We start from the raw sequence: 72,089 nt of genomic DNA on the forward strand, positions 1-72,089 counted from the left end.
TAGTTGTGCATGGCCACACCTGGCTAATTTCTGTATTTTTTCATTGAAATGGGTCTCACCACGTGTCCCAGGCTTGTCTTGAACACCTGAGCTCAAGCATTATGCCCATCTCAGACTCAGAGAACTGAGATGACAGGTGTGAGCCACTGAGACTAGCCTATATATAGTCTTAAGTAAGTTGAACCTGAGTCTCTGGATGGTGATTTTAGATATCTATTCTTTCTAATATTGGTGCTTTTATCACTTTTCTCAATTCCACTTGTTTGGATTAAATTGTAAGTCTCATTGTAACTTACAATAGATATTCCTAATAACAACTGGAGTCATCCTAGATATACATACATCTCTTAGAGGTTTTCTTCCCATATCTCTCTTCCTTTATCACAGCACAAAGACATTCTTGATGGTTTCTCAAGCTTTCTTGTATTATTTATTTTTACTACTATCTGTGGCTAATCACCTTGCCTATGAATATTGCATTCCATCAGTTGAAGTTCTTCTCTTGAAGTTTTGACAAGCTGTGGTCCTACTCTATCAGACATTCATTCTTCCAGGACCCATTTTCCCTTACCGTATCTGGTCATTTCACAAAGTACAAGAAAGAAAGCAGAAGCATAGCTGTGAGCATTGCAGATATTAGAAAAGACTAAACTAAAAGGAATTAGACGATTCTGGGTGTCACATGTTAAGTACAGCAGTGTTATTTATAATTTATTTATCTTTCATTGAAGCTTATGGAGAATAGTAAGATTATGTTACAGAGTGTGATTTATAATATTAGCTATGTTGATCAATCCTCTCCTGCCAGAGGAAAAAAAGTTTGTAAAATTTAGTAATAAAATGTAACAGTGTGAATATGGGCTGTTCAACACACACATCATTTGCCTGGCTGCATATTCAAACTAAGATTGGATTATCAGAAAATATTGCTAAAATAATGAAAGCAGTATATCCTCAGATTTTTGATAAATTTGATAGTTATAATGTTACTAAAGCATGTGAGCCACAAATGTTCACAATAACAGATTTGAAAAGTAGAATGTTATATATTTCAGAGTAATCAATTACTCTTCTATTGATTGTGGATACTCAATAACATTCAGTATAATCTTGGAGAGAAATCAATTAATATGCTTATATGTAATTCCTTGAATAAACAGAATTGATGAGAGCATGTTGCTCTATCCATAGATGAAAATTTTATTGTCTTCATATATGCTTCCCAAAAGTTCCATATTTCCTAGAATGTACATTAGAGGTCTCAAATGTACTAACAATGGTAAGCATTATAATTTTCATTCCAATTTTACTTCTCCATGTTTCTAGAAGATTTGCCCAGGGTAACTGAAAAATTTCATCTGATACTGTTTAGTTCTAAAACAAGGTGATAAAGTCTAAATTAAAATAAAAGGGAAAGAAAACCATGGCCAGATTTGGTAGCGTCATTCAAAAATCTTCAGCTAGTATAAAGTGAGGCTTTTTGTGGACTAGAAAGGGATCCATGAGGTCCCTATAGCATTAGATAAAGAAGAAAAATAAGTTATTATTTCTTTCCAGTTATAGGTGATGTACTACTATGATTATTTGATTGTATTTTTTAAAAAATAGGGTACATATTCTGTAATTACTAATTTACTTTGTTCTCTCTGCTTCACATCCATCCATTTGAATAATCATTGGAATCTTGATCTTTCTTTTCATTCTCTACTTTACTGTAAGACTCAAGGCCTTGAGAGATACAGAAGAATAAAAATGTGTCTGATACATAGTCATTAGAATTTAACTCTTAATGTAAAATTCATCTCTCCCTTCCATTCAATAAAAATACATATTTCCCTTTGTCTCTTCAGATTAGTAAATAATTCTGAGCAATGAAAAACAGAAAACTATTCTTTTTTTAATTTTTCATTGCTCAGAATGCTCCTACAGAAGACGTGTCATGACTCAAAGAATGACTGTAACTTTAGCTCTCTGAATTTATTATTTTTGAACAAAAGATAAATCTACCAGTCTTGACAATTTTAAAGTACTCAGGAAAATTTGATGTCTACCACCCTTTTATTTTGCAAATTGGAGGTTATTTCAGCATCCCATTTCCTGTCATCATTTATAAACCAAGTCTTAACTTTTATTCATGTTCTTACATCTAAGAACATTTGTTAAACACAATCTCACTTAATTTTTGCTTATTCATAAATACCTATGAACCTGAGTCTCTTTTAGATGGTAAGAATCTACTGGCATTGAGAGAAAAATGGGCTTTCTTACCTGGAACATACATTTGGGGTGGGGAAAAAGAGATATTAAAAAAACAATCACCAAACAAATACAATGAGTAAAATATTTAAAACTAATAATTAAATAATAATTAGAAAGGAAATTGAGTAGGATGAAACTTCCAACCTACAAAAATAAACTTACTTTTTATTAAAAATTTTAAAATATGGCAACACTAAATAAAATAGTTTATCTTCCTACCTGTTTTGTACAGAAAAATGGAAATAAGTAAGCTACTTTTAACATGGAAAGTATTAGACAAGAAAGAAAATAAATCATGTCAAACAAAAGAGAATCTTTTAGGGATCACAAGACTTGAAAGTCAGCTAATCTCAGATCTGGTATTAAAATGTTGATTTGCACAAATCCTTTGAACTCTCACCTCCATTTTTAACTTATAAAATATAGGAGGTTACTTAGGTTAGTGTTTTCAGATCATGCTCCACAATGAAGTCACATGGTTTATTTGGGTGATGATGGAAATGATCAGTTCACTAGAGACACCACCTCCCAATACCTATAAGACTAGTTCCGCTCATATCTATTATATCTTTAAGGACTACATATATATTTAGTTTGAAAAAGTAATTTAATGCAATTAATAATAGATCAATCTTTATACCATTTTGAATTCTAATGTTGCATGATGCTATGATATATAATATGAGAAAGTCAAGATAAATATTTATCCTTTGTCTTTGTTTTTCACTTAACTCCTGCTATACACCCTTAATTTCTGAAAGGGCCTGTTTTAAGCATAAAATACTTTAAAAGGATACTACAGACTCTATCAATAGGACCAATAATATCTGTGAAGATTCAAAATAACTCTCCAAGATGGAGACAAGAATAAGATGTTACCAGTCCTGACAATCTAGTTCAATACAGATCAAATGTAGTTCAATACAGATCAAAGATTCAAGGTGGATTGAGATGTTGGGAAGAAAGGTATATAAAATACACAGACAATGAGAGGGAAGTAGAGATATTTGAGGGTCTAAATGATACAGATTCTACCTAATGAGAAAGTCTAAAGAATTTCTTGATTTATTTGTAACAAACTTCAGGAAAAACTTTACTCGTTCTAAGGATAGATTGTATAGGCATGCCCTTTCAGAGGTTTAAGGGCATAAAGGAGGGCTACACATTTTTATATTCAATAAACATTAACTAGGTGCTCTGATAGACTGTGGTAATACAGCATTAAAATCTTATTTTAATTCTGCCCTCAAGAAAAAAAAAATTGTAATCTACAATTTGCTATACCTTAGAACACTAACTCTTGGCAATTTAAAAATTAAACAAATTAAAATAAAATAAGACCAGTAATTCACTTTCTAGGTCATATTATATGACTACATCAAGGATTTAGTGGTGACATATGGCTAGTGACTGCTGCACTGGACAACCTCGATTATAGAATATTTCCCTCATTGCAGAAAGTTTTATTGAGCATTAATGGACTAGAAGTCAATACAGGCATGAAATTCAACATTGCATTTGTCATGAGTACAATAAAATAGAACTATAGAACATTTTGGGAGTGCAGAAACTGTCTCAAAAGGAATTAATTCTTCTGTAGCTGGTATGAGTACATGAAACTAATGGTTAAAAAGAAGTTGTGAAAATTGTGTTTATGGTAAAATTCTAAAAATTACTACATTGTATGAGAATGGAGAAAAGGATTAAGTGGAATTAGTATAAAGCACCGCTGCCAGAGAAAGCAGAATACATTGAACTGTATTTATTGGAATCAACAATAAAAGCATAAGAATGGCAAGAACTGTTCCCAACCCTACTGGCTAATCAAGACTGTTTATCTTTAATCATTTTTAAATTTATACTAAAATTATTAGAATGACTACGACTTTAAGTAGGGTAGTGACATAAATAGTATTAACATTTTAAAGTTATCTCTGGCGTTATAATTGGAAATGGGCAAAGGATGGACTCTGGAGATTATGTTGAGGTTAATTGCTTTGATCCATTTTTAAAATAATGCCCATTTGGTCAATGGTGAGAACAAATGTGGGCGGAGGGTTAAACTGAATGCCCAGCAATTATTGCAAATTTGGATGTGGGAGGTGAAGGAGTAGGCAGAACTTCCCGGCTGATCAATAGACCCATGAGACACTAACTTTAAAGTGGTTTGTTATATAGTGCTATTTAACTGATATTCCAATATTGAAATGGAGAACAATAGATCATGGACTTTTTTTTTTTTTTAATTAGAAGATCAGGATAATTATTTAAATATATGGATGTTAAGTTTGAAGTTTCTCTGAGATGTTGAAATGAATATGTCTTATAAATAGTTGGATATAAGTGCTGGATTTTGATATTATAGACAGTTTCATGGCTGCAATATACATTTCAGAGAGGGCTGTATGTTGAAATTTACTGAAACTCTGGGAGGAGGATGAGATTTCCTAGCAAGAAAATGTAGCACCGAAGTAAAAGTCCTGAGTAGCTCTAATACTCAGTAGAAACCATGCTGTATTCCCGGGGAGGTCAAAGTACTTCAAATAACAAATTTATCCTGAAGAAACTGTTCCAGTGAAAATACTCATATACTTTACATCTCTCTCTTTTTTTTTTTTTTTTTTTTTTTTGTTTTTTTTTTTTTTTTCCTTTTTGACACAGAGTTTAACTCTTGGTAGCCCAGGCTGGAGTGCAATGGCACAATCTCAGCTCACTGCAATCTCCACCTCCCGGGTTCAAGTGATTCTCCCTGACTTAGCCTCCCGAGTAGCTAGGATTACAGGTATGCACCACCATGCCCAGTTAATTTTTGTAATAACAGGATTTCACTATGTTGGCCAGGATAGTCTCGAACTCATGATCTCTGGTGATCCACCCACCTCAGTCTCCCAAATTACAGGAATTACAGGCTTGAGTCACCGTGCCAGGCTCCTACTTTACATCTTTATTCACTACAGTAGGTTCAGGTGAAGAAAGAAAGGCTGAAAGCATAACAAGAAAGAGAAAAAGAAATCCTATTTAATATTTTTAGTCTACCTGATTATTCATAAAAAATCCTTATCAATGTCAAATTTATAGTATATTATTCAACTAGTGCTAATGTTGCTGATTTCTGCTCTTAAAAATAATAGATTGTGACAAAAATGTAACTGCAATTTTTCAAGAGGAAGAAATCAACAGCTTTTATTTTAGCTTTGATATATTTTTTAATTTCCCTCTGATTCTCTTGACCTCGTTTATGAGAAATTCATTCACTGATGATTTATTTAAAAGGAAGACACCCATGATCGCTCTGCATTAGTATTTCTTAAGCACACTTTCACTCTGCTTCTTTGTACACTAGAAAACTGTAAAAGTGACTCTTGCTTAGATTTACCTTAAAAAACAGAAATAAAAATGTTAAATGTCAATACAGCACAGTGAAACACGATGAAGTATTATTAAATTCTTGAATATTCTTAATAACTGGAGGTCTCAAAAATAAGTATTATGATAAGTTGGACTATAAATTCTTGCATTTCACTTATTTATGTAAAAAATAAGCTTTATAGAAAATGGGCTACATGGATGAATACATTTTATCTTTCTAAAAAGTTCAATAGCTCTGCAGTAATGTAGAACCCACTTTAAATATGAAAAGGACTAATGCAATATAAACAATTTTGTGTCAATTACATAAAAGTAAAATTCATGAAACCAAGAATACTACCAACATTTTTTTTTTGGAATAAAGCATGATACAAATAAAAAACAACGAATAAACCAATTAACTAAAATATTAATTCTAATAAGTAGTGCCTAATGACACTATATACAGAGCATAGACTGCCGGCAGAAAGATGATACACTTTTCTCTCCTTCTCTCTCTCTCTCTCTCTCTCTCTCTCTCTCTCTCTCTCTCTCTCTTTCTCCCTTTTTTTTTTTTTTTCCAATGAATGAGAGGTTCTTAGGTTGCCCAGGTTGGTTGGTCTCGAACATATAGCCTTGACTCCTTGAGCACCAGGACAACTGGCATGAGCCACCTACATTTTTTCTCTATAACTCCACTGAAGCATGAGGTTGTCTTTGGGAAACTGTCCATTCAAATTTTAAACTGATTCTAATTTTAAACTGAAACTAATTCTTTCAAGATTGTGAAAGACAATAGAACCTTCACCCAATTTTATAATTTATTGCACTTTCTTCTCACCTAGCAATGTCTGATGCTGTTGCTTGGAAGCCGGTTCTCCCAAACGTACATGTTAGAGGTACATCCATTCCTCAGTGTTCAGCTTAAAAATCTTCTTCCCTGGTGAGGTTTTCATTAATGTTCCCTAGCGTCATCATTACATTGTCTCTATTTCATAATACATTTACTAAGTACTTAATTTTAACTTCTATCCAAGTTTGTTTATTCTCAAAATATTGACAGGAAGACTATTCTGGGCAAGTGTGTAGACAAGTTTCTTGACACAAAGATGAATTTAGCTCCACACAAATTCATACTCCAGGACAAAGTGTGTGTGTATGTAAAGCCTATTGCTATGATAAAGGTGCATACTTGTGTGGCACAGAGGAGAAAATAGCTAACTTCTGGGGATAAAGTCATAAGGTGTTTAAATGATGTCCACAAAGGAATGTCTACCAATGGGTGAACTCCTTAAATAAGCATAAAAGCATTATATGACGTTAAATTGCAAATTGTGAAAAGAGTCTTTAAACTAAGGCAATAAAATGTATTAAAATGTTGCCTGTTTACATATATTAGCAAAATTTATAATTCTTCTACACTATTTTCTGTTTTCAAGGGCTAAAAAGCATGGACAATACATTTCCCAGTCTCCATGGCAAGCAGGGTTCATTTGGGTAACTTCAATAGGAGAAACCTAGGAAAACTTGACAGATCTGACTGGAATTATTACTTCTTCAAATAGAAAGGCATTTGGCCAGTCTGCATAACATAATGAGGCCCTGTTTCTACAAAGAAATTAAATAAAAATCACCTGGGCGTGGTGGCATGTGCCTGTAGTCCCAGCTATTTGGGAGGCTGAGGCGGGAAGATCATTTCAGCCCAGGAGGTTGAGGCTGCGGTGAGCAATAATTGTCCCAATACACTCCAGCGTGGGTGCCAAAGCTAGAACCTGTCTCAAAAAACAAAATAATAGAATAAAATAAACAAGATAAAATAATGTGGGCTGTGGGAGAAGATAAATGTAAACTTTTGCAGTGACCTTCACACATCCTCATAGGAATCCCTTAGATTATTGCTTAGAGTGACTGAAGTAATTGGTAGTAGATTCATGCAATCCCTGTACTTCGTAATTATAGGAATGGCTGCTATTATACCAACACATTCATTAGCTTATATATATCTTAACCCTCTGTATTAAATATCTTCTTAAAGTATGTCATTTTTTAATGAACCCAAGACAAAGAGATATATACAAAATAGTGTGTTCATGCAACTGTATGTATGTTCTTTCTTTTGGAGAAGCCAGACTTTTCATGGAAAATGACAAATATGTCCTGGATTAAATGTAGTGAGAGTCTAGATGGTGAAGATTTATATAACATATTGATGGTATTTCATTTTAGACTGAAATATGTGGGAAACCACTAAAAAAACTCTTCAACTATAACAGGTCAAGATTGATATAGGTTGAGGAAGCTGGCTTTGGCAATAGTGTATAGGCTGCATTAGTTGCTCACTTATATTCTACTATTATTAAATTTGTTAAGTATAGTGGATCACCTAAGGTTGGAGGTTTGAGACCACCCTGACCAACACGGAGAAGCCTCGTCTCTACTAAAATTAAAAAAATTAACCGGGCATGGTGATACATGCCTGTAATCTAAGCTACTCGGGAGGCTGAGGCAGGAGAATCACTTCAATTAATTGTATACATACCAATATCCAGTGTCTACCACATTGCTGTAATCTCAAGAACAGTCAATGATTTAATTTATGATTACTGAGTTTTTTTTTTTGCTTATTTTATTTTTTACCCTTAATACCATATTTTAAATTTTTAAGAAATGCTTTATGTTTTTATTTCCAGTGCCTTCCAAGTATATTTTAGTTCACAGAGCATAATAAATATTTGCTGGGTTTTAAAATGACTAAAATCTTCCCCAAAAGTAGACATTTGACTTTGTAATCAGTCTAGTTTATGGAGAACAGATGTTGAATCCCAAATAATCCTTTGCTCAAGGACAGACTGAACTACTGCACAGTTAAAAAAAAGGCAAGCTAAAGTCTGAAAGTGAGAAAAAGTACATGTATAGATAGATAGATGATGCATAGATAGATACACATATATGTGAAATTGATGAAATTGTATAAAACTGATGTAGTGCTGATTTGTGGGATTTTTTTTTTTTCCACCAGGGTCTAGATTTCCAGGGAATCAAATTTTATAACTAAAGTTTTAGAATATATTATATATTGCTGTTGTCTTTTCTGGATTCCTTTAAATTCGAACTTAAATTATAAGGGAGAAATTCAAAGAATCAGCTACTTTTAGAGCATTGAAACTTTTAACATTTTTTGAAATCCTTTAACCAGACCGGAATCAAATTGTTCCTCATATTTGCAGCCTAGAAAATATTTACTAAACACCAGAGCAAGGAAAAAAGCACCAATCTATACACACTTCTAATTGAAATATATAACAAATACCTAAATAATCAATTTTCAAGAAGGAACACAGTCTGACAATTGAGTAAAATGTTATAACACAAGACAGTTTTTGCTTTAATACTAAGACATGGAAATTACTGTTTCAGGATAATATTAGAGAGAAATGAGCATAGCTTGCCAATTCTCCACCTCTCACCAGCTTACAGCTGTCTCAGAAGTAAAAGAAAAGCTGATATCATGCAAAACCTAACATTGAAAAAAGAGGGCCTAAAGGAGACACAGGAAGATTTGCTAAAATAAACTTTCTTAATGTCTTGAGAATATTGACTTATTGCATGGGAAAAAAATGATCTCTCACTTACAAATACATATGTAAATTGCCCTCCCAAATTAAAAATATATATTAAAGATAAACCTATGCAGCCAACAGAAGAAAAACAAACATGTATCTCTCTGATCTTAGTAAAGATAGTATATTTGTATTTTTTGGTAACAAAGCCCCCAAGAACAAAACCAAAAATATATATAATGGGAAAAAGTGATATATTTTTAAATTAGCCAAAATATAAATAATATTAAAATATTAGATATATTAGCTTGTGTTCAGGTTCAGGTAGTGAAAATAGCAAACTACATTTTCAATATCTGAACCTGAACACAATATACATAACTAAAATGGACAAAATTCACTTTCGATACAAATAAATCATCTAGGAAATTTAGTAGATCTATACTCTAAGTGTATAAACAGGTAATTAATAGGAAGAGACAGAATTACAGCCATGATTTGAAGAATAAGAAGACAAAGTAAAAACTTGACCTATAGACATATCATATTAGTGCATGAATTTGTATTTATAGATTCATGTAATTTATTGCAAAATATTATTTTGAATTAATTCTGAACTTATTTTAATGGTAGATTATTTACTATTTTTTTCTTTTTCTTTTTTTCTTTTTTTTTTTTTTTTTTTTTTTTTGAGACGGAGTTTCGCTCTTGTTACCCAGGCTGGAGTGCAATGGCGCAATCTCGGCTCACCGCAACCTCCGCCTCCTGGGTTCAGGCAATTCTCCTGCCTCAGCCTCCTGAGTAGCTGGAATTACAGGCACGTGCCACTATGCCCAGCTGATTTTTTGTATTTTTAGTAGAGACTGGGTTTCACCATGTTGACCAGGATGGTCTCGATCTCTTGACCTCGTGATCCACCCGCCTCGGCCTCCCATAGTGCTGGGATTACAGGCTTGAGCCACCGCGCTCGGCCCGATTATTTACTATTTTTAAGCACCCCCTTTTAAGAAATACTGAGCTATACTTTCAGCTGGAGTAAGATATGCAATTTGGTAAGATGTTTGTATTTATGTCAAGGTAAATTGTAGGTCCATCAAAATAGCATGTTCGTATATAGTTGGATATTTATGTTTTGCTCTCAGTCCTTGCATCTGAGTTCAAATTGCCTGCGTTTTAACAAAAATAACAGTTAACAACTGATGCTGAGCATACATTTCAAAATTTTAAAAAACACTTAGAGAATTTAGCTGTTGAGGATGATGAAAAATGAGTGTTAATTTTGCATGTATAAAAATGTGAACGTAAAGCTGAACATTTTACAACCCTGACTAATAGATTTTGCATATTATAGAAAAGGAATAAATAAATGTGCAAGTAAGAGTACAGTTGACCTTTGAACAACGTGGGTTTGAACAATGCAGATTTTCTTCTGTCTTGCCGCTCCTGAGACAGCAAGACTAACCTCTGCTCTTTCTCCTCCTCCTCAGCCTACTCTACATGATGACAGTGAGGATGGAGACCTTTATGATGATTCACTTCCACTTACTGAATAGTAAATGCACTTGCTTTCTTTCTTATTTCCTTAATATAAGAAGGTAAAACGTTATTTTTACTCTGGCTACAAAAATTTCTTCCTGACATGCTTCAAAATAGTAAGAGCCATCAATGACAAGTCCACAGCCAACATCATAACAAATAGGCAAAAGCTGGAAACATTCCCCTTGGAAATGAAACAAGGCAAGGATATCCACTCTCACCACTCTTATTCAATGCAATACAGGAGGTTCTAGCCAGATTAATTAGGCAAGATAACAAAAGCTGATAAATGATTTCAATAAAGTTTCGGGATTAAAAAAAGGTACAAAATATCAGTAGATTTCTATACATAATAATACTCATTCTGAGAGTCAAATCAAGAATGAAATCCCACTTACAATTGCCATAAAAAGAACACAATATCTAGGAAGACATCTAATAAAGGACTCGAAAGGTCTCAGCAAGGAGAACGATAAAACGCTGCTGAAAGAAATCAAACATGACACAAATAGAAAAGCATTCCATGCTCATGAATTGGAATGATCAATCATTAAAACAGCCGTACTTCCCAAAGTGATAGAAAGATTCAACACTATTCACATCAACTACCAATGCCATTTTTCACAGAATTAGAAAAAAATCATTCTAAAATTTAATATGGAACCAAAAAGAGCCAAATAGTTAAAGGAACTCTAAACAAAAAGAACAAAGCTGGAGACACCACCTGACCTGATTTCAAACTAAATTATAAAGCTATAGTAACCAAAACATCATGATATGAGTGAAAAAACAGACAGACAAGCCAAAAGAACAGACTATATAATCCAGATTAAAAAGTCACACAACTGCAGTCACCTGACCTTCAACAAATTTGACAAAAATAAGCAATGGGAAAAACACTTCCTACTCAGTAAATGGTACTGAGATAGCTAGCTAGCTATATGCAGAGGAATGACACTGGCCCTCTACTTTTCATCATACCCAAATTTAACTCGATATGAATTAAATATTTAAATATAAGACCTCAAACTATAAGAACCCTAGAAGATAACCCTGGAAACATTATTCTGGACATTGGCTTTGGGAAAGAATTTGTAACTAAGACTTCAAAAGCAATTGCAATGAAAATAAAACTTGACAAGTGGGAATTAATTAAACTGCAGAGCTTCTGCACAGTGAAATAAACTATCAACAGCATAAACAGAAAACCCCAGTATGACAGAAAATGTTTGCAAACTATGCATCTGATGAAGGTCTGCTATCCAGAATCCATAGGGACTTAAACAATTCAACAAGAAAAATAAATAACTCCATTAAAAAGATGGCAAAAAACATGAACAGACACTTCTCAAAAGAAGACATGCAAATGACCAGCAAAATTATGAAAAATTCTCACTAACACTAATTGTCATAGAAATGCAAATCAAAACCACAATGAGATACCCTCTGTATTAGTTTGTTCTCACACTGCTATAAAAAAAAAAAAATACCAGAGACTGGGTAATTTATAAAAGAAAGAGATGTAATTAACTCACAGTTTCACATTGGTGGGGAGGCCTCCAGAAACTTACAATCACAGGCAGAAGGCAAAGGAGAAGCAGGCACCTTCCTCACAGGGTGGCAGGACAGAATAAGTGCGAGCAGGGAAAATGTCAGAGGTTTATAAAACCATCAGATCTCGTGAGACTCATCCATTATTACGAGAATAGTATTGGGGAAACCATCCCCATGATCAATTACCTCCACCTTCTCATATCAGTTGCAAGTGAGGCTGCAGAGAAAAGGTGAGGCATATATGCTGTTATTTGCAAATTTCAGTCACTGTGGAAAGCAATTTGGAGATTTCTCAAAGAACTTAATACAAGACTACCATTTGACCTAGTAATGCCATTACTGGATTTATATACAAAAGAAAATAAGGCCGGGCATGGTGGCTCAAGCCTGTAATCCCAGCACTTTGGGAGGCCGAGGTGGGTGGATCACGAGGTCAAGAGATCGAGACCATCCTGGTCAACACGGTGAAACCCCGTCTCTACTAAAAATACAAAAAATTAGCTGGGCATGGTGGCACGTGCCTGTAGTCCCAGCTATACAGGAGGCTGAGGCAGGAGAATTGCTTGAACCCAGGAGGCAGACGTTGCAGTGAGCCGAGATCACGCCATTGCACTACAGCTTGAGTAACAAGAGCGAAACTCCGTCTCAAAAAAAAAATATATATATATATATATATATATATATATATATATATATATGCACACTATGGAATACTATGCAGCTACAAAAAATGAATAAAATTATGTCATTTGCAGCAACATGGAGCTGGAGGTCATTATCCTAAGCCAATAAATGCAGGGAAACAGAAAGCCAAATACCACATGTTCTCATTTGTAAGTCAGAGCTAAACGTTGAGTACTCATAGACATAAAAAAGGTAACAGTAGATACCGAGGACCAGCAGATGGGAGAGAGAGGGAGGAGAACAAGGGTTAAAAACTTAACTATTGGGTATTTACTATACTCACTACCTGGGTGATGGGATCAATCATATCCTAAACCTCAGCATCACACAGCATAACCATGTAACAAATATGAACACATACCTATGAATCTAAAATAAAAGTTGACATTACAATTAAAAAATCTCTTCCTCAGAAGAACCTCATGGGAATTACCGTTAAAGAGAATTATACATAATTTTACAAAAAGCAAGTTAAAGTGTAATATAATTTCATAAAATATAGGTTCTTTATCTTTCTGATTATTTTAAGGAAAATGTTTAAGAAGGATTTCCCAACATCCTCTTGTACCTCCAGTTTATGCCATGTCTGACTGATTTTAAACTAAGCAATATTGATTTTTTTTAAAAAAAAAAAAAGCTTAATGATTCTCAGGCTAGAGAATAAAACTAGAGAAATATGTTTCTGATTATGACCCAAATGTTAAGAACAATTTCTACTCTCATCAGTTACTAGCTTAGCCTTCTTTGCTCAATCTGGAAAAAAGTAGTTGAAAGTTTATGGGTTTGTGGACAAAAATTTGTCTGACCTTAGCTCTTTACAAGTCAACAATCATCCGTGATAAATTACTCTGAAGTCTGAGATACCAACGAACATCTGTGACAAAAAGCATTTCTCCCCAGGATATGCTATTCTCAAGTCTAATGCGCTTGCTTTCTCTATTCTGTTGGTCATTTTCTAACTCAGATATAAATTCCACACTTTCATTGTCCACTCTTTGCTTTACTCTCCCTGCTCATTATTTTCTTATTTTCACTCAGGTTGCCTCTCATACGGCACCTTCAGCTTGGATTTCTTTGAATCTTAGTTTTCCTATTTTCTCTCTTCTCTCCCACTTGTATCAATTTTTCCACAATTGCTCTCTTCAATCCTGTATAAACTACATTGCATATCTTCCCCTCTTTGTTAGCAGTATAGCACTAAAATTATTTGTCTTTTCATTTTTCTTGTTTTAAAATTTTGAATCAAGAATCTGTAAAGTTTTTGTTATAATCCATTTTGGAAAAGTATTAATTACCCAAATTGCTTTTTCATATGAATGGTTATCAGCATGTTCTGCTCAGACTATTTTTTTTCTGATTTAAATCCTCTTACAGAATAGCTAGGACTTGGAATTGAATGGTTTATAGCAGATCAGTTCAGTCCACATCTTTCAAGATCTCAGTTAGTTATTTGAATTATTGGAGGGAATATCTATTTCCCCAAGAGGCACATCTCAAGAGAAAGGGAAAAAGAACTTTAGGACCTCAGTAAAACTGACTCAAATAAATGAAGCACATGGTTGTGATTCCTGGTGGAAATACTAATCTTGCTATAGGAAAAGAAGGTTCTACTCATGCTGATAGAGCCCTATAAGAAGCTACTACTTACATACAGTTGACTTGGCTCAACTTCAGTGTAACAGGCACCAGTCTAATGAGTCTCATATATTGCAGACCCTAAATTTTAACCTACAGGCTGCTATTGAGACATATTTCATTAATTGGACAAGATTAAACTTTCTTTATCACATTATATGCTAATTATTGCAATAATACTTAACAAAAAAGAGAAACCATAAACTCTCAGTGGCTTGATACAGTATGTCTTGCCCATATAAAGTGGAAACTGAGGCAGAGTTCTTGAGTTGATGACTCCCTGCTAGCTGTGAATAAAAGCACCAGGGAATTTCTACGTGGTGGTGTCTCCATTTTTGCCATGTAACTTCCTAATTCATCAACCTGGTTTGCATTAATATCCAGAAAGGGAAAGGGCAGAGTATTAAACTTTAAATGTGGACCTACAATAATTAAATAATGTAACTTATTTAATAATTAAAGTATTGATTAAATTTATTAAATTTAATAAATTGAAATTAAATTTATTAAATTATAAAATTTATTTATTAAATTTATTTACTTTATTTAATAATTACATATTTGAATAATATAAGTATTTAGACACAAATTGCTAAATTTAACTGCAATAGAAATTGAGGCAATTTAGTCCAGCCATACCTCAAAAGAAGTGAAAGTAGACCTGCTTAACAGCTTTTTACTCTGTGCCACAATATCTTTAACCAAACAGGACTGTTGAAAATAGAGAAAATTTGTTGAACTCACGGTCTTGAAAGGCTATGTTTTCTATAAAATATTTAGAAATAATTACATATATAAATTATATGAATTAATGACATTGGACACATTTCATAACATAAAGTAAATCTGGCCATTAAATTGAGTAGTGAAAATTGTAGGCAAGCAGCCAGGTAGCCAATCAGTTAATTCAACTTTTTAATATAGCATGTTTGGAAGGAAGTGTTCAATACTCATGTGTAGCTTCCAGGGAAATTCTTCTTTAAATTATGTCACAAGCGCTTGACATAAAACCCAGTATATCTATACATGAGGAAGGAATAAAGGACTGTGACAGTTTGAGATAATTATAAAGAAATAAGGGAATACATTTAATTAAAATATTGATCTAAATATTTTTATACTGTCTATGTAATGCTTTTGAATAAGTAACTGTGTAATTTATTTTGTTTCATGTTTATCTTATTGCTGTAACTGGCCAATCATTTTCTACTAATGGAAACTGTGAAGTTAAGATATGAGAGTAAAAACCTGTATCTTACAATCCTGGATGATAAAACTTGAGAGTAAAAGTTACATAAAATAATACAAATAATATCGTGGTAAGCAAATGCTCTCTCTGCCCTGCCACCCCCTGAAATGTCCCCTGAACTTAGGAATGTGTTATATTGCAAGGCAGAAGGAGCTTCACAGATATATTTAAGGTTACAGACCTTAAAATAGAGAAATTATCCTGAATTTTCCAGCTGGGCGCACTCTATTTTCAAGAGCTCTTAAAAGCCAGTAATTTTCTACACTTAAAGTTGAAAAAAAAAATGTGGCAACAGAAAATGTCAGAGAGATTCAAAGACCGAGAAGGACTCCACCCACCTTTAGCACAACGAAAGGGGTGGAATGAATTAGGGTGACCTTTAAGAACAAAAATTGACCATTTGCTGACAGACAGCAAGAAATTAGAGACCTGGGTCCCTTAACTGCAAGAAACTGAATTCAAGCAAAAACAAAAACGAGTTTGGAAGCAGATTTTTCCCTAGAGCTTCTGGAAAGAAACACAGGCTGGCCAACACCTTAATTTCTGCCTCCTGAGACTTTATGGAGACTGAGCTGAGCAATGCTATACCCGGAGTTCTTACCTGAAGAACTGTGTGACAATCAGTTGTGTTGTTTTCTTCCACAAAGTTTGTGGGCATATGTTATGTGATCAATAGAAAACTCGGGCAATTATTAAATAAGAAAGAAAGGCATAATGAGGAAGATGGGTCCTGAGCTATCTAAAAAGATTGCAAATGCCCACACATGGTATGCAAAAACCACAAATACAGCTAGTATAGTTCAGTGGAAACTTGGCAGACTTTTCAAAAATGCAGTAATGTAGTTTCAAACAAAATTACTTAGATATTAGGAATGCTGTTTTACTTTTCATCTGGCCTACTTCTTTTGAAAAAGAGAGAAATCAAGCAAAATTTCATCTTCTATTCCCTTGTTTACTTTCTCAACATTGAAAATCCAATCATCATTTTAAACAAGTTTAAAATGGCAAAAATTGGTGGATGCCAATTCTAGTTTCTTCACTCAAAATTGTTTATTTCTTTTTGTTTCAATAATAATTTTATATGTAATACATTTTTAATCTCAAAATTGTATTTTTATTAATTTCTTTTGTATGTCTGTGCATCCCTTTTGCAAAACTCTTTACCTAGTATCAAATAAATATGTCTTCATTTTGATTCATTTATTTAATTTTTTGTTATTATAAAAATTTGTCTTCTTAAATTTTTATTACTACTGTTAAAATAACTTCTTGTGAAAAAATTTGACACTTGTGATAACAAGGTTTTTTTTTGTTGTTTTTTTGTTTTTGTTTTTGTTTTTGTTTTTTTGAGACGGAGTTTCACTCTTGTTACCCAGGCTGGAGTGCAATGGCGCGATCTCGGCTCACTGCAACCTCCGCCTCCTGGGTTCAAGCAATTCTCCTGCCTCAGCCTCCTGAGTAGCTGGGATTACCGGCACGTGCCACCATGCCCAGCTAATTATTTTGTATCTTTAGTAGAGACGGGGTTTCACCATGTTGACCAGGATGGTCTCGATCTCTTGACCTCGTGATCCACCCGCTTCAGCCTCCCAAAGTGCTGGGATTACAGGCTTGAGCCACCGCGCCCGGCTAATAAAAAGTTTTTGCATACAACTGACATAGTTTTTTTTTTTTTAAATTACTTAATTTAACTTTACTCTTTAAGATATATAAATTATCCATTGCAATTTGAGGATTAATTGTATACGGTAGGTACTTTACTTTTCATCTGAAAAATACACTAACAACAAAAGGAAAAGAATTAGCTTATTTTAATAAAATTAGCAGAGACTTAAAATTCTAAATACCATATTTAAGAGAAATGAAATTTAGAAAAAAAGGAGTGGAAATTTAAGAGATCTCTTATGTGAATTTTTGTCTAGAAGATGGCAGAGTATGTCTTCAGAGGTATCTAGAAACAAACTTCTTCATGGTCAATAGTACAGCCTGAGATTCAAAACCTAAACTGCTTTATTTGGAGTAGTGAGGATAGGAACATGCACAAATCACAAAAGCACCCTTGTTCTCTTTATTTTCGAGAACCAAAGAGGGCATATTAAATAAAGGCTTGGAAAAGCAGGCTCTACTTCTAGAAAGCTGCCTGCCTCTGCAGCAGTGGAGCCAAAATGTGGCTTCAAATTGAAACAGCTCTCCAGTGAATATTGTTCTTAGATGGAGAAATGTGACACCTAGTTGAACTTAAACACAATTCCATTTGTGAAAACCCCATGACTCGATGATGAATGATGAAAGTGGAAACAGACTGTGACCTATATAAGGATATTACTAGAATGAAGAATATATGAAACATTAAAAATTTGCAAGTAAATACTCTTCAGGAAAAAAATGAGATATGTATGTGTACATGTGTGTATGTAGACATATACATGCACACACACATCTATACATCTGCATTTATATCTATACTGTCTTATCCATAGTGTAGATAAAATTCTTGACAAAAATATTTATGAGCTAAAATGAAAAAAATTGAACGAATCGATCAATTGTACAGTGTATCTATAATTTAGATAGATACAACATGTAACAGAGTGGAAGCAAGTTGATATTGCCATAAATTATTTTTCAGTAAGTGGAGCCAACTTCAATGTTATCTATTATTCTGACTTTATTGTTTGAAGAGGCTATTTAATTCTTACACGATTTGAGTAAAGAGCTCTATTTTTTGTTATATTTCTGTTTTGAGTTAAATGAGCTATATAAATTCCCCTAATAAAAGCAAAAACATATTTAGATGCTTCATATGAAGTGTACAGGAATTTGATTAACGTTGCTTATACTCCTTCATTATTGATGTTCTTTATATCATAAGAAAAAAAATCCAGAAATGCAACTGATAAAACCATAATTTTGTAATGTAAAAAATACTCTAACATTGCTATTGTTTTTTACCACAAGCCCTGCTTGTTCCCATCCTCCCCCAAAGCACAACAGTGTATTAAAACTAAAATAAGTATAGCTAATACCCATTAGTTTCAACCTAGTTTCACATAGTATTTAGAAGCTGTCCCAGTTAAATCCATCAAAACACAAACCCTGCTAGGACACGGGAGTTTTGTCCCTAAGGGCCCTGTCTTATAATTGCAGACCCATCAGATTTTTTAAGTCATATGGAAAGTCAATATGGAATCTCCAGGGAAGCTAGCACTTTTCCAGCTTCTCTATTTCTCTATTACTGTGTTCACCTCATTTCAACTCTCATTCAAATTTTAACAACTGCAAGAGTAGGCTTATTAGAGAGCCTCTTGACATACATTTTTACCTGGTAGATGATTCCACTACCCTTAGGGACCATATCAAAAATGCCCCACTTAAAAAGAATTTGCTGAAGTGCATTTGTGAACTCAGCTTCCGTGTATTCAGGAGTAGGAGTCCATAATCTTCCTCAAGTGAAGCATGGCCTTTGAGCATAGCTATACTTTGTATGAAAGTCAGATGCAATTATAACAATGCATGAGAAAAAAACAAAACAAAACCATTGCCCTTTAGGCAGATGTTCTGATCCTAGAGGTCAAAGAAATGCCAACAGACCTTCTTCCATGCCTCACCTTCAGTCAGAGCTGCATTACAACCACCCAGAATGATCACACTCTCTTAAAAAAAAAAAAAAAAAAAAAAAAAAAAAATCTCCAAACAGTCTCTCTAGAAATATACCAAACAACTTAATATCCTAATATAATTTTCTCATGATGTTAAGAAAAAAAGATATCTGAGTAAGAAAATGTATGGTAGCTGATTATACACTTGAATCAGAAAACACTGTTTAAATGGATAGCAAGAGACCATAATTACTAAAGAAGGAGCAAATTAGTTTAACTATCCTCTTGCAAAAGCAAGTAACATGTATATGGCAAATTATAATCCATGAATATTTAATTCCCCATAGGTATTTCACTCCTGTAACATGGCAGAGGGTATATCAAAAAATGAGTTCAAAAAATGCAAATTCCCTCTTGAATGCTGAACTTCTTTGTTAATCTGGTAAGCAGCTCTTTTTTCAGTCTTCAGTTTTTATACAAAAAATGGTAAGGAAAACCTACTGAATTTCAATCATAATAGTCTTCAAAAATTAATCCTTCCATAGATTTTGGCTATTTTTATCATAAAACAATAATAGTTAAGTTGAAAAACTCCATTAATAATTTCAAATTGTCTATAGAAATATAAACCATGATGTTATATAAAATTTAATGTTGTTTCTATGGTAAATTTATAAAAGTTACATATTTTCTGTATTTTTATACTTAAGTAGTGTAAATATTATAATTTACTTTTTAATTTTATTAATTTTTGTGATAAAATCTTATTATGTATAGATCTAGTGCCATAGTCATATATAAAGACTTATGAGAATATTTCTTTATGCATATCAGAGAAATTAAATAAAATAATAGATATCATGAAGATGGTATTTATCTTTTTTAAAATAATTTTCCCTATGTAGGAAAAAAAGGAAAACACAGAGAACATTTTCTTGAGATAAATGTCAAGAGCAAGAAAATAACCGAAGAAAAGTTATATAATAGCAATAACCACATTTCTCCCCAGGGAAAGCAAAACAGGCACTATATTTTCAATTCACTGCCCATTCATATGTAACCATTATCAGTGCTTTCAAATTAACTTAACAAATACTCACAATAAGTAATAAATTTTGATAGGCTTCATGACGATCTTCAAATTTTGAGAATAAAATCTATAGTCCAAATGCCTATTATAATGTTTGAAATACAATATATGTAAAGAAAATTTTTCTCTTCTTCTTTTTTTTTTTTTTTTTTTTTTTTTTTTTTTTTTTTTTTTTTGAGACGGAGTTAAGCTCTTGTTACCTAGGCTGGAGTGCAACGGCGCAATCTGGGCTCACCGCAACCTCCGCCTCCTGGGTTCAAGTGATTCTCCTGCCTTAGCCTCCCGAGTAGCTGGGACTACAGGCATGCACCACCATGCCCAACTAATTTTTTGTATTTTTAGTAGAGACAGGGTTTTACCATGTTGACCACGATGGTCTCGATCTCTTGACGTGATCCACCCATCTCGGCCTCCTAAAATGCTGGGATTATAGGCGTGAGGTAAAGAAAAATTTTAAAAGAGTAAATGGATGGGTCTACTGATATTCTTCTATCTTCTCTAAAATTTTGTTTACCATGTCTTTGTTTTTACTTTACAAGTGAGACAAATAGTCACTTAACTATCCCTACATTTTTATGAAAGATTTTTAGTTTTTGCTTTGTTTTTTTGTATAGATTTCCTTGAAACTTTTATACTTACCTTAGGCAATAAATTCATTCTTCCATCATTTTTACATGCCTGTTAAAAATCTGAAATTCTCAAAGAATATTCTGGGGGTACAAAGCAACTCCACAAAATGTCTTGTTATTTTATGTAGAAGTGTATATGCATATGTAAAAATGAAGATATGTTTCAAAAATATTTTAATATGAAAATTTAAATCTCTCATTAGCTTTTACTCTACTGTAGAATGATTTCAATATTATGTATGGACAACTGATAATGTCCATGATATATTTACTTCTTAATAGAAAGCCTATGTGGACCTTCTGCAAATATTTTATGAATTTTTATTGCCTTACTTAATTTCATTCTCAATATTTTTATTGATGGCTGGTGCATGCAAGTCAAGACCAATGTGAAATATTATATAATAGAGTTACATTTCTTCAAATGTATTATTTTTTTTCAAAAAAGTGAGGTTCTTGTTATAAGATTATAATTTTAAGAAGACAAAATAAAATGTATGCTGGGCACTTTCAAAGATGACTGAGGGGAATGGTGGCTGTTTAAATCAGAATTTCACAAAAGCATCTTTTAAAGAAATTAAAAATGAAAAAAGAAAAAACCATGAACCCAAAGATATGTCTTTAGGATAACTGAAAAATAATGTAAAAAGATAAAACTTGCACTGTGGCAAGAAGTGAAAAAGAGAGAGGGAATTATGAATTCTACAATAAAAAGAGAGGAACAAGGCCGGGCGCGGTGGCTCAAGCCTGTAATCCCAGCACTTTGGGAGGCCGAGGCGGGTGGATCACGAGGTCAAGAGATCGAGACCATCCTGGTCAACATGGTGAAACCCCGTCTCTACTAAAAATACAAAACATTAGCTGGGCATGGTGGCGTGTGCCTGTAATTCCAGCTACTCAGGAGGCTGAGGCAGGAGAATTGCCTGAACCCAGGAGGCGGAGGTTGCGGTGAGCCGAGATCGCGCCATTGCACTCCATCCTGGGTAACAAGAGCGAAACTCTGTCTCAAAAAAAAAAGAGAGAGAGAGAGAGAGGGACAAACATCAAATATGAGGAGATATTCATTATGACCTCCCCTACCCACCACATCTCCCTTTGCCCCAGTCATCTAGTAAAACAGCCTGACCTGCTAAACTGAAGAAGGATGTGTTTCCCGTACAAATTATACTTACAAAAGAATTTGTAGATATGAAATCATTAAAAAACCAAGTATTTCAAAATTATTTAAAACACAAATTGACCCAAAAAAAGAAGTAAAATTAGAAGTAATTGAATTTACTAAAGAAATAGAAGAGCAAGAAAACATTATATTAAAAATAAAGACTTCGGTACTTGGTGCCCAAAGAATGACTTGTTTAAATAAAAACTTCACAAGGAATATGGTAGAAAAGCAGAGAAATAACCAAAAAATTAAATTGAGAAAATAAAATCTTTAAAATTTCTTTAAAAAAAACCTCTTGAATGAAGGAAGAAAGACAACTAAAATTATGTAATTTTCAAAATAATAAGATACACCAAATATTTTAGTATATAACTGAATTACTTAGAAGAGTGATAGGTCTAAATTCATTTGTAAACATTTTTACAAAAAAAAAAGGTAAAATATTTGAAATAAATTTTCAGCTCAATAAGCTAAGAAAAGAGTGAAAACAATAACAAATCAAAAAATGTAAAAAAGAAATATAAAAAGATAAGGCAGAATTCAACTATGTAAGAAACACAGAAATTATAAGACCTACTTAACGGATTAATCACTACGTTTTAAAATCGTGATTAAATCAAATAGATACTTTACCTTGTTTAATTAATGAATATGGAAAACAGAAAAGTACAATTAACAAAATAAGGTAGGAGAAGAGGAAATAACATTTTTAAAGAAAATAAAAAATTGTTTTTCAGATATCATAAAAACCTGCATAAAATAGATAATATGCTAGGAATATTGACATTATCTTATTAGAAATACAAAGTTCAAACAGAATAATAATGGAATTAGGTAATGCTTTTAAGAAACTATTTTATTAAAAACAGCAACAATAACAAGAACAGATGATTTCAAAATGGGATTCAAAGAATCTTCAAGCTTTTAGAAAATTGTGATAGTTAATTTTATGGGCCAAATTGATTGAGTCAATGATTATCCAGATATTTGTTCAAATATCATTCTGGGTGTTTCTGGGAGAGTATTTATGGAAACAATTATCAGTCAAATCAGTACACTTCGTAAAGCAGCTTTCCATCCCAATTATGGATGGGCCTCATCCAATCAACTGGGCTTGGATAGAATAAGAAGACTGACCCTCCCTAAAATAAATTTTTCTGCAGCTTGCCTTCAAGCTTCCACAGTGACTTTTTTTTTTTTTTTTTTTTTTCTGGATCATATGGCTTTTCTTGGGCCTTGAGCCTTTGGACTGGATCTATAATTTTGGGGTGTCTGTCTTGTAACCTCACTCTATGTATCTTGGGACATTTTAGCCACTGTAATTATTGTGTCAGCCAATTCCTTACAATACATTTAACATGCATGCACGCATACACAAACACACACACACGGTTGTGTTTCTCTAGAGAACTCTAACAAATATAAGAACACAGGAAATTGAGGAAAAATTACAAAAAATATTTTTAAGGAGAAAGTACAACCTTATCTAAACTTGATAAAAATAATACAAAAAAAGTAATTACTTGACATAATAATATCACTTCCCAATTGAAGGTAAAAAGACTAAATAAAATTTTAGCAAACCAAATTCAACAATTTCAAAACAGACTGACAGGGACCAGAGTATGAAAATTATTACAGCAATAGATTACAACCCATAAAATCTGGTAATAATCCACAAGTCCATATTGACATAAACAAACAAATAAATAAATAAATAACTTTATAAATCAAAGAGTCTATCAATCATCCTTAGAGTAAAATGCTAAGAAATGTAAAATAAATTATAGATAGAGAAAAATCACTATTTGTTAACCATCACAATGATAATTAATTCAGACAGGATTCATTAATAAACATGAAAACCATTGAGTGAAAGTTTTGGGAGTAATGTGATATTTACCTAGTATCAAAAGTATCATCTTCTAAAGTGCTTATTAATTATAACAGATTAAACAGTAACTTTAAAGTGAAATCAGTAGGCAGATAAAATTTTAACCAAACAGTAGACATTAATATTCCCTGGAAAGGGATTAAGGGATGGCATATTATTCCTGCTATGACACACTGAAAAAATTATCATTACTTTTGTAGAATTGCTGCTAGAAATGTATATTTCTCATTAGAAGCAATTATTAGAATTTTTCCTTGAAGGACATTCCAAAAAATAAGTCTTCTGTGGTCTCTAACAATATCAAGGTAATGGAAGAGAAATACCAACGAAATATTACAAATTACAGGTGACTGAAGTAATGTGTCAATTAAATGCAACATGTGATCCTGGTTTGGATGTTAAACCAGAAAAATAAATTTAATAAAAAGACAAACATTTTTGGAACCATTGGAAAAAATGCTAATAAGATGGCTAGATTAAAAAATAGTGCCTAGTTTTTTCTAATTTCCTAATTGCTACAACAGGATTCTGGCTATATAAGCAATTGCCCTTGTTTTTAAGGAATATAAATTGATATAAATTAGATCAGATATGTAACTTATTCTCAAATAGAAATAATATCTATGAGAAATAATAAAGCAAACATAATAAAATATTAGCATATGGGAAATTGGTGTGAAGAAAATAGACTCTCTGTCCTGTGTTTGAAATTTCTCTAAAAATATGAAATTATTTTAAAATAAAGTAGGGGTCCCTTTTAATAGAGATTTTAAAAGTTTATTTTATGAGTTGATTTAAAACATGATTTACATCCTTCTGGTGTAGTATTTCATGTTAGAGTATCTCACATTTCAGGTAGTATGGAATGATTAACAGTGAAACATGGGATTCATATAGAATAATCAGAAGTCCAATTTTAAAATAGAAATTTTCTGACATCCATGATAATTGAAAATACTGGCAACAAATCAACTGTAATTAATGTTTTTGTTAAAAAAAAAAATGAGTTATGTAAATCCCAGTGATGACAATTTAGGAGTTAAGTTGAAGTACAATATAGAAATAAATATATAAAAGATACAAGCTACTCCCAGGGTTTTTTAACCGCTGGACATTTGTTTTTTCTCTGTGAATCTCATAAAGTGAAAAATGCTAAAAGACTGAACACAAACCAGCAATCTAGACTTTCATCTCACTGGGATAGTGTGCAGGAAAACAAACTGGTTTTCCTCTGCTCTTACACTACAGCAGTCAACAAAGTAGACTTCTGTGATCAAACATGCAAGGACTTTTCACCATTAAGCAAGTAATTAATTTTTCAGGGGACACCAGCTGGGTATTTTCCAATCCAATTCAATTCTGCATAGGGTGTCAGATACCACAGGTTGCAGGCTCAGTCCCACAAAGTTGCCCCCACGTCAGACACGAGTCCCATGTCCAGGTAGGCTGAATTACTTTGCTAAAGTGGCTCACAGAACTCAGGGAAACACTAACTTACGTTTACCAGTTTACTATATTTTAGAGGAGACAAATAAACAGCCAGATGATGAGACACATAGGGTGAGGTCCTGAGCACAGCAGCTTCTCTTTTTGAGTTGGAGTATTCCTGGCATGTGGATGAGTTTTCGTCCACCGTCCTGCAAGCTTCCAGAAGTTCCGCTGTCTAAAACCTCCCTGTACCCTATTTTCTTTGGCCTTGTATGGAGAATTCAGCAGATAAGGCATGACTGAAGCATGGACAATCGTGTAGAAATGTGACTGAAAAAAAAACAGAGTATCATCTAATGCTAATTGACTGAGTAGGGAAAGCCAGCAAGGCCTGTCCAGATTCTTCGAGGCCTCTCTGTACAGCATTCTTTCCTCCCAGATATTTCAACAGGAGCTAAAGAAATTATTTAGGCAGGTAGTGAGGGCAACAGAGTTCTTGGCCGAACTTCCCTTTGAACAAAAAGCAGCTACCCCAAATCATTTCTTTTCTAACGCAGAGCAGCCTAAAAAGTTGAGTTGCAAGCATAGATAAGCAAGCTGGAAGCTTGCCACTGGGAAATGCTGGCAACTGTGCCAATACAAAAGGGCTACCTGGAGGCCAGGCAGATCCAATATGGGGCTGCATCTTTCTTTCTTTCTTTCTTTCTTTCTTTTTTTTTTTTTTTTTTTTTTTTTTTCCTTTTTTTCTGAGAGAGTCTCAAGTCTTGCTCTGTTGCCCAGGCTGGAGTGCAGTGGCCGATCTCGGTTCCCGGTTCACTGCAAACTCTGCCGCCTGCTTTCCCCTTTTTGTTTTATTACCATGTTTACAGAAAAGGAATGGGCAACATGGCACTGCCCTGCTAGAGGACCCTCCTGCATAATAAAAGATTAGGATGGGCACAGACCAGAAATCTGCACCCTATGCAAATGACACAACTAGTCCTATCTGTTTTTCACACCCTATGCAAATTACACACCTGGTTCAACCAATCTTTTGTGCCCTATGTAAATCAGACACCTCTTCCTCACCAGGCATCTATAAACTCCTCGCAATTCAGCACAGATCCAGCAACCCATTTTTCTGGGACACCTCTCTGCTGCAAAGAGCTCTTCTCATTCTTTTGTCTGTTAAACTTCTGCTCTCAACTTCACTCTTTGTGTGTTCAATGTCCTACTTTTCTGTAGCCATGAGACAATGAACTTCAGGGAGTAGTCCAGACAATGAGGCCATTTCACTAGAGGGTGAGACCCCTTCTGAAGTGAGGGTTTTATGACTCACAATCAGAGAAGGTAAAGCAAATAATTTCTTTATGGCAAGTCCAAAAGGCAAGGGAAGATTAGAACGCTGCCTTAGAAAGAAAAAAGGAGCAAGTAAAAGGAGAACAGGAGAAGTTAGGCGAGAAAGAGAGAGTCTGGTTTTCTGAGGCCAGCTTCTGTGTCTAAAGCACCCCAACGTTATAACGAAACACTGTCATTCACCTTTATTGCTCTGAAGCTGTCCTGAAGATGTGTCAGGAACTGAAGGCAAGGGCCAAATACATGAACAAAAGCAAAAATATGCTTACTGTTTTAGTCACTTAGGAAATACAGAGGACTACAGTAGTTATGAGACTGGAAGTGTGCATGAGACAGAGGGGTGCTTCTGGAGTGCTTGTCATGTATCATGTTTTAATCTGAGGGGTTGTTCTGTTGGCATATTTACTTTGTAAGATTTAATTGAGCTGTATACTAAGATTTGCTACTTGTGTACTTCAAGAGAAATATTAAAACAAATAAAACAAACTACTATTTCCCATCTAGGTTACTTTAAAAGAATTAATGTGCTAAAGCTTAATAAAACTAATAAAGGCTCTGTGACTAACATACACAGAGTTTACAGTATAATCTGTTAAATAGATATTTGATTATTAATAAAGATATAATATCCAAAAGTAGTCTTTCCATCAACATAGTAGAAAACAGGAGACAAGATAAATGATTGAAAAAAAGATATACCTCAAAGGATCACTTTATTTAGATAGGCCTGTCAAATTATATATATATATTTTTTAATGAGAAGGACAGGAATAAATACCAAAATCAAAAGACAGCTTGTGAATATTACATGCTTCCTCAAATCAAATGTATACTGCCTTATCTTGGCTTTTGGCATGTATACAGTTTTTCAAATCTTCATTGACTTTTCTATTAGCATTCTTACTGAGCACATGTGGACGTCCTACATCTCTTTAATATGGTTTGGTGAAGAAGTAATTTTAAATATCTAACAACAGCCAGGCATGAGCCAATCAGAATAGATAGCAGCCATAACAAACTGACACATCCCGGCAGAAGTATCCTGGCTAAATAGCAGCCTGGCCAAATGTCATGCTAACATGTATGCAAAAATAAATATTGATCCTGTAATCTAAATCTAAAGATCACTAATATTACAATAATAACGTGAGGAATTATGAAGTCCTCTTAAAAAATAAAATTAAAATAGGCCGGTCACAGTGGCTCAAGCCTGTAATCTCAGCACTTTGGGAGGCTGAGGTGGGTGGATCACGGGGTCAAGAGATTGAGACCATCCTGGCCAACATGGTGAAACCCTGTCTCTACTACAAATACAAAAAAAAAAAAAAAAAAAAAAAAAAAAAAAAAAAATAGCTGGACATGGTGGCATGTGTCTGTGGTCTCAACTACCTGGGAGGCTGAAGCAAGATAATTGCTTGAACCCAGGAGTAGGAGGTTACAGTGAGCTGAGATCGAGCCACTGCACTCCAGCCTGGCACCTGGCAACAGAGCAAGACTCTGTCTCAAAAAAAAAAAAAAAAAAAAAAAAAAAAAATAGTGCTTCCATATGTAAATGTGTCATATTTGAGCAACATTCAAAGATTTTAACCTAAGCATGTATTATCTCAAATTTTGCCATAATAGATGACTAAAATAAGCCTTTTCATTTACATTTAAGGTAAGAAAAGTGTCCATTTGTATATTTTTATTTTAAATGTTTTTATTACCCCAAATTATTCCAATAGTCTTCAATACAATATATTCAAGTGTGGAAAAGTTTCAGAAAAGTAAAATGTCTTGGCATATATTATCTGAACCTCTTAATTCAAATCATAATTTGCTTATTCATGTAAATGGACTCATCTAATACAACGAATAAACAGTGACCAACACTTCAGTAATCCACTTCATAGTTTTCCAGTGCAATTTGCTTTTCTCCAGTCTGAATAGCAGGAAACTTGGAAGTTTTCTTTTATTTGTCACATGAATTTGATCAAGATTTGGCTAAAATTGCTCACTAAAATGTTGATATTGCTGTGCATCTTTTTAAGGAACTCTTCCTCATGCTGTCAGTTAGTGTGCAGGTGAGGGACAACAAACTGTCTTTAAAGAGGAATTCATTTTGAGTTTGTGCAATACACATCCACTCTATTATTCCTTTTCCTGTGCCTGTCCATTGACACATGCTTAAGTGATTTCCAGAAATATTGAATGCTCAGGTTTGAGAATTTCTGTATGGGTGGATTTATTTTTATTAGGTTGAAACTTTAGAATAATACAGTATTAAAACAAAGTAGGGCTGTACACATCCTAAAAAAAAAATTATATTATTAAAAATGTAACACTGTTATATGGGATGGTTTTATAAAGCAGTATAACACCCTATAAAGGATATAAATAGCAGATAAATCTAATTATATATTTTAACATTTCTAATAGCAATCCAATTTCTAGATGTTGTAAATATTTAGCAATTAAATGACAATAATATAGTTTTCACCACCTTAGAATTTCAAAGGACTTTGTGAACTTCTGTGGATGGCCTGAGTCTCATTGAAAAGTTGCTATAAGGAAAATTGAGTTTGAGGAAATGTGTCATTATTTCCTTTGATAAATTTTAGTAAAACAAACAATTATAATAAGAATGACTCTATAAATGATATACCACAGTAATGTTGATAGAGCTATAGAGTCAAGCAGATATCCTTATAAGGAAAGGTTTCAGATTGGTCATCATTTTTCTTTTTTTTGTATGTATTTAGCAGCAAGAAAATTTAAAGAATTGAATATGGTTTTAGGGTTCATAAGTTTAAAAAGGATAAACTCCCCTCTTTCAACTACTATGCAATATAATTGAAGATAGAAGTTTTCAACATAAGATAAAATAAAGTTAACTAAGATACAAATCTTTTTTAAATGGCATTTTTGAGACTTTGGTGACTACATATGTCCTGGATTCATTAATTTGTACAAATTATATTTATTAAGAACTTATCAGGTACTGTACACCAAAGACAGAGATGAATGATTTTTACTTTAAGGAGATTATTGAAAAGCAAAAAAAAAATAAAAAAAATAAAAACAAACAACAAAACAAAACAAAACAAAAAACCTGGCCATTATCATTTTAGAAAAGCAAGTATCTTATGTGGGAATATACTATTGCTTTATATTGCCAAGCAAGAATGCAAAAAGTGAAATACAATGTTGTGATGCTTAATTTTAAGTGTCAGTTTGACTGGATTAAAGAATACCTGGATGAGGGTGTTTGCAGAAGTTTGTATATGAGTCTGAGTGGACTAGGCAGGGAAGATACATCCTTAATGTTGGTGGGACCTGATAGCACAGAAAAGGGGAATTGTTCTTTCTCTCTGTAGGCTGGTGTATACTCTTCTCTCCCTGACTTTTTCAGATCTGCAGACTCTCTGGCCCTTGGATTCCAGGACTTGCACCAGTGGCCTCCCAGGTTCTTGGGCTTTTAGCCTCAAAGTGAGAGTTACATCATTAGCTTCCTTGGTTCTGAAGTCTTCAGGCTTGGACTGAGTCATGCTACCAGCATCCTAAGGTCTCTAGATTGCAGACAGTCTGTTTTGGGGCTCTGCCTCCATAATTGTGTGAGTCAATTATCCTAAAAATATGCCTTCTCATCCATCTGTTCATTTAACTACCTATCTATCTATCCTATTGTTTCTATCTCATTGAAGAATCCTAATACAGACATCAAAAAAATGTTAAAATAGCTTGATATTGTATTGATTGATTCAAGCATTTAACAAGTATGTAGTTATCCCCTCCAAGAATGGTGCGAGATATGTCAGACTGGCCAGTTAAAGAAACATGGAAGAGTTATTTTTCTTTCCAGTAGATTTCAAGTTAGACATTGAATTGCATTGCAGTAGGGTAATAACCTCAGGGCTAGAAATTTCTACCAATTATATAATAGGATAATCTTTCTTTGAATTCTAGTAGGGTTGATGTGTAATAGGATGCTGGACTTCTCCCAAGAAGGCCCAGCTCTTGTTCTTTCCCACTTGTGTTTCTCTGGATATTCTTTGTTACATGGTTGGTTCACACACACTCCTTTCTGTGAGGGCACTATTATTCATCATCTTCACCTCTCTTCTGTCCTGAAAAGGCTTCTGACAGACAGCCTGAGATAGCTCTGTTTACCAGAATATGATAAAAGCTCATTCTCCATCACAGGTTGAATAGTTATGGAATGACATTGTTACTATTAGTTTGATGCAAAAGTCATTGCATTTTTTGCCATTAAAAGCAACAGCGAAAAGCTCAATGACTTTTGCACCAACCTAATAAAAAGCAGGGCAGTCCAAGATTCTTATGTTTATTTCACACAAAGGATAGAAAATTAGACATTTCACTTTGCTTTGTTAATATCTTTAGACCCTGAGAAAAATTTGCTTAGTGCTTCAGCCTAGTAAGATTTGGGGCTTATTTTATCACTGTAGTATGCTTTACATCTGTCTACAGTATGAATATCCTGATATTTAACATTTTATGCCAGTCATCCTAATGAGTTTGTGCCAATTGGAAGTATACTGCAGCATACTATATTCCATCTGTCTAAAGATTCAGCAAAAATGTAAATAAGATGGATAAATAGATGACAGATAAAAGATGCATATATTTTAATTAGAACATAAACATATTTTTCGTAAGAATTAAAGATCTTCTATAATGGTCAAGCAAGAAAAAGAAAGCTGCATTTACTTTTTGTTTCAATTCCTGACTTTTTGAAGAGTAAAAATCTTTTTTTTTTTTTCCTTTGGAATGTAGTTCAATGCCAGAACTGTGATTAGAAAATGACAACAGTAAAGTAAGAAAATTAAATCTCTGAGGAACAGAATGGCAAAGTTCTTTGATAATTAAAACCAAAACCTTTTCTAGTGGCCAATTCAAATCCAGCAGATTTTAGTAGAGGCCAAAAGTGCTTGGTTTGATGGATGTTCAATATAATTTATGAAACAAAGACAAAGGATTGAGTCTTGAGTCTTCGGCGATCCTTTCTTCAAATCTACAAGCAGTTGGCAAACTCATTACCTTGCTCTAATGAAGTTGGCAAGGATTAAAATAGAAAAAGAGCATTACTTACTGGCTGTAGAATAAAAGGAGATTGTTAGCAAAGTATTAGCTATTCCATTCTTCTTTTTATTTTACTCCAGGAGAAATTTGCCCTATTAATTTTGAAACTAAACTATCTTATGGGGACCATAATGAAACAGAACAAATGCTACCCCCGACATCTCCCCAGGCATTATGTCACTATTAATATAAACACTTTATTCCCAATCTCACAGCTGGTTATTAATTCCATGGGTTAGAAATGCCATTGGTGTAATTTCAGTCAAGATGGTGTTGAAGTTGATGTTTTGAAGCCTTCCCTTGGCTCCACACACATAGCAATGAGAGAAAAAATAAAATAATGAGAGATACATTACAATAAAATATAGTTAAAAGAAATAGCCTTTCTCTTGAATAAGAACAAAAGAAAGAAAAAATGAACAAAGCACAAATGCTGATCAGGAATTATGACATATGTTTTATTGATTCTTGTTTCAGAAGCAGCTAAGGAAACTGGGAAGTTGGCTCATATGAGTAATAGAAAAAAGGTGTAACAGGTTTTTTATTTATTACGGTTTTAATTTCGGATCCTCTTTGTTTCTGTAAGTGAATTAATTAAAAAATGTGTTACAGAACATTGATGCTAAGCCTTATATATGAAAGCAAGCCAGAGAACCAGAGAACACAATTACAAATCAGGGGCCTGGATTTCAACCAAGATTGGATTACTTCTCTCATTTTCCTGCTATAATCATTTACAAGATATTCTGAGATGCCATTATAAGACCCAGCAATAGTAGACAGAACCCACCAATGCCAGGTAAGAGAAAGCTGCCAACATTTTAGGAAGTGTGAAATCCCAGCAACTATCCATGAGAAACAAAGGTGGGGGAAGAACGAGAAAGACAAACAGACAAATACATATAGAGAGAAATCACAACTCAAATAAAGAAAACATCACTAAGAAGACTGCCTAATACATTTAAAACCTAGGAATTAATTAAGTACTCTCAAAATTAAGATGCTAAAATAATCAAATGGGGCTTGAATATAAATGTCAAATGATACAGCAAAAAGTCAAATAATAGAATATTTTCATAAAATAGAGTAGTTTAAATAAAAACAGAATAAAATAAATAAAAAATATCCTTACATGAGCAGGGAGGATCACTAATCCAAATCCAAGTTTTTAAAAGACATAGGTGTAAAAAATTAGAATTACACACGTGGCTGACTGGAAACCAACCCTGTCCTGAAGGGGGTTGAAGAATTAGCTGATAGTGGCCTGGATTGGGGATGCCAGCATTGGGTGGAAAGGGGGCATTGATATCCCAGTTTTTCTTCTAAAAATGATACTAGATAGATTACTGCTAGCTGTTCTTCTTTCTTTACCACTTAGTAAATCTGTTAACATAATAATCATTCACTATTGAAATGGTTTTAAGAAAGCAAAGGAAGGATAAAGCAAATAGAGCCATTTCAGATAGAAAAGATATAAATACTTAGCATAATAGTAACATCAATACATTCTCAAATTAGTGTAGCAAACAATATTTAAAGGAAAATTCACTGTTCGGCTATATGGTCTCTTTGATCAGATGAAGATTTAATAAAGAGTTCAAAAAACACCAGAAGTGTTTGTCTTACATGAAAGATGTATTTTCATTACACATTCCAATTGAAAAACAAATGAAAAAAAAAAAAAAAGAGAGAGAGAGACATTTGGAAATCAATGGGGTGGATATATTTATAAATGGATATACAATGAAGATTCAAAATGAGCAAAAATGAAGTATGAGAGGAAAAAGAAAGGAAATGAGAATTCCAAGGAACAACAAAAGCATTCTGTCTTGAAACATTGTTTAGTGTAGTAACAATTAGCTTAGCAATAAAATATTTTGTAAATGTGTTAGTTTGCACTTAGAAATAGGAAAACATGTCATTAAATATTGATTTTTTTTCTTGTCATTTAACAGAAAGAAAATAGTGCCCCTTTTAACTAGGAGCTCATTCATTTAAGTGATGGCTTTAATGATAGTTAATCATGAAAATGGCAGTGTCTGATGTAACCACTCTGATTAGTTCAGGCTTGTTTTTGTGTATATTTAAAGCAAAAGACAGGTTTTTCCAAAGACTTCAATTTTTTTCTGCTGTGGTTCATCCCCTAAATTAAAATGCAACATTTAAAAGGCACAGTTAAGCTTTTGCATTCTGTAATACAATACGTAACTACTTATCAAAGGATATAGCCTTTCAGGGTGTGAAATACATTGTTGTGAGCCAGAAAGACACATGATTATTAGTGAATTACAATATTTCTCAAGAAATCTACTTTTACAAACATAATTTGATGTGCTTCTAACTTCTCACAAAACACAGAAAATTGATGGCAGAAGAGGTGAGGGAGGGGATATAAAATGGGGGATAAGAAAGTATTGTCTCTAATTAGTTATGTCTATATAGTGATTGTCTTTCATAATGTTTTCCATCAACTCAAAACAAAAACAAGAATGAATAATCAGCCATTTTAAAGAGAAAACTATAAAAAATCTAGAATATCTAAATAATTAAAACATATAAAACCCCAGTAATCAGTAGAAGCTACATGTCTATTAAAGCTGTTACCATATATACTAAAAAAAAGTAGTGTCTACTTATGAATTGTTTTATTTTATTTTATTTTTTATTTTTTGAGACAGAGTCTCAGAGTCTCACAGTGGCACAATCTGAGCTCACTGCAACCTCTGCCTCTTGGGTTCAAGTGACTCTAGTACCTCAGCATTCTGAGTAGCTGGGACTGCAGACCCAGGCCACCATGCCTGGCTAATTTTATGTATTTAGTAGAGGCGGGTTTTCATCATGTTGTCAAGGCTTGTCTCAAACTCCTGGACTCAAGTGATCTGCCAGCATCAGCCTCCCAAAACGCTGGGGTTACAGGCATGAGCCACCGTGCCCAGCCTCATCCATCTTTCCTCTATTAAAAAAAAAAAAAAAAAAAAGACTTCATTTATGATTTCAGTGCAGAGATTTTAAAGCTATATTTGCATAGTTACTTCCCCAAATTATATCTTCATAAAGGGCATCAGAAACCTGAAATACCCTGTGACTAGTACATTTGATTTTGTTTTATATTGTTATCCATAGTTCGAATACAGGAGAAAACACAAAGATCATTTATCATTGAAGAAGATAAGATCTGTAAATATTTTACTTCTATGGCATAAATGTTCATTATGTGAACAACTAATATTACTTCTGTATTAAATTTCCATCTTATAATTTTCCTTCTCTCCCCTATGCCCAATGAGACTAAAATGGACAATTTGTCTCTGGACACCCTCTTCTCACTAGCATGGTGACTGAATGTGTAGTAACAGAGAGTCTCATTTTACCTCTATGATGAGTGTTAGGAAACATAAATAGCGGAGTTATGTACAACCAGAGATAAATGTTTCATTAATTAAAGCTGTTCTTGATATTTGGCATATTTTTTGAAAACCGTTCTCTTCAAAGTAACTTCTCTGTTTTCACACCAACTCTGTCTTGAAAAATCTCTGTTGGTGCCAGAACTGTAGCATAAACTAGAATGTTCTCATCTAGTTCACATATGGTTAGAGTTAAGAGAATTTTTAAAGTATTTGAAAGGAAAATGTGGCTAAATGCTAGGATGCCACTTTTAGTTCCTAAGAACATGTGTAAACAAATTTCTGAATTTTTTTTTAATTTCCATTCTTTCTTCTACCAATTTTACAGAAAATATTTTACTTTGGCTTCGAACTATAAATTAGCTATCCAAGTAACTTATACCTGGAAAACAAAGTACTTGCTATTAAATAAAATACTACAGTGTTTTTGAGTTCTGATGAATAAATGTGATGATCTATTGCCATTACATATATTTCCAAATGATTTCGGCAGTGATAATTATGTTCAACATATTCTTAACCACAGTCAATCAAAAGATAATTTCTTTATACTTAAAAACATATTAAAATATTTTGCCCTTATTTTGTATTCTCCCATATATTTAAATTTTCTCTATCACCTCACAAAATGCGATACAAAATTATGGCACCCCTGTTTTAATTTCTTATTCTGTATAATATTATGCATTTGATGTCTGTGACTGTGCTCTGATGGCAAATGTTATTTCATATGTGCGATATATTTTTGATAACAAATATCGAAATATCTACCATTAGGAATATTAAAATAAAGGTAGCAGAAAAGCTTGAGTAACAGGGAAGAAACCTTCAGATATACAAACAATTCAAGAGTAAATAAAAATACAGAAAAAAAGTCTCGATATTAAATTTACAATATGTGAAAATAATGTGACTATTATGTGAAATATGCCTAAAACAACATCATTCATCAAGTGATATAAGAAATTGATGGAATCTAATTTCATATTGGGCAGCAAAGTAGTTTCATAAACATGAAGAGTTGAGATAAAACTCAGATGTGAAGAGGAAAGATGTGGGCCAAATGAAAAGCTTTGGAACACAAACAGGCAAGATATAGGTTGTCTGTGAGTTAGAGTGGAGGGGCGACACAGAGAATGGAGCCAGAAGGTGAAGAGCTTTGATGGCCACAGCTAGCTGCTAGTGTTTGATCCTATTGCAATTGTGAAGCAATAAAAGCCTGAGTGAAGAAATACTTGTTTAAAGCCACTAGAATTGAAAGGGGTTTAGATGTTGGAGAGAGAATATTTTAGATTGGTCATGTTTGAACTGATCAGGAGCAAGAGCCAGGGTTTAGAAGTGGAAGTAAAATATTAATTTAGAACAAAAATCAAAATATAAATATTTTACATATACATATGAATATATGCAATAGATTAATAGATATGAATGTATATATATTTTGTAACACTTTGCTTTTTGAGCTTTACAGATATTGAACTTTTTTTTTTTTTTTAACCAATTCACAGTTTGCATCAAACAAGTCTACTAGTGCTATTTTTCCAACAGCATGTGGACACTGTATGTCTTCTTGTTACATTTTGGTAATTCTCACAATATTTCAGTCTTTTTTATTATCATACCTGTTGTGTAGATTTGCAATCAGTGATTTCGATATTACTATCTACATTGTTTTTGGGTGCCGAAAACCATGACCATATAATAGTGCAAACCTAATCAATAAATGTGCATGTTCTGATTGTTCCACTGACCAGCCATTTCCCTCACCTCTCTCCTTCTCCTTAGGCCTCCCTATTTTTGAGACACAGCAATATTGAAATTAGCCCAGTTAATAACTTTACAATGCCCTGCAAGCGTTCAACTGCAAGGAAGAGCCACTTGTCTTTCACTTTAAATCAGAAGCTTGAAATGATTACACTTAGTGAGGAAAGCATTTTAGAAGTGGAGATAGGCTGAAAGCTAGGCATCTTGCACCAGTTTGACAAAATATAAATACAAAGGAAAAGTTCTCGAAAGAAATTAGAAGTGCTGCTCCAGTAAACACACAAATGATAAGAAAGTGAAGCAGCCTTATTGCCATTATGGAGAAAGTGGTTTGGATAGAATGTCAAACCAGCCACAACATTCCCTTAAGCTAAAACCTAATCAGGGCAAAGTCCTAACTCCCTTCAATTCTGTAAAGGCTGAAAGAGGTGAGCAAACTTCCGAAGAAGAGTTTGAAGCAAACAGAGGTTGGATTGTGAGGTTTAAGGAAAGAAGCTATCTAAAGAACATAGAAGTGCAAGGCGAAGCGGCAAGTACTGTTGTAGAAGCTGGAACAACTCCAGCCAGAAGATCAGCTAAGATAACTAATGAAGGCAGCTACACTACACCACGTATTTTCATTGTAGACAAAACAGGCTTGTAATGGAAGAAAATGGTATCTAGGACTTTGATAGTTAAAAAGGAGAAGTCAATGCTTTGCTTCATAACTTCAATGGACAGGCTGACTCTCTCACTAGGAGCTAATATAGCTTATGACTTGATGTTGAAGCCAATACTCATTTACCATTTCTAAAATCCTAAGACCCTTAAGTATTGGGATTAATTTACTCTGCCTATGGGCTACAAATGAAACAACAAAGTCTGGGTAACATCACATCTGTTTATAGCATAGTTTACTGAATATTTGAAACCCTTCATTGAGAACAATGCCTCAGAAAATAGATTCCTTTCAAAGCATTACTTCTCATTGACAATCTGCCTTGACACCTAAGAGTTCTGATGGAGGTGTACCAAGAGATTAATCCCTGCTAACACAACATCAACTCTGCATTCAAAAATCAAGGGGTCATTTTAACATTTAAGTTTTACTGTTTAAGGAATACATGCTGTAGTGCTGTATGTGTCGTAGATAGTGATTTCTCCAATGGACCTGAGTAAGATGAAAGGAAAACTTTCTGAAAAATATTCACCATTCTAGATGCCACAAGAACATTTGGAGTTTATGGCAGTAGATCAAAATATCAATGTTAACAGTCTTATAGAAGAAGTTGATTCTAACTCTCATGGATGACTTTGAGAGGTTCCCTACTCCAACGGAGAAAGTAACTGCAGATGTGATGGAAATAGCAAAAGAACTAGAATGAGAAGTGCAGCCTAAAGGTATGGCTGAATTTCTTCAATCTCATAATCAAATTTATACAGAGCTGATTATTATGGATAAACAAAACAAGTGGCTTCTTGGTATGTAATATACTCCTGATGAAAATGCTGTGAATATCATTGAGATTACAACAAATATTTGGTATATTACATAAACAGTTGATGAAGCAATGACAGGATTTGAGAAGATTGACTCCAATTTTGAAAGAAGTTTTACTGTTGGTAAAAGTCTCTTAAACAGCGTTGTATGTTACAGAGAAATGTTTCATGGAGGAATAATCAGTCAACGTGACAAGCTTTATTGTTGTCCTATTTTAAGAAATTACCACACAACGCCAGCCTTCAACAACCACCACCCCAGTTCGTCAGCAGCCATCAGCATTGAGACAAGGCTCTACACTCTAAGAGATTAGAACTCACTGAAGGCTCAGATGACCATTAACACTTTTTAACAATAAAGTACTCTTTAATTAAGGCATGCACATTTTTAGACGTAATGCTACTGCACACTTTACAAATGACAGCATTGTGTAAATATAACTTTTATACATACTGGGAAGTCAAAAATTTGTGCAGCTTGATTTATGAAAATATTAGATTCATTCTGGTAGTCAGAACTGAACCCACAATATCTTCAAAGTATGCCTGTAGTTAAAAGAAATCCTGGACAATATTTTATGGAGTAAAAATTTTAAAAAAAGAACATCAGATTTTAAGTTATACACATTGTCACATATGCATGTATATTGCTACTTAGAATAGTTATACAAGGCTGAATGTTGCAGGAAAGAAGTGAATGGGATTTTCTTTGCTATTCCTAATTATGAGTCCCAATTCTTTCCTTTAATATTTCTTTTAATGTATACAAATAAATTAATATTTCTCAATCTAAGTGATCTGATCTGTTAAACATGAGTGATATTATTGTTGATAACTACATGTATTAATATGTTATTGTAAGATACTGAGAATTGAATTTAATATTTTCTAAATAAAAAATAATATTATAAATATTAACAATTGCTTAAAAGACTTTTAAAGTCAGGTGAACATCAGTAAGAAACCAGGAGAAGGTGTGGAAAATTAGCAAATTTAAAAAATGCTTTGAAGGAAAAAAGCCCATAATTTCATACCTTTAATAAATGTTCTCCTGATTAGGTTCATTTTAATATTTTGTCTTTTTTCTCTCATGTTTTAAGGAGCTGGAAAATAATAATCTCTCTTAATATAGTAAGATATATATTTTAGAAGGCCCTGACTTTTTGTACTAAGTCGCAGTTTGGTATGAGCCAATGAACTGTATTCTACTTTATATGCTGTGGGTTATTGGCTTAATGGGCTTATTTCCATACCATTATAATCATCAGCTTGTAATGAACCAATCTATAATGAACCAGAATGAGAGAGCAAACACATAGTTTGCATGGGTGCATTTATCTTCAGCATTAAATTGTTGTAACGAGATCATTTAACATGGATGTATTTTCTGCCTCAATCTTAATTGAGGGAAAATGGTTCTGGAGCATTTAATTATGTAGTAGGTAGGTATGTAATGGAAAGATTTGACTAGGAAGATTTGACTACAAAGTTTTCCCTAAATGTCGTGACACTGAGAGTCAATTAGGGACCCCATAGTTCTCATAGTCCTTCTTTCGTCCTTAATTTGGAACTATCAGAAACCCAATTTCAGGATGCAAATGTGTGTTTGTATTATATGAAAATGATTAGACAGTGATCCTGAAATCATTCAACCAAATGAAAGGATTCTTTTTTTTTTATGGCAAAATATAAAGAACAGACTCCACAAAGAAAATAATATTAATAAGGCAATTGACTTGCGATTATGAACTTAAGGATACAGAAGACATAATACTGTCATTAAACCTGAAGCAAACAGTTATCTACAGATATAACAGAATGCCAAAATAACAGCTATAATTATATGGTAAATGCTTACGTTTAAGCTAATTATAAAGTGTTACTTTTTGGCACATGGACAAAATAAGGATTTTAAACTTAACTATTCTTCTTGGGAAGGGAATACTTCATATTGTGATTTCCCATAACAAAGTTCATAACCTGACATAAAATAAGAGTTTATAAAATGTTCAATAAATTGAAATTAAATCGATTTTGTATGTTTTCAAAATTTAATCCAAGGTATGAAGACATTATAGAAAAAAAAATTCCACTCAGGTTTTTATTATATTAGCAATAACTCAACCTTCCAACTAAAGCCCTCCCCATTCAGATTTCAATGAATTTAGTTTTAATATTATTTTGCTACCAAAGCAAGGAATGACCATATTTACAAGAATATATGTTTTTAGTAGAGATGGGGTTTCACCATACTGGTCAGGCTGGTCTCGAACTCCTGATCTCAGGTTATCAACTCACTTCGGCCTCCCAAAGTACTGGGATTATAGGCGTGAGCTACTGCACCTAGCCGACTGACGTCATTTTTTAAAGTAATGCATAAAATAATGGTATAGCTTATGACTGATGACATCTTAAATTTAGTGACATACAACAGTGGCTGAATTGGCATTGCAGATGTTACAGCAAAGACATAAGGCTGCTTTAGAAAGGCAGGGGCACTGTGTGTTTACTGTGTTCCAGATGCATAGTCTAAAAAGATGAAACGGAACATGAATGACTTTGGTGGTTCTAATGTTTTAGACACTGACATAGAGGATGAGGTGATTCCAAAATAGAGTTAGATCTCTAAAATAGGTGAATATGGTCTGCGAAGCTTCAGAGGTCAGTCAGAAGACACGTTGCCAACATTGACGAAACTGCAGATGAGAGAACCTGGGTGGTTTCTACCTGGTGATGTTCATGATTTTTTTTTCTTAAATTAAAAAAAAAAAAAAATGTGTGTTCTGTTCTTGGATGAAATTTCACAGTAAACAAGGACTGAATAGCACATGATCTTGAAAAAATCAAAACAAATCAAATCATACAGTACACGGCTTGGCATGCAAGTATTAGTTACTTTAGATGGCCTGTCTCTCCTTGGCAGGTTCTTTTGTTCAGTTCTGAGAGACCCACAGCGGTGGAGGATCACTGAAGAATCAACAAAAGTGTCTTGATAGCTGCTGCTCCATAAAGCACCAATGCCAGATTTTAGCAACAGCAATAACAAACATAAGAGATTTTGTTGTTGTTGTTGTTATTGTTGTTGTTGTTGTTGTTCTTTCTTGCACTTGCTCCTCTCTCTCAGTTCACCCATGGAGAAACTGAAAAGAACAACTACTGATGGAAGATGAGCTGGGATTTAGAACGAGAAATAAATCATCACACATCCTCTACACATTTGCTGTGGCAGGACTCAAAGTCTACCGTATATCCATGTTTTGAATTGAGTAAGCGTTCACATATTAGTTTAGTTTTTACTTTTAATGAAAATAAATTAAAACAAATAAAAAATAGTCTGTGTGATTTTTCCCAAGATTTTATCCAGGAATAAGAAATAATTTACAGTTTTCTTGTGGGTTATGAGACGATAAAATATAAATGCATTATGTGTCATGGCACACAGTCCAGCAAGGACAAATTAAGTGGCAAATACGTGTTCGAGAGAAGATAATTCTCAACGTAGGTAACAGGAAGTGCAAAGCTTTGGAGGTGGAAATTAACTTGATATTTCTAGAAATGGAAAGAGCGTTTTAAGCAATATATTATATAGCCAAATGTAAAACTATCAAATATATACACATATGTGAATTATAAATAAGTATATGAATAGAATATGCATTAAAGGAGACTTCTCTGAGACTGTATCATTTGAGCTGGGTCATGTAGAAAGAGAACACTGAGTGCGTAAAAGACATTCCAACAGTAAGAGAAAATGTGTAAATGTGAAGCAATGCAACATGTTTGACAAATGTGAGCAGGAGAATGAATTAGGAAAGGAAAGAGAGGATATTAAAAGATACAGCTGGAAAATAGATTGAGAGTATACAAAAAAAGACTTCGTATTCCATAATAAAAATATTAGATTTCAGCTTCACATGAAATATTCTAGAATAATAAGAATGAGATTTCAGAACTAGAAAAATAACTCACAACCCCTCAATGAAAAATAAAAATACAAAAGGACCCCACAAACATCTATGGTTTAAATTTTTATTGCTGCTGTAACAAATTCGCAGAAACCTAATGGCTTAACACACAATTGTCTTATAGTTCTGAATATCAAAAATATAAACTGTGTCTCAATGGGTGAAAAAAAGCTGCTAGCAATATTTCTAGAGGTTCAGGGTGAGAATATTTATTTTCTTGTCTTTTCCAGGTTCTAGAGACTGTCTGCATATGTTGACCTATCGACTCCTTCGTCCAGCTTCAGAGACAACAGCTGGTCAAATCTTATGCATGACGCCATCTTTCTGATGTTAATTGTGTGCTTCTCTCTTCCCTGCCTGATGAATTGTGTTCCTAAATTGAACCAACCTGGATATTCTAAACTAAATTGGGTATTTTAAGTTTTAGCTGAATGACAATCTTATTTCCACCTGTTATCATAATTTGAATGATAACGTTTCTTTTTTTTTTTTTTTTTTTTTTTTTTTTGAGACGGAGTTTCGCTCTCGTTACCCAGGCTGGAGTGCAATGGCGCGATCTCGGCTCACTGCAACCTCCGCCTCCTGGGTTCAGGCAATTCTCCTGCCTCAGCCTCCTGAGTAGCTGGGATTACAGGCACGTGCCACCATGCCCAAATAATTTTTTTTTTTTTTTTTTTTTTTTTGTATTTTTAGTAGAGACGGGGTTTCACCATGTTGACCAGGATGGTCTCCATCTCTCGACCTCGTGATCCACCCGCCTCAGCCTCCCAAAGTGCTGGGATTACAGGCTTGAGCCACCGCGCCCGGCTGATAACGTTTCTTACCATAATGTAATCACAGCATCTGGTAATTAGAATTTATACATATTTGTAGGGCCAATATTCTGCTTACCACAACTATTATTTAAAAAAAAATTAAGGAAATGACTGCACTTAGCAACCATGGAATAAATAACAACAGTAGTCAATAATACCAATAATAATGATAGAGACCTTTTTCCCCTGTTGGTCAATGAGTTGGTCATTTTATTCGTCTTGAGCATCATTAACTAGGAATCTGAGTCCATTAGTCATGTATGGGGCAATGAAAGAGTTATATGATCTGTGACAGAGAAAGAGGATCTCCCTTGGTAACGTCCAACTTATAAATGAGAAGAGAAGCTATTTTTAATTTCTGGTCATGGCTGTTAAGAACTAAGCCTAAAATAGGTGCTAACCAGTTTCAGTGGCATATTTCTAACTGTCACTAAAAAGTCAAACCAAACACAAAATAATGGGAAACTTAGCTTAAAAATTCTTATTAAATAGAGACAACATTGGACTTACTGTGGTTAATTCATATGAGTTCTCCTTTTAATAATTATATTAGTTAAGATTTTACTTCTAATGGAACAAGCTAGGAAAACAAATGCATAAATTATTAATATTTTTGAAAGAGTTTTTGTCCCTACATTTTGAGACAATGAAAATAGCTGTCCTGATAGATGGATTTTTAACTCCGTTCACAGTTTGAAATGCAATCTGTGGTTATGGCTGTCCATTAGATGCCAACTTGGCTTCAAACTACCAGAGGAAATCAAAATAAGACTGAGAATATCTCTTTTATTTCTTATCATTCTTATTATCTTGCTCCCCACACAAATGTTAAAAATAATACATTTTTTAGAATATCACAAAACTAGCATAAGTAATGATTCAGTTTCACAATGCAAGCATTACATTATCCATTTCTGTCTCACTGCACGTTTCCAGAAATGAAAGAATCGAGCAAAAGACAGCAGGAGATTATGTGGTGAACAACAAATATAAGTTTCTTTCTCTTAGGACATTAATTCATAAGGCACAAAATTATGCTACAAAGGTAAGAAATTGTTAAATTTTAAATGCCCCAGGTATTTCTTTAATTATAACTGTCTATTCATGATTTATTTATAAATCATAAATTAAATATGCTTTCAAAGTAAAAAACAAATAAATAAATAAATGGACCCCAACAAATGTGAAAGCAAATGACTTTCTTCATTTGGAAGAGCCAATAAATGGCATTTTTTAGGAGTGTAAAAAGTGATTTTTTATGCTGCTAAATGTCATCATCATGAACATCCCATAAATCATATTAAACAACCACTTGCACTTAAGAGCAATATGAACTTGATTTATAATTCGAAGAACAATGATTGAAATAATTTTACTTCAGAAGTTTAGACCCAGTATTCAAGATGATAAATTTATGAATCCATGAGTAATCAACAACACTAGCCTCCCGCCCTCTCTTTCTCTTTCTCTGCCATTAATTAGACTATGTTTAAATAGACTTGGAAGAATCTCACAGCATGACTTTGGCAGATTTCTTTTTTCCTCAGAAAAAAAATAGATATTATTTTGGAAAACAAATACTGAAGCTGTCTCTCTAAAATAGAGTTCCCAGAATTTCAGCTTCAGTCACTTAGGAGAAGATGTGAATACAGATCTTTGAGTACACAGGAATCCGGAGCCCTGTTCGACTCAGTCTTAGAGGTAATATTTTAAAACTCAAACAGGATTATACATAAGCTAGTACTACTTTTTTATTCTCCATGATTAACCCATCATGACTCTCAATCTTATTTTTCTTCTCTTCTATTTCTAAAAATTTCATTAGATAAAAATCTCTGACTTCACTTTCCTCAATGTGCAATATCCTTATAAATATCCTTATAACTTCAGGAAATTTGGAGAATTTAATTAGCATAAAGTAGCCATCCTTGTAAAGGTAGTCCTAACGTGATTACTAAATAAAAAAAACTCAGTAAAATAATATTTTGTATTTATAGACAGCAATTGCCAAATGCTTTTACAATTGTTAGTTTACCCTTTTCTAGGAAATAGGTACTATGGGTAAATAAAAACATTGACACTGGAAAGATGAAATAAATGAATCTCATAGAAAGATCTAGTATCTAGTAGCACAACAGGATGACCATACTTGTCAATAATTTATTTCCCAATCCAAAATAACTAAAAGAGTGGAATTGAAATGCTTTTAACATACACAAAAAAGGATAAATTATTGAGGTGATAGATATCTCGATTACCCTAATTTAATTATTATACATTATATGCTTGTATAAAAACATCACATGTACCTTATAAAATGTGTAACTATTAAATACACATAATTAAAATAAATTTTAAAATCAGTAAGTTTTCCAAACTATCAAAAAGGCAGTAACCAATCCAAGATGAGAACTCAATTCTCCAGCTGTAAATCCCAATCAAGCACAATTTATTCCATTCAAATGCCCCCAAGAGAAAGGAGAAACACTAAAGTTCAGGCTCTTCCACATTACAGCTTTCTCTTTTTCCTAAAAGGCAGACCTGCTCCTGTGTCATGTAGTGGTTTCTACTTCCCCTAGCTCTTTCCAGTTTTTTTTTTTTTTTCCCCCTCACTAAATCTCTAATTCATCAAATCTTGTCTTATATACCATTTATCAGAAAAATCCAACTAACGTAATCTCCTTCCAATAACAACTTCAGAAGACTATCAGTTGCACTGTTCCTTCCAGATGATTAAATATGTGACATTGTATGAATAAATCATATCAATAGCCAACAAAATGCATACAAGAACAGTGTCAATTATATTATAAATTTTCTTTAAGAATTAAACCCCCATGTCACTATTAGCAGAAATGCAATTTGTATAAATATCCTATTGTGCACAGGAAATATATCAAACTATTTATTCCAAATCCGTAGTACTGTAATTCCACTTTCCTGAATTTATGTTAATAAAATGGCAAAAATAGAATTACAAAGATGACTGTAGTCATTATTTTTAATAAGAAAACACTGGCATTACACAAAGTTTGTCTAGAATATTTAAAATAATAAGAAAATGCTGGTCAAATATTGGTAAATAATAAAAGCAATGCAATCACCATATTTCTACATTAAACATACATGTGTATGTGCTTAAAATTAAGGAAAAACGGTAAAACAAAATCTAATTCACATTTTTGCTTTTCTTTTTGGTAAAAAAAAAATTCATGGATCTGGTACTGTTCTTCTCCATATCTGTGTTTTTTATAGTAAATATGCATTAATACATGAAGAACCTGTATATGGCATAAAAAATATAAAGGCACATACATTTTCTTACCATATAAGAGAAATTGAAAAAAGAAAAAAACAAGGTATTCTTCATCACTCACACCTTCACTTTTCAAAGTTGGAATATGGACTCAAACTAATTTTTTTTTTAAAAAAAAGGTTGTAAATTACTTGTAAATATATATTTTCAGCCATTTAGGAAAACTGAACAATAGGTATTCACATCTGTGAAGTAACTGATTTCACAGTTCTGATGTATGAGCAATCACACAATGGGTTATACATGCATTAAATCCACAGAGCCCAACTTGCATACTACCATGGATACTCAGTGCATGCTTCCAAAAGCTTCAAATGAATTGTGTTATCTTTCACAAAACTAAAAGTTATCATGCATTATTAATGTTTAAAAATATCTTTCTTTGTTTTTCTTGCAAGTTTTGTTAAATGAAAGTATTCTCTGGATATGTGACTCATTTATTCCTGCATAGAGATTAATGTCTGAATAACTCTTTATTCATTTATTTACTTACCAAATATGTTACCTAATTTATTTTGTTTATCACTGTGCTAGAGTCTATCAATAAAGATTAATCAGTATCATGCTTTTCACAGAGATTATAGAGTCATTCAAAAATAAATATTTATGAATATTTTTATTTTGTTCCAGAATCTGTGCTAGATGCTGGGAGTGAAGTTGCAAATTAGAGAGAAACCAGCAAAGTGGTCCTATGAAGTTCAGAGATAAAGTGTATAAATTATACATGGGAATGACTGATAGAACCGTGAGGAGTTTAACACCACAGGAGTTGAGAAAGCAGAGAGGTTGTCTCATGGCATAAATAACATTTAAATTGACCTTAGAAACCATTTTCTGTACCCTCTAGAGCATTATATGCATTATTCTATCAGAGCACTCAACATCCTATGATGTAATTATCCATCATTTTCATAAATGGAGGCCGTTCTGATTATAAATTACCTCTGTCATCTCTGCACTTGTATTGATTAGCTTCTCATTTCTCCACCCCTCAACAGATTTTGAAGAGTAGAGATTGCCTTCTGTATTATTCTGAGTACTAATAGTAAACTCCTCAGTATCACTTTTTTTCTCTGAATATGATTTCACTTCATGTTAATCTAAATCTTGATGCTCCCTCTTTTGGCATCAGATTTAAAATAAAGACAGAATTTCTTTTATTAACAATGAGTCCCAATGCTAAAAATTGACATTGGTAAGCTAGTTTTTCTTCGGTTGTTCCAAAATCTTTCATTTCTGTTTCTTTGAGAGAAATCTTCAACATCAAGCAGTGTCACCCTCTACTAACTCATTTGGGATACTCAGAGGCAGATTTTGGTCCTCATAGAGAGCTCTAAGCCAGGCGTCCCCAAACTACGGCTCTCGGGCAGCATGCGGCCCCCTGAGGCCATTTATCCGGCCCCCTGCCGCACTTCAGGAAGGGGCACCTCTTTCATTGGTGGTCAGTGAGAGGAGCACAGCATGTGGTGGCCCTCCAATGGTCTGAGGGACAGTGAACTGGCCCCCTGTGTAAAAAGTTTGGGGTCGCCTGCTCTAAGCCAATGACTCATTCAGCTTTTATCACACTTTTCTTGACTCTATTGTCTATTTGCCTGGCTTGGGAACTTTTCGTCATAATTAGTTCTTTCTTCAAGCCCTCAACTCCTTTTGTTACTTTGTCCTTCCTGTCTTCCTGGAAAAAGAAAATCTCAACCTGAAAGACTGGCCTTGTCCAAGGCTTTTTAAATATGTGGAAACTGTTAACGAAAATCACAATATGAAGAGTGGGATTCATGCTATTCACTTTCATATAGGCTTTCACCAATGCCTCGGAATAACAACATTTTTTTCTGAGTCATTGTTTCCCCCTGCTATGTACTTTCTCCTCCTTTCTCAAGTTTCTCTCCCTTGTCCTTTCAAATTTCAAAGCGAAAACAAAAAAACCTTATTTTAGTAGGGTGGGAAGAGAAGCGAAAAATATCTTCTTTTCTGCTTCTCTAAAGTAGTGATAGAGCAAGTGATTTTTAATGTAATTCTCATTAAGTTTTGAATTAAGTTTATGTGAGCCTCATGACAGAGGTTCCTAGTCATTCAACTTATTTTTCTTATTCCATCTCTTTTGATTGGTTAGTATTTTTCTTATTTTTCTAGTTTCTTGAAGTAGTAACTCAGATTATTAATTTCCAGCTTTTTCTTTCTAACCATTTTCTTTATTGTTTCAAATTGACTCACCTCTTTTATGTTTCTTCACCTTTCCTTTTTTTTATTTTCAGGGGCTAATAATTATATCATTTTCTTTTTACCCTCTGTTCCCTCTTTATTTTTATAATCTTGTATTGGTTTCCCTAGACAATAATTTATTTTATGGAATGACAGTTTGATACAAGATTTAGTTGTTTAAATATTACTGTTATTGTATTATTTTTACATCTCTTACATGTGAAAATTGTTTTATATCTTTCCTTCTTATTTTTGTTTGTATACTTTCAATTACCTGACTTTCTTTGTCCATTCATGTTTCTGATTTTGTGGAACCAAAACCCACAAAATTTACAAAACATGTCCTTATACTAGATAGGGTTTGAAGACAGAACTGACAGTTATTGCTGATGAATTGGATGTGAATGTTCCATGGAGATCTCTGCATGGTAAAAACACGGTTAGTTATAAACTGAAAAATTATGTGGAATATGAAATGTTAAAAAAATCTATTCAATGACACTTGTTAAAGCACAATAAGGAAGACTTGATTCAGGACCATTGGAATAGGCATAGGGACAACTGCAGTGGGGTCTGGCAGTGGTGAAGAAAGACAGGACTTAACTCAGAATACAGCTTGAACAAGAGGGAATTTGTAGCCGACTAACAGGGTGGTGGGGTTTGGGAGGGTCAATGGATAAAACCTTACTAAGAGGAGACATCATGGATAAGGGATATTCAGGCTAAACTGACCTAATAAGATGTTTGCTGAAAACAGGCTAGGATGTTCAGACATTATCCTGGAGATGATGGATGCGGAATCTGATCAGATATTGAAGATGATCAGATCTTGAAGAGGGGTGTGTCTTGCCATACCAATTTAGCAGGATTCTTTGCTAAAGCTTGATTTTATAAGGATATGCACAAATGAGCCTAGTGGAACATTCAGAGGTCTATCGTTTGGCTGCCTATCAGGAGGATCCTGAGTAAAGTCTTCCTTGCTGTGTTTTAGCAAGTATCACGAAATAATTTATCTTCAATACAAAGAGTATAGTTAAATCAACAACATATTTACAGTAAAGTATGTCATTACTATGCAGTAATAAAACTAATGGTCAATATCATGTGAGAATACTGGCACATAATCCCTATAAGAATGAACACAAATCTTTATTAAAACATTGATGTTCTTTTGATGCTATGAAGCATTCTTCCAATTAGACTTGATTTATAATTAATTTCAAGTATTAAATGGTGCCTTTTGTTAAAACTGGTAAATGAGATCAACTTATAATTAAAAGTCTATTCAGTAATAAATATTAATTCATTTTATTGTTAAAATTGCAGTTTTTATCCCCACACAAAACTCAGCCTCACAGAAATGTTTTAGTTTTACATAAAGAGCTATAGTACTTATAAAAATTTATTTTACTCTGGTATAACTATATTTTTCAGTTTCTAATGATTTATATCATAGTGGCAAGTTTGGATAAAACTGATGAGTAGTTGATAATTTCATAAATCAAGATGACATAAAGTTTATTTATATAAAATAAAAAGTTAACCATGTTTTAAAAATATGATCTTGGCCTGTGTGGTGCCTCATGCCAGTAATCCCAGCATTTTGGGAGGCCAAGGTTGGGGGATCACCAGGAATTAGGAGTTTCAGACCAGGCTGACAAACATGGCAAAACCCAGTACCTACTAAAAATACAAAAAAAGTTAGCTGGGTGTGGTGGTGTGTGCCTGTAATCCCGGCTACTTGGGAGACTGATTAAAGTCAAACCCTAGGTATACATTGGATGCAGTAGGAATCACTTGAACCAGGGAGGTGTAGGTTGCAGTGAGCTGAGGTCGCGCCACTGCACTCCAGCCTCGGTGACAAGACCAAAACTCCATCTCAAATATATACATATATACCCTTATATTTTTATTTATCTATGTGTAAATATACACAAATATAAAATAAAAAATATATACATATTTTTATGTTTTATATATACACATATATAAAATAAAAATATAAATAAATGTATGAAAATGCACATATATAATATATATAATATATTTTATATATATATATATATGTGTGTGTATATCTATCTATCTATCTATCTATCTATCTATCTATCTATCTATAGTGCTCTTACATTGTGATATGGTTTGGTTCTGTGACCCCAACAAATCTCATGTTTAATTGTAATTCCAGTGTTGGAGGTGGGGCCTCCTTCCAGTGTTAGAGGTGGGAGGTGACTGGGTCATAGGAGTGGTTGTTTGTAAATGGCTTAGTGCCATCCTCTCGGTGCTATTCTCCTAATAGTGAGGGAGTGAGTTATTGTGGGATCTGGTTATTTAAAAAGTTTATTCCCTCCCCCTTCACTCTCTTCCTCCTGCTCCAGTGATACAAGACCCACCAGCCTCCCCTTTCTCCTGCCAGAATTGTAAATTTCCTTAGACCTCCGCAGAAGCAAAAGCTACCATGCTTCCTGTACAGCCTGAAGAATCCTGAGCCAATTAAACCTCTTTTGTTTATAAATTACCCAGTCTCAGGTATTCATTTATAGCAGTGTGAGAATGAAAAAATACACATTGAAAATCTTCTGTTATTTCCTAAATTCAGAGAAAACACATCTTTCCCTTCCCAGACTATGAAAAGAAAAAGATGTTTTATTCAAAGGAATACATAGTATCACATTACATATTTTACATAATTTATGTTTTTAAATGTAGAAAAAGTATGTTTTGATTAGCTATTGCAGCGTGATAAAACACCACAGACCCACATACTTTAATAGTTTAAAACAACAGCCATTCATATGGTTCTGTGGGTCAGGAAGTTGAGCTGGACATAACTGAGAGTTCTGTTTGTTCTGGAAAAGCCTTAGCTAAACTGGATTGGAGTTCACCCACGCATTTGTAGTGAACTGCTGGGACTATTGGAATTTCGCATTTTTTGGATGCCTGCAGTCTCTTCCACATGGTAATTCATCCTCCAACAGGCTAGCTCAGGCAGGTGGACATAGTCAGAGGTGCCGGGTCTGTCCTGCAGACCCTGGCCAAGCCATGGATGAAAAGAGTACTCAGTCACAGGCAGTGTAAGAACAGCTGTGGGATTGCCCGGCACTAGTAGCCAATGAGTGAGCAGTCTCAAGTAGCTGGAGCTGCTTGCTTTTATTCAGTACAGACATAATGCGGAAAGCCTGGAGCCAACACAATCTGGGTACACATGGTGGATAATTAGCATTCCCTGCCCGCCCCCCGCTTTCAGGAAGCAGTCATGGAAGATCAAGGGTCAGTTTCTTGACCGCATAAGTAAACAGGCCTATTTAAGATAACTCTCTCTACACTTCTGTGTACCTACGCTTGCCCTCTGCCTCAGGGTAGGAGAACAGCTGCCTTCAGCTTATTCTCCACTAAAGCTATGCAGAGCCTTCCAACCTTTCAGAAGGCCTGCTCCTTTCCCTGTAGCTGCTTCTGCTGCTCTGAGGGATCTTTTACACAGAGGGACCTAAGTTCAGCAAAGGATGGCATATATCCCAGTGAAAATATTGTTCCACAACTCTGCTTTTGTCATTTTTTTAAATGTCTCATTGGCCAAAGAAAGCCACATAGCAACTTCACATTCAAAGTGTTGTACTGGAGTGAGCATGGAAAATCAACACCAAGACAAAATTGTATGCCAAATTGCACACCTGTGGCCCCGAAAGGAGGGTGTCAAGACCTTTTATGCCAGTAAACTACTTCGGGGTTGAGGGTAAGGGGTGGGGGATGGGATTGAGGTGCTTCAGACATTTCGAGGGCCAGTGGACTTTGGACATTCGGTAAATCACCTCCTGGGTGGTGATGAGGGTGAGGGTCTTCCGGACATTCTGACTATTACTTAAGTGGTTCACAGAAGTCAAGATAAGCATTAGTTTACACATTGTCTGAGTAGAGTGGAAATTACAGAACGTAGTCACTTATTAGAAGTCGCAGGGGCCAAGATGGTGTGGCTTTGGACTGCTTGCCTGTCACATCAGGGTTGCAGAGAGCAGTTTCAACAGAAAGCCCAAGTATGGTCAAGGTATGCAGTTTTATGGGGCTTTCACCATGTCGGTTAGGGTGGCGAGGGTGGTGACCACGAGAGCCCACAAGTCTTAGCTTTAGTGAATCAGGGGATGAATGGTTGAGGCTCCATTGTTTTTCCGGTGGAGCAGTCTTGACGTGGGTGTGATGAATCCAGGCCATTAGTCCGTCCACTTTGAGTGCCGTGGGTGTGGTCAGGATAACCTTGTAGGGTCCCTTTCAACTTGGGGTGAGGCCAGAGGTAGTGAATCTTTTAACAGGGACAGAGTCTCCGTGCTGGAAGGGGGGTCTCAGCTGGTCTTCGAGGTCCGATGGGGTGGGACAGGTGTCTTTAATGAGCTGGTGTAACTGGGATTGAATGGGCTGGAGCACCTGTAAGCACTTAAGGAGTGTATAGTTATGGACTTAAGCATGCATGCATGATATCCATGGGTCTGGGGAGTAAGGGACAGGGCTTGATGAACATGACTTTAAAAGGGGAGAAATCTTTCTGATAGGGTGTGCATCTGACACAGAGGACAAAAGGAAGCAGGATGACCCAGTTTTCACTGGTTTCTAAGATAAACTTTGTTAGAGTTTCTTTAGGGTCCGGTTCATTCATTTGACTTGTCCTGAACTCTGGGGATAATAGGCGCAGTGTAATTTCCAGGATATACCCAGGGCCTTGCTTAGACCCTGATATATATATATATATTTTTTTTTCTACTATTCCTCTTCCTGGACCAATGATGACTTTCAGGGCTTCTTGTCTAATTTTGCCTCTTTTCTCTGTGGTGAACAGAATCAGTAATTGTTGGCAGTCGTCCCAAGTGGGACGATGACTCTGGAGTACAGATTCTAAGGGCCCTGTCAAAGCCTGGGGCTTCTCAGAGAAGGGGGATGTTGAGCTTTCTGACAGAACTTACTCCATTGTAAAACCCACTGCTGCCTTAAGTTCCCCAGCCTCCCAGCACAACCCCCTCCCGGGGGACTTTCCATCTCAGCAGGTTTCTAACCCTCCCCCTCTCATCATCTTAGCAGTTCCCCAGCAGGACCCCCTCCCGGGAACTATTAAACTCAGCAGTTCCCCAGCACCTGCCCCCCCCCCGCACAGCCCCTCACACTGGATGCATCTGCCGGCTTGCAGGCACAAAAATCCCCTTTGCCCCACCACGGTGCTGCATGCCAATTTTGGGCGTAGCCTGGCAGCTTTTCCCTTGCTCTTAATAAAGCTGCCCCAGCACTTGGTGTTTCGGCCCTCTCTTTAACTTCTATAACCTTCCAGTAATATAAGTCACTTGACGAGAAGGGGATGTGAACAAAGAATGGGCGACCCTGATTGTTTTCTCCCGTTGGAGGTGACTCTTAGAGAGGAAGGACCACTGGTGGATGTGGAGCCCCGCTGCGGGTGTGCAGGGGGAACAAGGTTTGGTTACTGGTACTGTCCAGGGGGGTGCTGAGGCCCTGGCTCAGAGGGCCTTGAGTAGGGTGGAGGTAATTCCTGGTCCTCCACTGGGCTGGGGAGAATGGCTGGCCTAGAAGGGGCTTTCTTTGGGCCAGATAACATGACCTGAAGTCTAGCCTGTTTTATGCAGTGTTTTAGCCACGGAGAGGGTTGTTGGACTAAATCCAGTCATTGGTTAATGTATGGAAACTGTTCATGGTGTCCAGGAGTTCCTGCTACCGTTTTCCATACAGTTTGGGTAATATTTTTTGAGTCGTAGGTCCCAGTGTCAGGCCACCCAATTCCAAAAGATGGCCATTCTAGTTTACATAAAGAGCAGAATTTTCCAGGGATTAATCACCCCACATTGGCCTGAAAACCCAACCTTGAAGTTGGCCGTTCTGCATTGGAGGGGGGTACAAGGCCAGGAGCTAGAGGGATACAAGGCCAGGAGCAAGACAACCCATTTGGTTTTTCCTTTAGCTTTTGAATTTCCCCTCAAGCTGTTTCACTAATTTAAGACTGGCTTCTCTGAGGATTTGAACCAACAACCTTGCAGTTGCAGGCCGTATACCTTAACTACTGTGCTAACAGGTCACTTGCATTCCAAAGGCTCAAAAAGCTTTCTTAAGCCGTATTTTGGATGCAAATACTGCACCCTGAGGCACTGTGGCCTGCCTGAAAGCTGGGCAGGGCTGGCTGCCAGCAGAGACCCTAAAAAGCATTAAATTCAGGCCGGGCATGGTGGCTCACACCTGTTATCCAAGCACTTTGGAAGCCAAGGCGGGTCAATCACCTGGGGTCAGGAGTTCAAGACCAGACTGACCAACATGGTGAAACCCCATCTTTAAAAAAAAAAAGGCATTAAATTCCTCTCTCCCTATCTCTCTTCTTGCTGTCTCTCTCTTTTTCTCTCCTCTTTGTCTCTTTTTCTCCCTACTTTCTCTGTCTCTGTCTCCTCTCCCCCTCCCCTCTCTCTGTCTCTCTCTCTCTCTTCTTTCCCTCCCCTACTTTCTGGTCTCTCTTCTCTTCTCTCTATTCTATCTTTCTGTCTCTGTCTCCTCTCTCCTCTTTTTCTCCTCTCTCCTCTCTTCTCTGTCTTTTCTCTCTCTCTCTCTCTCTCTCTCTCTCTCTCTCTCTTTCTCTTTTCTGTCTCCTCTCTCTTTCTGTCTCGTTTTCTTTTGACAGAAGAGATAGTTACTCCTTTTTTTTTTACCTTAAGCGGATGAAGAGGGCTAGTAGTTTCTTGTTTAAGGTTTGATTCCTTAAGACAGAGAAAAAACTACACCCAAGTCGTTGGGGGTAGAATTTTTTTTTCAGACATGTAAAAAGGAAGAATGAGGCCTTCATGATAGAATAATAAGAAGAAAAGGAAAGAGAACAGTTATTTCCAGGGGTATACACTTAATTAGAGTTCCTTGAAGGTAATGGTTACTTAGCCAATGGAGAATATTATTCACCTTGAGAGTAACAGATTTAAACCACTGTATATTAGCTAGTAACTGCCTTACGAAACTAGAGGCCTTACAATAAAGACAGAACCACATATAGGATTGACAGACAAAGGATGGGTGCCCCCCAGATGGGAGACCAGTTTGATGCCTGCCCGACCATGTCCCTGGATGGATGTTTCAGAGCGTCTTGGCTAAGATGTACCCATATAAATCCGGGCCTGGTCACCTCAGAATTTTTAGTCCTGAGATGAATCGCCATTATGCCTTATGACGTCCCCGTGGAACCACAGGTGAAGACCCACACAAGCCTCGTAGCTTTCCAGCCGTGGGACTACATATGTACACACACACTCTCTCACTCACACCGAGGTTATGAAAAACAACCGAAAACTAAATTACCTGAGCCTCCAGTGAGGCAACCCGAGCCTCCGGTGAGGCAGCCTGAGCCCCCAGTGAGGCGACTCGAGCCTCCAGTGACTTCTTACAGGAGGCTTGCCTGGTCAGAGTTGCAATGACTGCGTTCCAAACCCCTGACTTAGGCCCCCCTGATGGATCCGTCCCCTGATTTTCAGATCTGACTTACCTCCAGAGGTTCCCAGAACACTGAGGAATTTCAGGTGAATGTCGGCTGAATAGTCCTCATCCTCCATGGGGCGGGAACTCTGGGGCCCTGGAATGTCTTGGGGGTGCCTCCCCTAGAAGTCCCTGAGGCGAGAGCGGGCTGCCTGGGTGAGACTCTGAGAAGGCTTTTGTCTGGTAATGGATGAAGATAAATCTCAGCAGGACCTCCAAAATGTTGCAGGAGCGAACATAGAAAGTCAACACCAAGACAACAGTATGCCAAATTGCAGGGTCTTTATTACCAGCAGCCACAGAGGACTCTGATCTCTCCAAGCCCTGGCCCAGAAGAAAGGGTGTCAAGACCTTTATTGCCCATAAACCACCTAGGGGGTGAAGGTGAGGGGCGGGGGTGGGGGAGAGGGGCTTCAGACATTCCAAGGGCCAGTGGACTTTGGATATTCTGTAAATCCGATTGTTACTTAAGTGGTTCACAGAAGTCAAGCATTAGTTTACACATTACCTGGGTAGGGTGGAAATTACAGACCTTAGTTACTTATTACAAGTCGCAGGGACCAAGACGGCATGGGTTTGGACTGCTTGCCTGTCACATCAGGGTTACAGAGAGCAGTTTCAACAGAAAGCCAAGGTATGGTTGAGATACACAGTTTTATAGGGCTTTTACCATGTCACAAAGGGGTCAAAGATTGCAGCCATTATTTTGATTGAACAAAATGTACCTCATGAATTTTTTGTTTGCTTTAGAAAAGTCACTATTTTAAGACACTAAAAATAATGATATTCTATTGTTTAAACTGAGGCAAGATAAATTAGAGTATAAGAATCTACTACTAGCCTTGCATAAACACAGATAATTTGTAAAATTTCAAAAACATTAATTCTAATATGATGGTGGATTTTAACACACTAGTAGTTCTTTTAACTTTTTAGAACACTTTAGAGATATAATAAGCAGTCTCAATAAAATGCTGATTTTACTGTGTATGTTACAAGTAAAATGTATTTCATACATTTCAAAGTATTTGTCTGAAATTCATTTAAATTAATACAAAATTTTATCATTACATTATAATTACTGTATTTCTATTCTCACTTTATAAGTGGAATCCTGAAAACATATTTTTCTTCATGATTTCCAAAATTTTATTATCTCAAATGAAAAGAGAGAGTGATGATCAACATAATTAACATGAGTATTTTTGCTTATTGGTTTTATGGTGATTTGAAGATGTGAAACAATTAACTTTCAAATTAAGCATTTATATTTTAAACAATTTAAACTATATTGTTAGAGGTTCTATCTTAGTCTCCACCTTTCCCTTAAAAGCTCTTGCCAAAATTCTGAAACTAAAATGTTCAACTCCTAGAGAAATCGAACATGTTGATGTTTGGGAAGACTTGGTTTTGTTTGCCATTTGGTTATCTTGGAAACTATACTCTTAGAAATGAACTGCATTGCTGAGTTTGAACATGTACCATGGAAACCAGGAAAGAGCAATTCACTTGTAAGACAGAAGATTGCTGAAAATGTAGGGGGTATGGGAGAAAGCAGGAACATTACATATGTTCATTTATACTTAGTTTTTTATTGTAAAATTTTGAGCTAATTAACAAAGTATAATATGATACTTCGAATTGAAGGAGAGCTCTTAACTTTCATAATATCTGACCTAGTTTCCACATCAGAAGAGTAATAGTATAATTATTATGATGATTAAAATATTCAAAAGCACCTACAAAGGTCCTGGTCTTCACTGAGCTGTAATCGAGAGTTCACACTGCACACTGCTTTTGCATTTTCTCAAAATACAATCACGTTAGGAAATAAGAAAACAAACACAAAAATGTGAATGTGCAAACAAGATGTGAAATTCAGAAAGCAATTCGGTTGCTTATCTTTTTGAATTTATTATTTAGTTATGTAATATAATGTTCTCTTCAAGTCAACTCATTAATCACTGTACCCTGGTCTGGATGTTTATCCCCTCCACGTCTCATATAGAAATGCGATCCCCAGTTTTGGATGTGGGACCCAATGGAAAGTGTTTGGGTCATGGGGGCAGGCTCTTCTTGAATGGCTTGGCACCTTCCCTGTGGTAATGAGTGAGTTCCTGCTCTTTCAGTTCAGATGAGAGCTTGTTGTTTAAAGGAGCTTGGCACATGGCACCTCTACCTCTCTTTTTCTCTTGCTCCCTTTCTTGCCACGTGATCAGCCAAATCCTCCTTTGCTTCCTGCCATGGATGTAAGCTTTCTGAGGCTTCACCAGAAGTAGATGCTGGTGCTGTGGTTTCTTGTGTAGCTTGCAGAACTGTGAGCCAGTTTAACCTATTTTCATTATAAATTCGATATTTATAAGATTCCTTTAGAGCCATGCAAATGGGAAATATACATAGGTCTTAATAAAACTAACACTATGTGTTTAACAGGCTCTTTAAGATGTCCTCTTCCTCAGGTTATTCAAATAAAACGCCAATATAGATAGACTTGCAAAGTGATTTGCAGATAAAATTAAGATTGTTAAACAGCTGAGCTTAAGATAGGGCTAGGATCCTGAATTATCCACGTGGACTCATTTAAGTCACATGAGCCATTAAAAGCAGCAGAAGGCAAAGGAGTGTGTCTGAGAAATGCGACAGAAGACAGCAACAGCAAGGGAGGGCACAAAGGGAGGTCAGACAGATTCAAAGCAGGAGAAGGACTAGACCATGGTTTGAAGATGAAAGAAATTAACAATTAGCCAAGGAATGAAGTAGGCCCTGTGAGGTTCCCAGTGACTACCAACCGACAGCCAAGAAGAAAACAGTAAACTCAGTCCTGTATGAAATCAAACTATGCCAAAAACATGGATGAGCAAGGAAACGGAGTCTCTCCTAGAGCCTCCAGGTGAAGCACATTGATGTTGGTTTTCTTCTACCCACAACAGATAACTCAACAAAACCTAGTCAGCCAATGACATTCAAATTGTGAGATAATAAATCTTAAGTCTGTGGTAATTTGTTATGGCAGCAATAAAAAAACAAGATAATTACTTTGGAATTTTATTAAACACATTTAATCTCTTTATATGCTTTTAATTTGTTGATTTATGAATCTCTATTGTATTATTCTGTTTATTGATTCTGGTAGATATGAAGGGAGAGAGAGATACTTTTTATCAGTTTTTACAGTTAAATGCATATCTGTTTGCTATTTTACTTTTTTAAATATCTGTTACCCTTGTGAGAGAGAATGCTTCATTGTTCAGCACTATATATTATACACCAAGCAAAGGTCTTGAAAATGAGCAAATGTTTGGTTAATAAATTAATGAATGAATGGTGGAAACATATGTTACAAAAGATATATTTGACACTATGCCTCAAATATAAGACAAAGCAAATGTGAACTATAAGTTTATAAGGATATAGAAAACAGTAAACACCGTGGGATTTCAGAGGAGTTAATTTCTGTATATAATAGAATTAGGAAACTTTTTAAAGTAATGATAAAGATACTTCTACTAAAAAAAATTAGCGGGCTGGGCATGGTGGTTCACGTCTGTAATCCCAGCACTTTGGGAGGCCGAGGCGGATGGATCACGAGGTCAAGAGATCGAGACCATCCTCATCAACAATTGAAACCCCGTCTCTACTAAAAATACAACAAATTAGCTGGGCATGGTGGTGTGTGCCTGTAATCCCAGCTACTCAGGAGGCTGAGGCAGGAGAATTGCCTGAACCCAGGAGGCGGAGGTTGAAGTGAGCCAAGATCGTGCCATTGCACTCCAGCTTGGGTAACGAGTGAAAACAAGAGTGAAACTCCATCTCAAAAAAAAAAAAAAAAAAAAAAAAAAAGTATATTTACAATAAGTTGTTATAAGCAGTGTCCAAAGCAGAGGAAAATTTATGAATGAAAACAATATATATATGTTTTTAAGGGTTAAGAGCCTAAGTGAGTTTACACTATAGCAATCCTTAAGGTAAACTCCATGTTTATTCCATGCAAAATTCAGTTTACAGAGAAAAACCACTGAGATTTTCTAACTGTTTACTGTGCCAATTTTGGAAACATCTGTAAACTTTTCAGCCTACATTTAAAGATAATGATTGTAAATTATTAATTTTCATTTTTTCTTAGTATGCATGATGTTTTACATAAAAATATCCTTCATTGACCAAGTGGCCATCATCAAAGTATTTATTTGCTTTTTTTTTAGAAGTATTTATAATATTTATTACAAGAAGTTGGGATTGAGATTTATATCACATTCATTCTAGGACTGAAATATAGTATTTTACATTTATACTAAAGAAGAACAACTAGTATCTTTTTTTTTTTTTCTTAAAGAGACTGGGAGTCATTGATCTGTGAGATATTCTAATAAATTTATTTATTCGAAAAATCTACTCTCATTTTCTTATTTAAAAACACTGAATTTATTGAAAATATATGTAAATATATACATAAAATAAAATATGACTGATATATATATAACCAAAGTAGTGTCTATATAACCATATTATCTTAAGAGTTTTAGCATTTATGTAGAAAGTTTGAGTGGTTACATACTTATGCACTTGCTAGATTTCTTTAGTTTTTCTATAATTGATCAAGTGGCATAGACTATTAAACCAAAGCCTAGTCAAAGGGAACTGCTGTATTTGTCTGCCCTCACACTGCTGTGAAGAAATACCTGAAAATGGACAATTTGTAAAGAAAAGAGGTTTATTTGACTCACAGTTCTGCATGGCAAAGGAGGCCACATAAAACTTAAAATCATGGCAGAAGATACATTTTCACAGGGTGACAGGAGAGAGAATGAATGTAAGTAATGAAAAGGCCAGACACTTAAGAAAAACATCAATCTCATGAGACACACTCATTATTATGAGAGTAGTACGCAGAAAATCACTCTCATGATTCAATTATTTCCACCTGATCCTCCCCTTCACAGGTGGGAATTACAGTGATTAAAATTCAAGGTGAGATGTAGGTGGTGACACAGAGCCAAACCATCTCATGTCCTTACGTTCCAAAACACAATCATCTCCTTCCATAGTCACTCAAAGTCTTAATTCATTGCAGCATTAACCCAAAAGTTCAAGTCCAAAGTTTCACCTAAAACAAAGCAAATCCCTTCCACATACAAGCCTGTAAAATCAAAAGCAAGTTGATTACTTCCTAGATACAATGGGGGTACAGACATTGGTTAAATATACCTATTCCATATCAGAGAAATTGGTCAAAACAAAGGGTTAGAGGGACCAGGTAAGTCTGAAATCCAATAGGGCAGTAACGAAACATTAAATTTCCAAAATGATCTCCTTTGTCTTGATGCTTTATGTCCAGGTCATGCAGACACAGTAGGTGGACTCCTAAGGCCTTGGACAACTTTGCCTTGTGGATTTGCAGAATACAACCTCCTCTTCTGGCTGCTTTCATGGGCTGGCATTGAGTGCCTGCAGCTTTTCCAGGCACAAGGTGCAAGCTGTCAGTGGATCTACCATTCTGGGGTCTGGAGGACGCTGGCCCTCTTCTCACAACGCCACTAAGGAGTGCCCCACCATGGACTTCGTGTGAGAGCTCCAGCCCCACATTTCCCTTCCATGCTGCCCTAGCAAAGGTTCTCCATGAGGCTCTGCTCCTGCAGCAAACTTCTGCTTGGACTTCCAGGTATTTCTATACATCCTTTGAAATCTAAATGGAGGTTCCCAAACCTCAATTCTTGACTTCTGTGCACCTACAATCTCTACACCACATGTAAGTCACAAAGGCTTAGGGATTCAACCCTATGAAGCCATGGCCTGAGCTGTAACTTGGCCCATTTTAGCCATGGCTGGAGCGCCTAAGGCATAGGGCACTGAGTCCCTAGGCTGCACACAGAGGGAGAGTCCTGGGCACTGCTCAGGAAACCATTTTTTCCTCCACAGCCTCTGGGCCTGTGATGGGAAGGGCTGCCACCCCATCAGAAATGCCCTGAAGACATTTTCTCCATTGTCTTGCTGACTAACATTTGGATCCTTGTTAGTTATGCAAATTTCTGCAGTTGGCTTTAATTTCTCCCCAGAATCAAAAAAAGATTTTCATAAGACATTATCAAAGACTGAGACCTTGAATCTAGATCTGAGTCTAATACCCTAAAGTATTCACAACAGGATACAGTGATACTTTAGAAGAAATCTTGATATTTAATATCTTTTTATTGATATGTAATATTTACATTATTTATGAGCTGTATTTGATACTTTCTTACATGCCGAGAGTGTGCAATGATTAAGTCTGGGAATTTGGTGTATCTATCAACTTAAGTGTTTATCATTTCTATGTGTTAGAAACATTTCAAGTTTTCTCTTCCAACTACTTTGAAATATACATCATTGGTAGTTATAATCACCCTACTCTCTAACATTATAACTTATACCTCGTATCAAATGTATATTTGTACTCATTGATCAGCCTCTCTTTATCTGCTCCTCCCACACACACACCCTTCCCAGACTCTGGTCTGTATCATTCTACTGTCTACCTCCATGAGATCAACTTTTGTAGCTCCCACATGAATGAGAATATGTTATACCTGTCTTTCTGTGTCTGCCTTGTTTGACTTAATATAATGATCTCTGGTTTCACCTATATTGCCACAAATCACATGTTTTCACTTTTCTGGGGAAAATAATGAAAATATACCACATTTCCTTTATCCATTTGTCCACTGACACTTTGGATGATTCTATTATCTTAGCTATTACAAGTAGTGCAGTTTTAAATATGCCACTGCAAGTATCCTTTTGATAGACCATTCTTCCCTCTTTGGACGAATACCCAGGAGTGGGACTGCTGGATTGTGTAGGAGTTCTATTTTTAGTTTTTTTGAGAAATCTTCATGCTGTTTTTCATGAAATGATTCTGCTAATTTTCATTACCAGCAGTGTATAAGAACTGCTTTTTTTCTGCATCCTTGTCACCATCTGTTATTTTTTTTGTCTTTTTAATAACAGCTATTCTAACTAGAGTAAGATATTATCTCATTGTGTTTTGCTATGTATTTCCCTTATAACTGGAGATGCTGAGCATATTTTATATACCTCTTTGTTGCTTGCATTTTTTCTTTTGCAAAATTGCTATTCATGTCCTTTGCTCACTTTTTAATAGAATTTTAAAAGTTTTGTTTTAGTCTTGAGTTGTTTGAGCTCCTTATGTATTTTGGATATTATCAGTTGTCCAATGAATAGGTTGAAATTTTCTTTTTTCATTCAGAGCATGAATATGACAGATCTTTCTATAGATCAAAGCACCTACAGAAGGTCTTTCACAATGCAACATTTAATTAATCTTGATGGTATTTTCTACTGGCAAAACTTTTACAAACCTTTATAAAGTGTTAATCTTTTTATATGTAAAAATGTTGTGTGGTAATACTCGTTCAGGAGAATGCTAATAAGTAATGTCATTTGAAAAATTCAAAATAATTTTTAAAAATTTCTCACCATTTTAATGGATGTCTCAGTGAGCAAACTTTCCTTAGTAGAAAATGTATAATGGCAGTTCCCCGACGATTGAAATTCAACTCAGAATATGCTTTTGAAATGTAAAGTACTTTCATCTTAATGTTTTAAATTCCAGGGACAGTGACAACCCCATTTATATGTTTAACGGAATAAGAGTTCCAGGTAATACTGAGAAACAAAAATGAATTTTATAGGGGTTGAGTTGTATGGGTCTGTAAACTTTGTCTACAGTTTACAAAGAAAGGAGTCAAGTTCAATTACTGCATTTTTTTTTCTTTCAGATTTTGTCCTTCAGATTTTTTTTTCTTCAGATATACACACAGTGTGTGTTCATTGCATATGTGTATATATAAATGCAATGTATGTAAATATAGATATATATGCATCTATATATATGCAGTGAACACACACATATGCAATGAATAGGGGAAAACAGGAGAAATAAAAGGTTTCATTTTAATGATCTGAGTTATAACAAACAAATGTACGAAATTGTCTTTCACATTTCCATACAGTATGTTATGTACCAAATAAAAACTCTGGACTACAAATGCAGGTTTCTTTATAGCCTTAACTTGAATTATTGTCAATTATAAATAAAGGTAACTTGCTAATACATGCACTTGTGAACATAGATGCCCAAAATTGTACATGTAAGTTAATGCATAAGCAATGTTTTAAAGCTGTTATTTGAAATGTTTAAGTTTGAATCAGAGGCAAATGAAACTATTGAACAATGTTTAAGTCAATGATCTGAAGATAGCCAGGATTGTGACACCTATCATGTGGGAATCAGGTGGCCTATAAATAAAATACTTTTCATGAATTTTGGATCACAGTGTTTTGTAAAGCTTTCCATCATTCTCTAAAAGAAATTACACAAGTAGGTGATGCACAGAAGAAGGGAAAAAGAAGGGCTCCAGGGGAAATCAGAAATTCACCAATAGTCTATTTATGTATTCATTCTAAATCTGGTTTTTACAGATCTGTGATTTCTTTAACTGAGAGTCTGACTGCTTTTTCTAAACATATTATACTTGTTTTTCATATGATTTTTAAAGGAAAAAGCAATATTGCATCTAGAGAGGACAGTTAGAAAAGAAAACCCTCCCTGAGGTTATTTCTTTATGGGTCTTGGTATTTCTTAAATACTAATAGAAATGTTAGTGCTGTGAAGGCATTGTATAATCATGAGCAGGATCATTGTCAGAGATTTTCACTTACTGCTTCAATTTATCCATTTCGGGTACCAATAACAGAAGCAGGATAACATCCAGAAATAACCAGACGCTGGAAAGACATTAGAGGGTGAGTAGATTTATTGAGATTTAAAACTTGTTTACAATAGCAAAGACTTGGAATCAACCCAAATGCCTATCAATAATAGACTGGATAAAGAAATGTGGCACATCTACACCATGGAATACTATACAGCTATAAAAAAGGATGAGTTTGTATCCTTTGCAGGGACATGGATGAAGCTGGAAACTATCATTCTCAGCAAACTGATACAAGAACAGAAAACCAAACACCACATGATCTTTCTCATAAATGTGTGTTGAACAATGAGAACACATGGACATAGGGAGGGAAATATCACACACCAGGCCTGTTGGGGGATGAGGGGCAAGGGGAGGGATAGCAAAGGGTAGGAGGACTGGGGAGGGATAACATTAGGAGAAATACCTAGTAGATGAGGGGGGATGAATGCAGCAAACCACCCTGGCATGTGTGGATCAGAGGCACATATACAGCTCAGAGCAGTTATATAACCAGTCAAATATCATCTATTCGTTAATACTGGACTCTGAATGACCTGTAGGCTATTACTTTAAAAGACTTCATTTTTTCCTAGATTACTTTATAAAAGAAGGTGGCATACATGATGAAACAAGCCAGAGAGCTCTGCGCATATGACAGCTCTTTATTTTCATTTGTTTAGGAATTTTGGGCAAAGCCTTATTTCCATTATTCCCTTCACCACAAATTCCAGGTAAAAAGAATTATTTACTATGCATCATGTCCAGGCCACAATTTTGGAAAGGTCTCCTCGGTTTAAAATATCACCTGTTGAATTCCTGTATTTTTCAAATCATCTCTTAGGATAAACCAGTCATAAAATTTTATCCGACATCTTGAGGTGGCTGGCACTCACCCAGGTGCACACAGCTTTTTTTTAAAAAAATGATCCATAATAACTGTACATATTTATGAGGTTCAATGTTATGTTTCAGTACATGTATACACTTGTGTAATGATCACATCAGGATAATTAGTGTATCACCTCAAAAGTGTATCTTCCTTTCTGGTGGGAACATTCACAATCTTTTCACTATACTGCAACATTAATATCTTTCTGCTAACTATTGTCACTCTACTGTGCAACAGAACACCAGAACTTATTCTTTCTTTCTACTTATAACTCTCTATGCTTCCATCCTGGGTTTCCACACTCCACAAGGATTTTGCATCTCTCTTGTTGGAGTTTGGTGTACTTCTTCAGTCACTCTATGAGAAATATAGTTGGTTATTCATTGTTTTGATCCTGTTTTGTGGAAGGAGACAGACACCAGGCACCTCTAGTCAGTCATCTTGTTGACCTCACCCAGAGCTTTCAAAAGATACTGCTATGTTATCACATCTTAGCTTCCATCACGAGTTGACACCGTTCTTGCCACCCTTATGTTTCTCAAGTTACTTTGCTAGAAGAGCTTGTGCTGCATTAGCCACTTAAAAAATTTGCTGCTGTGAGCACTTTGCACACAGTAAATTATGCAATGATGACAGGTGGTGGTGTGTTAGTCATCAGTATTGTTTACCAGTGGGTTCTGGTCCTCAGTTTCCAGACATATGACAAGATAGTCAACACATGGTTTCAAATTAGGTGTAACCCTCCAAATTGATCCAAGCAATAAATGTGGGGAACACAAGTCACTTATCGGATGAAAGCTAGCTCGAAATTAGCCTTGTATGCTTTGGTCTGTTAGTGCACCAGGCTTATGATCATTGTTTCAGCTAAGAAAAAAATCAGTAAAAAGATAACCACCCTAACAAATCATAATGGTACCTTGTCAAACATTAATGTGACTGGAATCAGATGTGACTCTGTCCCTTTTGTAGTTTGACAAGACAACCATTGGTTGTCTTCTCTGAACGTGGAATGGCAAGTAGAAACATTTTAGGGTATAGGAGCTTGACATTTTCAAGTTGGAAGCCAACTTACCAGATGCTCTGCAGCCAAACATCCAGGGTGTATTTTTACTGCCTTCTCATACATAATTTGATTTATTTATTGCCTTCAAATTCAATTTTTACTTGGATGATTTGCAATTTTTAAAATACTGTGTGCAGATAGGATTTGTTATGACAAAAAGATGTGTTAAATATGCAATTGTTTTTAGTAGCACACTTATATCTTCATAGCTCAGTTTGATCTTGTCAGACATAATTAAGATAATTATAACAGCAACAACACAAATTAATTACATGTGCTCTTAATTTTTGATATTGTGCTACCCTAGTATGCAGTAAGCCTTTGAATTTGTACTTAAATATCCTTAAGTACAAATAATTTGTACTTAAATGTCCTTAATGAATAGCTCCCTTTACACAAAGCTAAAGAAATAAAAGGAGGTTTTATTATTCTTTAAGTGTTTAATTCTAAAGGAAATTTAAAGTAAGTATTAAACTAGTTATAATAAAAATTTCATAGACTTGCAGTATAAATGTAATCTGTTGTTAGCATATATGCTATTATAGCTGAGGACTTGTGAAATGGATTGGTACCATCCCATTAATCTCACTTCACTAGTATTTTGAAATATGTCATCATATTAAAAGATTTTAATTCAAATTAACTTTTAAAACAGCTATGCCATACTTTTAAGTAAATTAATTACTGTCATGTTCAAGAACATGCAGTCTCTGAAAAACCTAGCTTTAAAAAATATACTCACTATAATAAGGATGAAATCTATATTCATAGTAGTTTAGATGAGGGTTTAGCAAAAGCTGGCCCTTGGGCCAACCTGGCTGGTTGTTTTTATTTTGATATAAATAAAGATTAATTGGAAGAGAGCTATGCCTATTTATCTAAATATTATCTATATTTGCTTTCATGGAATAACTGTGGGCTATGTAGTTATGACAGAGAATATATAGTCCACAATACCTAAAATATTTGTTACCTAGTAATACGCATAAAAAGTGTGTTGCCCTCACATTTAGAACATGGGCAGTGAGTCCAAAAAAACAAAAGGGTTCTGCTATTTTATAGCTTTATAACCTCGGACAAGTTGTGTAGCCTTTCTCTCGCTTCATTTTTTTAAATTTGTATTATGAAGAATATAATAATTATATCATAGGCTCAGCTGATGTTTAAATGACATAAGATATGTAAATTGCTTAAGTTAGTATCTAGAACAGAAAAAATACTTAATAAATATAACATTGTTAATATTGCTATTGTTTCTGTTCTTATGTTTATGAACTTTCCTCTTAAGACTACCTGACATGTTGTGTTCTTACCACAATAAAGTATTTTTTTAGACATACACAGTATCTCTCTCTTTCACACACATGCACACACACACACACACACACACACACACACGGGACTAAGACTGCCTGAGGAGCATCCACATAAGTATGAATTATTAGATCATTAATGTTGCATAGTTTACATGATGAGATTTTTAATGCAATTCTTACCTAGACAGAATTCAAAATGTTATTATATGTACTAGATTGTCATAAAAGTGAAGTTTTTTTTTGTTTTTTTTTGTTTGTTTGTTTGTTTTTGTCAAGACAGAGTCTTGCTCTGTTCATCCAGGCTTAGCACAGTAGCTCAATCTTAGCTCACTGCAACCTCCATCTCCTAGGTTCAGACAATTCTCCTATCTCAGCCTCCTGAGTAGTGGGGATTACAGGCCCCTGACACCACACCTATTTTTGCTAACTTTTACATTTTTAATAGAGACAGGATTTCATGACATTGGCTAGGCTGATCTCGAACTCCTGACCTCAGGTGATTGTCCTGCCTCGGCCTACCTAAGTGCTGAGATTACAGGCGTGAGCCACCACGTCCAGCCATAAAAGTGTGTTTTTAAAGAATATGTATTTATATTTTCAAATTTTAACATATTCGAAAGATTTTTTTCTCGGCAAATTTGGAGTTGACATGTTTGGTACATGTAAAATATATTTGATATTTAGATTGTGACTTTGAAGACATAAAGACATTATTTTAGGATGGACCTGGCACTTTATATGCTTAAAATCTGGTGTTTTGTCTTACTTTTACAAAACTATGTACTCATTAAATTTTTGGTGAAATAATTGATTAAATGAGTGAGTTTTGTAATAAATGTTAGATGTCCCCATCCTTCCTACAAAAATGAGCTAACCATAAACTGAATCTATATAATAAATGGCAAAATAATGTCTCTAATGCCATTTTAAGCAATTTTAAGTCTGAAAAGGGAATTTTATGTATTTTTTTGTCTCTTCTAAAGACAAGAATCAACTTTATCCTGTGCCTCAATCCTGGACAAATACCGTGCCTCCCATTAGTAGGTTTGCTGCACCTTGGTGCTCTGGGTTTTCTGATTTCCTTTTATACTGTCAGTGAGCAAAATAACACAGGTGACATCTAGGGGTGGTAAGCTAAGGAATAAGTTCAGAGGGGAAACAAAGGTAGACCCAGGTAGACACCACTGCCAGGTGCTACATGGATAGTACCTCATGCAATATTATGAGTATTTTCCATGTTTCTGAATTTTGAAATCCATAACTAAATCTAGACAGTTTCTAGATAGTGTCTGTTGAAGTTTCTCAAAAGCTGAAATACCATCCTTTTGACCTTTCCATCAGGCCCTTTGCATACAAGTAATATTTTTAGCACCTAAAATTACCCAAATCATTTATTTTTTCCTGGAAATATTTCCATTACTCCAGGTAAAAAATGGCAGAGTTTGCCTCTTCTCTATTAATGTTGTTACTAAACTATTTGCTAAGCTTTTCTGAAAATGTGGTAACCTAGAATCTTGCTTATTATGGAATTTGTCTTTGTGTTTGTTAAGACTAGTAGTTAAACAACCTAGAATTAAGTTACAATGTGTGAAAATATAGAATATGAATTATGAGTTTGTAATATCTTACAATGAGATTTCTTTCTGTATGCTAAGCACATTTTCATAAGTCTGCCTAAGAACTCAAGAGAACTTACCATTCAGCTTACCTGTTCAACCATTATTAAACAGCACATGGGAGAGTGAAGAGTTCCCATGGCCCCTTCCTTTAATTTAGTGAGTGCTCCATATTTATTTAAGTTTCTATAAATCAATAAGCACCTTTCCTGAGTATTAACACATCTAGATGCTGACTATTAGAGTTTTAAAGGAGCTGTGTAAACAGCGTTGCTGAGTATTCATATTCAGTGTTCATATATAGCCCCAGGTCTTTTCAAGCAATTTACAAGCTGTCAGGGATCTGTGAACTACTGATAAAAATTTATTGAATATTGAAGAACAGGAAAAGGTACAAGAACAAGAGCTAAATGGAGAAATGTAGTTTGTAGCCAAGGAAGAAAGTTTTATGTAGTATTTGCTACCCATATGATAAAGAAAATCAGGCAGAGTATAGATTATTGAATAGATTTCTATGCAACTATAGTGAAAGAGAAACTAACAAGATACAAATTCTCATGGAGGCTAAGAGGGCATTATCACCTGATTATTCTTTCCTTACCTTTAACCCTTCTCCCTAAGATGGAAACTACTTTTTTAAAAGATTTGAAGACACAAGTCAAAAGAGCAAGGAATAGAATATTCCTGCTGTAGTTAAGACAGAGATGACAATGGAATGGCTGAAAATTAAACATATACTTACATACATACATACACACACAAACTTACTCATATACATTTGTACACATACTTGACAATTCACATATGCCTATCTTAGACCATACAACTGGAAGATCTTGAAAATGAAAGGGGGCTTTTAATGACTAAATTAGATCATCAGGCATAAACCAGGATTGGCCCTAAGCACCTGAAACAAATAATCGCCCTACATAAATTATGGGTAAGCTCCTAATAGTGCTAATGTGATCAACTAAATCATTCCGTTTTTACATACCCAACTTACGTTTCAGCCATGCAAATTTAGAGGTAAGTCATCAGATCATTTATTTTATAAATCAAATTTTGTTTCAAATCAAGGGTAACTATCTAGAACCATATCTCAGTGTTAACATGGAATCCACAGGCAGCCCTCTCTCTACCCTTTAAGTGTTCTTGTCCTTTCATTTGCCTCTGCTCCTGTGTAGTTTAATCTGTGCTGTGGGAAAGACATGTTCTGATTTGCAATGACTTTAATAACCTATCTGTAGGCAAATTTAAAAAAGGAAATGCCTTCAGACACCTGCCAGGAGGTGCACATACGTTGAGACACCACGGTATTCATTTGACATTACTGTTTCGCAGGTTATATTTCCAGTGGATGGCCTCAGATTTTTTTTCTTCACATTTATTAGTCTATGTTTTTCAAAACTAAATGGCATTTCCTTGTTTTTAAAACAGATGCCTGACCTCTCACATCCACACTTATTTTTGTTTTTGTTTCATCACAGTTTATTTTCTTTTTACACAAATCTGCTACGGATAATTTTACACTATCCCTCTCTTCTGCTGTCTCTTCTGCTTAAGTAAAATGATTTTTTTCAGAAGACAATAGACATTAACCACAAGTAAATATTTTCTTGTATATAATCTTTTTATTTCTAGTTTTGATTCAAGTATCATCTCCCTACAGTTTATTTTAAATCATAAAATAATTTTTACAACAAAAATGAATTTAAATTGAATATGTAAGTGATTGTTTTAATTTGGACAGGAATTCTATAAAAAATTCCTACCTACTTCTGCTTTAGGTATGTATGTGGTTAACTTATAAGTGGGAGCTAAATGATGAGAACACATGGACACACAAAGGGGAACAATACACACTGGAGCCTTTCAGAGAGTGGAGAGTGGGAGATGGGAGAGGATCAGGAAAAATAACTAATGGGTACTAGGTGTAATACCTAGGTGATAAAATAATCTGTACAACAAC

General features: G+C 34.8%; 1 long non-coding RNA gene across 1 annotated transcript; it reads right to left on the reverse strand.

The window, feature by feature from the left end:
• Window positions 1-5,036: 5,036 nt before the first annotated feature.
• LOC141583981 (uncharacterized) lies at window positions 5,037-56,798 on the reverse strand. Its single transcript, XR_012516818.1, has 3 exons — window positions 56,491-56,798; window positions 7,242-7,379; window positions 5,037-5,240 (listed from the first exon to the last, which is right to left on the reverse strand). It is a non-coding gene; the product is annotated as an uncharacterized LOC141583981 (long non-coding RNA).
• Between the last annotated feature and the right edge of the window lie 15,291 nt (window positions 56,799-72,089).

This window comes from Saimiri boliviensis, chromosome 3 (genome assembly GCF_048565385.1).
Source record: "Saimiri boliviensis isolate mSaiBol1 chromosome 3, mSaiBol1.pri, whole genome shotgun sequence".
In the NCBI taxonomy this organism is placed as follows: domain Eukaryota; kingdom Metazoa; phylum Chordata; class Mammalia; order Primates; family Cebidae; genus Saimiri; species Saimiri boliviensis.